The sequence below is a fragment of the Eleginops maclovinus genome, chromosome 5 (genome assembly GCF_036324505.1).
Source record: "Eleginops maclovinus isolate JMC-PN-2008 ecotype Puerto Natales chromosome 5, JC_Emac_rtc_rv5, whole genome shotgun sequence".
Classification (NCBI taxonomy): domain Eukaryota; kingdom Metazoa; phylum Chordata; class Actinopteri; order Perciformes; family Eleginopidae; genus Eleginops; species Eleginops maclovinus.
Window position 1 is genome coordinate 22,606,512 of NC_086353.1, and position 65,237 is coordinate 22,671,748.

At 40.4% G+C, this 65,237-nt stretch overlaps 3 protein-coding genes across 3 annotated transcripts; 1 reads left to right on the forward strand and 2 right to left on the reverse strand.

Moving 5' to 3' along the window:
* Nucleotides 1-413: 413 nt before the first annotated feature.
* Nucleotides 414-31,332, reverse strand: nomo (nodal modulator). Its single transcript, XM_063883322.1, is given in 48 exon segments — nt 414-4,640; nt 5,151-5,243; nt 5,750-5,869; nt 6,788-6,889; nt 7,015-7,125; nt 7,638-7,721; nt 7,908-8,049; nt 8,130-8,257; nt 8,350-8,463; nt 9,783-9,909; nt 9,990-10,149; nt 10,684-10,766; nt 11,098-11,319; nt 11,410-11,505; nt 11,590-11,653; nt 11,785-11,872; nt 11,953-12,089; nt 12,413-12,544; nt 15,077-15,218; nt 15,383-15,560; nt 15,668-15,818; nt 15,931-16,036; nt 16,149-16,238; nt 17,164-17,301; nt 17,397-17,549; nt 18,324-18,396; nt 18,515-18,621; nt 19,134-19,234; nt 19,928-19,973; nt 20,123-20,212; nt 20,780-20,938; nt 20,940-21,005; nt 22,205-22,381; nt 22,511-22,589; nt 22,687-22,842; nt 24,625-24,755; nt 24,844-25,027; nt 25,253-25,350; nt 25,954-26,068; nt 26,410-26,555; nt 26,721-26,903; nt 28,240-28,387; nt 28,461-28,606; nt 28,694-28,779; nt 28,857-29,012; nt 29,589-29,737; nt 29,838-30,102; nt 31,187-31,332. Coding segments are annotated over 48 exon segments (5,970 nt in total). The 5' UTR covers nt 31,203-31,332; the 3' UTR covers nt 414-4,508.
* A 1,081-nt stretch (nt 31,333-32,413) lies between these two features.
* Nucleotides 32,414-46,246, forward strand: tmc5 (transmembrane channel like 5). The gene is made up of 21 exons (XM_063884596.1): nt 32,414-32,658; nt 33,202-33,305; nt 33,829-34,034; nt 35,007-35,084; nt 36,875-36,991; nt 37,075-37,177; nt 37,985-38,066; nt 38,147-38,407; nt 39,769-39,911; nt 40,031-40,175; nt 40,312-40,464; nt 40,826-40,992; nt 41,640-41,715; nt 41,813-41,910; nt 42,001-42,096; nt 42,517-42,592; nt 43,140-43,273; nt 43,463-43,636; nt 44,985-45,063; nt 45,153-45,245; nt 45,337-46,246. Exons 2-21 carry the CDS (start codon nt 33,232-33,234, stop codon nt 45,838-45,840), a joined length of 2,859 nt encoding a protein of 952 aa, XP_063740666.1. The 5' UTR covers nt 32,414-32,658; nt 33,202-33,231; the 3' UTR covers nt 45,841-46,246.
* A 5,601-nt stretch (nt 46,247-51,847) lies between these two features.
* Nucleotides 51,848-59,958, reverse strand: LOC134865149 (germ cell-specific gene 1-like protein). The gene is made up of 5 exons (XM_063884597.1): nt 59,594-59,958; nt 57,693-57,740; nt 53,879-54,031; nt 53,450-53,561; nt 51,848-52,142 (listed from the first exon to the last, which is right to left on the reverse strand). The coding sequence occupies exons 1-5, from the start codon at nt 59,880-59,882 to the stop codon at nt 51,848-51,850; spliced, it is 897 nt and encodes a 298-aa protein (XP_063740667.1). The 5' UTR covers nt 59,883-59,958.
* Between the last annotated feature and the right edge of the window lie 5,279 nt (nt 59,959-65,237).

The following is a 65,237-nucleotide window of genomic DNA, read 5'->3' on the forward strand; positions in this document are numbered from 1 at the left end:
ACTGTATGAGGAATATGCCATGGTGGAAGGTTCCTTCAGCTCACCAGAAATGGAAGTTTGCCACAGTGAGGAACGATATTTGAAACTGTTTTCCAAAGCAGATGTACCACTTGTGAATCTCAGGAAGGTCAGCGCCTATATTTTCTCCATCCCATGCAGCAATGCACACACAGAACGTTTCTTTTCAATGATAACTGCATGGAGAAACGAGAGGAATCGCCTGGATGTGGACAGTGTCAAGGCTGAGCTGCAAGTGTGTGTCAATTTCACTTATCCCTGCACAGAGGTGTACAAGAAGTTCATTGAAAACAAAAAACTCTTGGATGCAGCCAGGAAAGAACAGAAGTATTGCAGATAGACAATCAACTACTTTGGTGAGTACACTAGTCTTATGATTTCACTGATGGGCTGCATGAAATATTTATATTTATTGGGTTGAAAACAATACAGATTTTTGAAGGTTGATAACAGTATTCTTGCTATGTTGTTATTTGTACCAGTCCCTGCAGGATATAAACAGGCCCAGGGGCAGTGGGGGCTTGGAAGCCATGATGTCAGAGGTGCTGTTGTCTCCTGAGCTGCTACAGAGGGTGAATGTGGAGTTTGCCTAAATACAGGTGGACTGCTGTACACACACACACATATACAGATGAAGACACTGAAGACAAGTCCCCAAAAGACTGAAGCACTTTAGAAATGCTATACTTTTTGAGCTGTTGAATGTTAATGTTTTTGTTTTTTTTACAATCTCCTTTGTTGTTTACATAAAAGGTTATTTATGCTTTTCAAAAAAGCATTTTTGTATTATTATGTATGTTACCTGTTACTTGTTTTTTCCATTTAAGTCCACACATGTTATGCTTTGTGGCACTCTGCACTTTAAAAGATTCATCTCAGTGGTCAGTTTTTGAACACCACAATGTATTGAATAAATACAAATACTGTGAACAAACCCTTTTTGACTTTTCATTCATATTTTTTCCTATTCAGCTACACAAACATCATCTTTAAACCACATAAAATTGTATTGTAAATGAGAGTATACCAGAGTCCTATGTACATCATAGTAATTTATTGATATGCCGCATAATGTCCTCCTTTTCGGTGTTATGGAAATGGTCACCCTAGAGGAAGGGCTGGGCAAACGTCGTGGCCTAAAGCAAGTTGATGCACTTTTATAAGCGGACTCCGTTCTCGGCAGTCCCCAGTTGTTCCACTGGAAATGGGAGGGCACACACCCGATTTGCAGAGGCTTGATGCGACCCCGGTTGGTTAACTTAGCCACGTCCGCTAACGCTAGCCTGCTAGCACTACCTGTAACGTTAGTGTAGTCTGATTCACTAAAGTACCGGCTACAAACAAACGTGCTACCTTGTTTTATTTTAAAGTTTGGCCCTTCATCCCGGCGAACCGCTTTAATCCACTTCTTCCTTAGACTCAATTCAGTCGGGAATCCATGAAAACTTAAGTAGGGTTGGCGTTGTTTGTTCGATTTACAAAGTGGAACAGAGCAGCGACATCTATAGCCTTCGTTTCAGCCATTGTTGCGGAAGTGCGCCGGAAGTGGACATGCACAAAGTTGACAAATCCCGCCCATGAAACCCGGAAGTGTGATAATCCCCTTTTACAGGAGCAAAATGAGGGCGGAAGTACGTAGGCTAGTATAGCCAGGCTAACCCCAACCCTCTATTAAGTGCTGTTCCAAACCAAGGAGGGTGGAGGGGGAGTGGGTTATCCAGCCCTCCAACAGCGAGTCTGCGTCGCACCTCCTGCTCTACCTGACCGGACTCAAAGCTTTGTGTGTCCGTCCGGAAACATGCTGTGTACAAAGTTCCTGCAAACATTTAGACTGGTAAACTGCGTAAAAAAAGATAAATATCGTCATACATGTTACCTCGTGTCGCGAAAACGGTGTGAATTTAATTATAAAGTTGTGCATATTTACAGACTTGTGCGAAAACCAAGCAGCACACATTATATATTTAAAATAAAAGAGGTTTGCAAATAAAAAAAACGCCATTAATGAATTTTGTAGTTTTATTTGAGTAATTTTATGTTTCGACCAAGAGATGCTGATTTGAAACCAGTGTTACGAAAAGTTACGATATTTCGTGTTTCGGCCGGAGAGAGAGAGGGGAGTTCGTCCTTAAGCTTGGCTGTATTCGCACCCTCCACCGGAAATAAGGGAGCCTTATTCAGTTGCGAGTGTGACTACAGACAGAGCTCACTCCATCACAGAGTGGGAGTGGGTAGGGTGTGGATTGGAATGTGGCCTACAGCTAGCCTAAAGAAGTGCAAGTGTTGAATAGTGGTGGCACTATGTTATGGAAACAAAACAAAGGAGTCCAATTGAGGCGTTTCGGGCAAGGGGGGAGGAGAAAAGCTCGTGAGGAAGGCTAGCTCTGTAGTTGGAGTTAAATTTGACAATCTGGAGAGGGTGGCTGAGGGGAGGACGAGGGGGAAACTGGACAATATCCTGGATAACCCCTCCATGCAGAGGTAGTGAAGATGAGGAGTACGTTCAGCCACAGACTCATCCCACCTCGGCACAGCACTAAGCGCCTGGGAAACTCCTTTGTGCCTGTAGTCATCAGGCTGCACCACAAGAGGGTAGCCATGTGACTCACTGACAATAACCCGGACTGCACATAAAACCTGCACTTCTGCACAATAACGTTTACCCGTATCAATCAATGTAAATATATTTAACAATCCGGACACAAAATGTATACATGTTCACTGAAATCCTTAATTTCTTTTGTTTTATTATCCTGTGTGAACCACACTGTCCTGTTTCTCACTCTTATTCTGTTGCTCCCCACGGCGATTAATAAACCATCTTATCTCATCTTAAAAGCTCCCTCTGGAGGGAACTTTGGGATCTACAGGGAAGGGAAAGCCCCAAGGAGCACAATAGGGCCCTTTAATACTGAAAGGATCTACAATTCCTAAAAACGTTTCTTTTCCTCATGCCTTAGGTACCCTGCCCCCTACAGGTACACCAATAAAACAGTCCATTTCACATCCGTCCATAACTTTATTCATAATCTCAACATTTTTTAAACAGACCAAATATGACAAATACACCCCGACTCCCTTTCCCACCCCAACTAATCAACCCCCCCTAGATGAAGACGAATTGGAATATCTTTTATTTTAGTTAATAGTCAGTGGTCTTTTCATCTTCCAAGGACACAACTGAGAGCTGAAGAATTAAATACAGGAGAATTATTGGGGACCATCATTTTCACAGTGCATTGCAAAGCTCAGCGATAAAACAAGGAGCTTAAGAGAGTGTGTCGTAGCTCTCTAAGGTATGTGGATGTCAGTCTTCTTAAATTTAAGGAAGCTCTTAAAAAAAAACGTGTACACTATCTGAAAAAAACAAACTTCTGAGAGGGATTCCCCAGCACACAAACTAAGTAATCATTCACATCTGATTAGACATATGTTAATAAATTAATCAACTATCTGTTATCCGCTAAAGCTCCCTACCAACCAACCCACCACAGCAAAAAAAAATCTCTATTCAAACCCAAATTTCCAGCAACTATCAACCATTGCTTTCCTGAGCTGAAATGGACAAAAAGTCAATCCTGCGTCACACTGAACAGCATATAAGAGGTGGAGTGCATCACAGTAACTTCTTTTTTAAATATACATAACATGACGGACAACGGTGTAAGGTTCGTCCACGTCTTTGGGCTTTCTTTTGATGATAGTTAGCAGTTACACAATCCCACGTTTGTGATGGCATTATTAAAAGTCAATTCAGCTCGATCGAGTTCATTGGCAAATCTACGGGGTCAAAAAAGGGTCAATAAGCACAATTTGAGCAAATTAAATGTGAAAAGAAATACAAAGCTTTAGATTTATGATCTAAATTCTAGATATTGATTTCATTTTCATCATCATTTCACAAGGTCTTAATCATATGGACCTCTTTTGTCCTTAAAGTAGACAGTTTAAATATCCTCTTAATACATTTTTTTTTGTCACCGCAGTGTGTAAATACCCCCGTGTATCGTCTGAATTGACCCAAATGCTGATAGGTGAGACACGTGACCATCCCGGGTGTCCTAAACTCTGTTAAGACTGATATCAAAAGCTTTCAAGTGCCTTCAAAACATAAGCAAAGGATTTCCGTTGACCTAGATAAATTACAAAGGTATAAAAATGGCTCATATTCTATCACAAATATTAACAATTTTTCTTTAGACAATGAGTGTCGTGGAAACAATGGAGTTAAAAAAAAAGAAACAAGAGGAAAACAACCTGTAAAACTTCAGTCCAGTGAACCTGATGGTGATAATGCGCATCGAGTGGTTAGAGTCGGTCGTCACACGGGGTCAAATCACATCTTTAGCGCACAGAATATTCCTCTTGCATCCTGAGTTTTTTATCTTGGATCTACTGTGAGCTAACCCTCCGTAAAGTCAGTAACCATGGCTGCAAGTGGAATATTGAGTGAGCGGAGATGTGGTCTGAGGAGAGCCGTTGTTGAGTCCTCATGTGCGCCTGGCCTTTTGTCTCTTGGCCTGACGCTTGGCCTCGTCCAGAGCAGCGTTGTCCGCGCTGACCTGCGACATGCTCCTCACTCCCTGGATACGGTTCACCAGCTGCAACAGGAGGGGGATCACCTGCAGCACGGGAGCGCAGAACATGGTCTTACTTGAAAAATTAAGATGCACAATATGTCATTTTTGTATCGCAGTCAGCCTCTTCTGGTTAGGAGGACTTCAGTGTTAATAATACGGTAAACATTTGTTTTAATAAAGCAGTGTCATGCTGTGTCAATTTCTGATAACTAATCATCAAGACTAGCGATGATTGAAATCTTTTATCGTGTTAAAACAAATCATTAAGAAAGACCAGGCACATACTGTCTAGATCAGTTAAAGTATGGGTTACACTTTTGATCAAATATCTATATATCAGTATTGCGACAATATTGTAGGGTTGACAGTTGTTGCTTTTATACATTAAACACAAAATAAATACAAATAAAAATCAGCTGTAAATTGGATGTAATAACTTGGTGGTTAAAGAAAAATAACTACGAACGAGGAAAAGACAACACTTTACGACAATGATATTATGCGTTATATGGCCCCGCCCTAATGCAGGAGGAGGTAAAGGGGGGTATGTACCTTCTCGTGGTTGTAAGCTGCCAACAGTAGCAGCAGGGTGAGGGGCAGAGCGATGTAGGAGCCCTGGGCTACATCCTGGTCAGGCACTTTACGCTGTGGGGACACACAAACACACAATCTGAGGACAGACAACTACAGGAGAAACTGCGACACCATATAAGGAGAACACTAATTCAATTAAGGGGAGTAAAACTTACATTTTCCTGGAATAAAGTTGGTTATTTAAACCTTGGATTTTCTGACAGTAAAGTATATTTTTACAAGGAACAATGGAGATTTTAAATATTTATATTACATTTGTTATCTTACATTTCAGAAAAAAAAATATACAGGAAGAAAGAATCTGATTTGTTCTCCCATAAAATATGGATTTTTTTCCTAATGTCCCACTCCAATCAACAGGAATATCCACATTTCTTACTCGTCTTTTATGATTATTGAGTCTTATCCCTCAAATGTTGAGTATTTTCGTTGAATATGACCCCCCCAGGACTATATCTCGCTATAACTCGCTACTTGTCAGATATCTGGTAGTAGAAAGCTGGATATTTTCACAGGAAACAGTGTCTTTTAAATATAAGTTAAAAATAGCTGCTTACAGTGGGGTTGAAGGTGAGCGTGATGTGCTTGTGGTAGCCGTTGGAGGTGAAGGTGACCTGAGGCAGAGTGAAGTCAAACTGGAAGCGGGACAGCGTGGAGTGCAGTATCAGCACATAGCTCTGTGGAGGAAGGACAGAGAAGACTTTGTAACTAAAAACAACAACAACAACAACAACAACAACAACCAGTACAGCAGCGGTATGAACTGGGTCTATTCATTTTAGTCAACTATACAAACATGTCAACATTAAGAAGACTAAGAAGATTCAGATTTAAGGTCTTGATTTTGATCATTGTTTTTCATAAAGTTATTCTTGAATCTGTTTTCCATTACCAACAAAAATAATTCAGCGACAGCCAACACTGTTGCGGTTGCATAACCATGGTTTGATACATTTGGGAGTCACAACCCGTGTGAGATGACTTGTTTGACCATCAGAATTTGATCATTCTGCTCCAATAAGGTTGAGAATAGTCTAGAAGAGGAGCAATATCCAATGTATCCCCATTACCATTAGCATAGGGCAACCTGGAAGCTATAGCCGAGTTGTTGGCAGAAGTCTGTTATTTGGATTTGGCAGACTGGACACTCGAATGGTGTTACAATTCTGCAAAATGATCACTGAATTTTAGACGACAAAGTGGAGTATTTTTTTACGCTCATTGAAATATTGTGATTCAAATAATAGAAAAAAACAATCATTTTAAAGCCCTCTAAACTCTAGGAAGGACACTTTGTTTTTAGCATTATGGTTGTAAGTATTTTTATTTTTTTATATTTCTTTAATTGCTTTTAATATTTTTGTACACATTTATTGTACTTTTTGTCTTTATGATGTATTTATGTGCCCTCCATGCTAAATGTTTGCACCCCACTGGGGACAAATTAAGTTATTAGTCCTTCAGTGTTCTGTCCTAAGCTTTATGATCTTAGAACTGTTAATTAAGCAATTTTGATATGATTAAATGTGTATTATGCTAACTTCAAACATTGATCCAGCCCTGTTTGACCCAAGAGCAGAAACACGAGCACATACCTCTCCATCCCTGTCCAGAGGAGGGAAGTTGAAGAAGAGGGACTGTCCCAGAGAGATGCTGTTGATGGGGTTGTCCATGTTGTCACTCTTGTAAAGCTTCACCTGGATAACGAAAAGGGATGGTATACAAAAACATCAACAATAGTAACTCTGCACAATCCTGAGTTGCAGATATTTTCAATAAAAATGACCATAATGCATTTGGAATATGAGCCAAGCAGTCCTACCGATAGCGTTGCGAGATGTTCAGGGGACGTGTGGACGTTTCCACTGAGGTCAAACTGATTGATTTGTCTGAAGGCGATGATGTTGACCCCTTCAATGTCGCTGCTGCCGACCTGAGGGGGAACACAGATCAGATAAAACCTTGGAAAAATTCAAAATGTTAATTGTGGATAAAACTTTGCAAATGGTTTGATAATAATAGAGATTTAAATGGAGCTAAGGCATTTCCTGCCTTGCCGGAGCGATTAGGGAGCCTGGACTTCTGACAAACTAAAATGATGAAGAGAGAGGTTTAAACTGGCAGCGGGATTACTGCTGCTTTTGTTCTGCCTGTAGAAAGGATCCATGTGATAAGGCTGCTCTATGTCATAATCACATGAATTCTGTGATTCTTAGATTTTAAAACATTTATTTTCTTACAAAAAATCTATATGCAGCTGTTCAGGAGCTCCAGAACATATCCAATGATTTGTATCATGACCGGAGTGTTCTTGCTGTGTTCCTTGTGATGGTAAATAAAAGTTGTTGCTGCAGCGGCAACATTTCTGAGCTGCTCAATCTGGCAGTATTAGAAACAGTTGTCCCATCAAACCTCAGGGAAGCCTTTAATACGTTAGTGTCTCACCTCTACTGCTCTGTGTTGAGGTAAGGCCCTCTCTATGTGGTCATTGCCTTCAGCTCGCAGCTGAATCAGATATTTGCAACCCGGCTGAAAGAAAGAAAACACAATTACAACACAGTAAAAAGGCTTGGAAGAAAAAGCATCTCAGACTTTTGATTCTTTTTACTGTGGACATTCACATACAGTCAGTTATGGCTGCTCGAATGGTGCACTCAATGTGTGTTTGACAGGATTAATTCACTTTTAGAGAACCTAAGTGTGTTCATTCCTCACCAGTAGACCCCTGAGTCTGAAGCGACCCTCCTCATCAGTGATGGTGTCCTCGCTGTAGATGCTACAGTCTCCCTGTCCCACTGCCTCCACGGCAACGTCCCTCTCTGCATCCCCGCTCAGAGACTGTACGGCTCCATAGCAGCTGAGGAAGAATAAACACACTAATCAGACTGTGGACATTTTAGGCCCGATGACAAACAGCATGGAGGCACATGTGCATACCTGTAAGCGGTCTTGATGCCCGTTATATCGATGCTGAGGTTCTGACCCTCCTCCACTGCGATCATCTGAGATGCCGGCTCAAAGCGGAACTCCTTCATCATGGGCTTGAAGTAGTACTGACCGGGACTCTAAGGAGAGGGAAGTAAAATAAACACATTAGATAGAGATCCCTGCAACTGGCCGACTGTGAGAGTGAATGAACACACTGCTGGATCCCTACCAGGTTATTGAAGGTGAGCAGGCCGGTATCCTGAGTCAACAGGTTGGAGCGAAACTGTCCCCCACTAAGAGACAAGAGGACACCTGATAGGGGAACACCGTCCTCTGATTTGATCTGCAGCACAGAGGGAAGGAGATGGAGACAAAAGGTTATAGATCTCACGTCGAATAACTAATTGATTCATACGAGTGTGTCCAAATGAATGATAGAAATTGGACATTTTTGGAATCCTAGAAGTGTTGTAGATGCGGTTGACCTAGGAGGCACATCAAAGTAGCACGGATGAAGTAATATATTGGTAAAAAGTCAATGTCAAATTTCTGAAACTGGTAGGAACACATTTTTTCATATCATAGTTAACACAGAATCTGGACTTATGGTTTTTCATCCACACGGTCAAATCCCCAAAGAAAAAAACACATTTAGAAAACACACAAGTTTGATCGCGCGTCCTGGAGTGGAAGTTCTCTCTTCTGGTCCCTCTCTATGTCGCTTAAAACTTGTTCCAAGCGTTAAGCCCATTTTTTTTTTGTATTCAGTAAAGTCCCTATCCAGGAGGCGCCGCCTATCTTTTCCTAATAACGTAATAAAATGTAAACAACACAGATCCATGGTGAAATCAACACAAGTAAACCTAGTTCATGTTAGCCGTTAGCATTCAGGATTATAGGTGCTAATGACTTGAATGTAAAAAAAAGTACACTTAAGCAGTAGTCAGTAAAATGTTTAGTGGGCTAAGGATAAATACAAAACAACTTGTTCAAATGTCATCCTGTAGAAGTGTTTTTGAGAAAAACTGATTCAAGCTTACAGTTATTTGAAGGAGATGTTTTCACAGCAACATAACAGATTGTGTTTTCTGTACATATTGACCGTTGTTCTTTTATTTATGCCTTTTCATGTGTATATATATTTAGGTATACAGCCCCGGAAAAAAATAAGAGACCACTTCAGCATTATGATTTTCTCTGGTTTTATTATTTATAGATATGTCTTTGAGTTAAATATTTATTTTTAGTTACTATTGTATTCTATAAACTACTGACAATTTTTCTCTGTGTTGGAATTCAACAAACACTGGAATGGCTGCGATAAAGGTTTAAGATTTGGAGTGGTCTCTTAATTTTTTCTGGAGCTGTATGTAATATTTTTATATTTATTTGTTTATAATTTAACTTTACTTTAACTATTTTTTATACCTCGGGATAGTGGGAAACAATATTTTGATCTCTCTGTCAGTACCCACAAACTGAAAGATTGACAATAAAGTTGACATTACGACCTGGCAAACCTCCTAATGAAAGTCAGAATTAAAACGTATCAGGAGTGGATGTCTGTATGTTGCCATATAGCCATAACTGTAAACTCTGTATGATATTGTGAGCTGTGAAAAAAGTGTCTGTGAGTACTGGGATGTCCTGTGTGCTCTATACCTTGAAAGTGACTCCAGCCAGAGCGAACGCCTTGAAGTCTCCCTGGGTTCCCTCCACAGGACTCAGGACGAAGCCTTCTTTGCTGGCGCTGATGTCATACTGCCGGTCGCTGTGGAGTGGACCCACACTGAGGGGCAGATCAAAACGCTGGTCAGGACTGCAGGTCTTAAGAATGGATAGTAATTATGCATCGTTTGTTTCTCGTACCTGTAAGCTCCCATCTCGTTGGTGCCCACAGTGATGAGCGGGGCAGCAGCTCCTCTCTCAGTGATGGAGATCTCCACACCCTGCAGCTCTGGAGACACCTTGCCCTCCAGGAAGAGACCAGCGCGCCCTGCGATGTCCACCAGGCGACCCGGACACGACTCTGTGGAGGGACAGGAATCACCGTTTAGATTTAAGTGTATCTCTATTTCACTGTGTGTGTGTTGGTACTACAGAATTGAGGATCTTCTCTTTCAACTAATGAGTTACTGATCTAAGCTTAAGTATTATACTGGTGAACTTTGGTAAAGAGCTAAAGACATACGAAGCAGCTGCAAAAAGGATTCTAATACACACTGTGTTAGATTTCTTTGTGAGTGATTAAGTGTGTGCGTTTTAAGGTGTGTGTGTGTGCGAGTGAGTTACAGTGTGTGTGTGTGTGTCTGTGTGTATTACAGTTTGTATATTTCACTGTGTTGGTGTGTGTGTGTGTGTGTGTGTGTGTGTGTGTGTGTGTGTGTGTATACGAGTGGCAGTGTTTCACAGTGTGTGTGAGTATGTATTTTATAGTGTGCATGTTATAGGATGTGTGTATGTTGTAGTGAGTGTGTGTTACAGCGTATGTATGCGTCTGTGCCTGTGATGCGACGTGTGTGTGTGTGTGTGTGTGTGTGTGTGTGTGTGTGTGTGTCCTTACCTCCAGTAATGGTGGCCTCTACCTCAGGAGGATAGAAGAGCAGTTCCTTGGATGAGGGTGTGACTGTGATCTTTTCTCCGGCCCTGTTCAGACAAACAGTAAATATAAATATAAATAAACTCACTGCACCGACACACTGCTTTAAGACTGAGCAAGACTCTTAGACCCGGTGGTTATTATCCATGGAAGTCCACCAACAGAGTTATCTGGGGGAAAAGTTTCTTAGGAATGAGTCCAAATTATTTTCCCACAACGAGCATTGCAAGATTAAACTTTCTTTCAGTCATCTAACCACAGCCAAAAATAACAACAGAAGTGGTAAATTGCTAACTCATATGTGGGTTTTAGGATACATTCCTGCACTAATCTTTGGAAACCAGGAACAGAGAGCTGACAAGATGCAGTGCGGCTCACCTGGCCCAGTATGAGAACTCGTAGTGGAAGGGGCCTGTGAGGTCATCGGCCTTCTCTTGGATAGGCGGGCTGTCGTCCCTGGCTCCTCCGTCCTCCTCGGCAGCGCGGCGCTCTCGTTCCTGACGCCGCAGCTGGATTTCCTGCAGCTGCTGCTCCAGCCGCTGCTCCTCCAGGCTGCGCAAGGGCCCCAGCACCAGCGCTGGCTCGCTCTCGATAGACGATCTGAAAGGATGGGGAATAAAAAACCATTTGAAGGAGGATGCGCAGCAGTAGCTAATGTAAGCAAGTAGGATAGCCACGCTGAGTCATTACTTGATGGTCACTGTGACGTCCAGGATCTTGTCGGTGGTGATGAGCCCGGTCATGTGATGGCGCACCGCGGTGAGGGTCAGGATGCTGGGGGCCGAGCTGTTGGAAACAGGTCAACAACAGTCAATATTGTGAATTACATATAGGGAGAACACTGCCACAAATAAGCGGGAATCCTCTTACGTATCGTAGGTGTAGAAGTCCTGCTCAAACTGGTGGCAGGAGCGAGGGGTGACTTTGTAAACACCTGGAGAAGCAATGTTTAGTTGATTAATTACTTCAGTTTTGTTTTCTAACGACGCACAAGGGATATTTCTCCTTTCTAGATATGCCAATTCCTGCTGTTAGGCAATGAGCGGTCAGGGGAAAGGACCTCACCAGGCTTGGAGAGGCAGAAGCGGTTGACTCCTTTAGAGAGGTTGTACACGCCGACGTTCTCGGGTTTGCTGCCATCTTGGAAGAACTCCTGTGCAGAAAAACATTCAGAATTAGAATAATTGAGGAGAAGTCCTCATCTGCTACACAGACCAGGTACCGTTTACTGACCAGAGTGATAGCATGGGAGAGGGAGCAGCGCAGGATGTAGCCAATCTGTCTGAACTCCACCCCCACCACGTCCGTGTCCAGCACCTCCACCTCCATGGACTTGTGTTTCCAGCACCACTCCTCATGAGTAATACTCACTGACAAGGGAAAACAACAAATAATCAACACACAAAAACATTTAGCCTTTTATACTTCCTGCTAGGATAACTGCTAACTGCTAACGAAAGTCCCTACCAGAGCTACTCATTTATTTGAATGACAACATAGTTTATAGTGGACCTTCACATTAAAATAAACAGAGGAATGATTTTACTTTCATGTTTGGCTTTATTTTTGCTAATGCTTGAATTAAGACTGCACAATAATATACTGCACAGAAAACTGACGGAGCAACATTGTTTTTGCTACAATATAATGAAATATCTAAAAATACTGCATCGTTTTAAAGTTGAGTGCTGACCTTTGTATTTCCCCGGTAAAACGTCCTCAAAGGAGAAGCTGAGGATGTCGTTGCTGCCGGACAGCGCCACCGTCCTCCTCTCTCCCTGCCGACTCACCGGCTGCAGAGTCACCGAGAGGTCATCACAGGATGCTACAGGTCAACCAGGGGGCCACAGGAGCAGGGAAATTATCAACAGGGTATATACAGAGATTCTTAAGTTGAATTTACTACCTTTTACTACCTTCAATTTTTTTTTTACTACCAGCACGACTTCAAGCTGCAACTGTAGCAGCGTAAAGTGTGAAGTAAAGTGACGCGTAAAGTAATGAAATATCTTTCCAAAACGAATTAATAACATATTTCATCACAATTTAACAGGGTAATTATAACTTCCACCACTGGACACAAAAACTGGCCAACACACACACACACACACACATAGAGAGAGAGAGCGAGAGACTCTGTAGGTGTATGTGAGTGTCTGTTTGTTTGAGCAAGCTAGTGAGCTACATTTAAGTAAGAAGGAACTCTACCATACGAGTTGGATTAATCAAGATGACACAACAGGCCTTGGTCCATAGTTTTTACTCAAAATGTCAAAAAGTAACAATTGCATAACAAAAACTAATTTCAAGTGGTTAAATTAGGGCCTTGAAAAAAAAGAATAAACTAGATAATAATAAAGTGCAACTTTCACTGTAATTACAATATCTTATTAACAAAGAAATAACTTTAACTTCAACTGGACGCAAAAACTGTCCGAGAGAGAGAGAGAGAGAACTTAAACAACAGTTAGCCAGCAGGGTCACAAGTGCCTCAACTGTGTGGCCTTTTCTTCAATCATTTTATCCACTTGGAGAAGTTCTGCTTTTTTTCCCCTGTGTCTTCTCCGAAAAGTGTTTGATTTTGTGATGAGCTCAGCCATCTTTGTTCCTGCCTTTCCCTCGGCCATCTCTGCATATTTGTCGGCGTCATTTTGGAGTGAATGGCACACACTGTGGAGTACCTGCCGCCGGTTCCGGAGGTCCTCCAGCTCTTTCTCTGCTGCTTTCCTCTTCAGCTCCTGTGTGGCATTCTCCTTTTTTTTCCGCTCACTATCAAGGTATAGCCTGTATTGTGACCTCGATGAAGCAGCAGAGGCCAGGAGCTCCTTGGTCAGAGGAACTTTCAGAACGCCGCCACAGACAATTACCTTATCGCAGATTAATCTGAGGGCTTCGAGAGATTCATCACGGAGGTTGCACGTTTCTACCTCCTTATTTACTGAGAAGCCTCTCTCCACTGTGGCTTGTGGCTGAACAGCTCTCCTATGCCTTCGTTCGAGTTGAACGAGTGGTGTTTCATTGCTACATCTAAACACCACAGTACCTCAGCCTGCAAGGTAGAGGTGGTAGTGCCTAGCGTCTGCTTCTGACCGTCTGTCGTGCACCTGTTGCTGGTGGTAGGACTACTGGCAGGGTATTGCAGGGGGAGAGCAAGCGAGGTTGAGGGAGCAGTGGAGGTTGAAGGAGCAGTTGAGGTTGAGGGCGTCGATGTAGCCGTTGTGCCAGTGTAAAACAGTGACAGCGGTAGCTGAGCGTTACGTCCACGCATCCTAGCTTGGTGGCTACTTGATAGCATGTGCGATTTCACCGCCTTCACCCCCATCCAGGTAATGCTTATCGTCTTCTTGCAGACGTTGCAATAAGTCTCTTGGCTGTTGCCAACTACTGGCCTAAGCCATTCTTTAAACAACAATTCCTCCAGCCAGAGGTCCGAAAATTTGCATTTGCCCATGTCTTAACTGGCGAACTCGCGAAGAGGTTTGACAGCAAGCTAGCCGGGTACCTAAAATGATTTTTTTATTTTTTTTTTAAATCAATATGTTTATATTGGATTATCTCCGTTAATATTGGTAGTAAATGAAGTAGCGTAATTGGAAGTTAGTCTTAACTAAGTTTGTTGTAGAACAGATAACAAGAATAAGAAACTCGAACAAGATCGGAATAATACTGTAGGTTATATAAGGAAAGACCCATTGCTTGAGGCATTTAGTGTCTTAGAGTCCCTCCAGATTTCTCAGTCATCAGCCACCGGACCAGGGCGGGCTGCAGTCACTACAGGATATCCTCTAACCACGGCCAGCATGTCTTCAATGTCCGTACGCTCTTCATCGGTTCGCCCGGTGGCCAAGTCGGGTCCTTCATGCGCCTCAATATATCCCTGTATCGTACCTAAAATGATTGAGGGAGTGCGCAAGGTACATGTGACATCATTGAATAGCCGCGAAAATTTTGTTGGACTTAGCAACAATAACTAAGGGGGGCGTGGCTTGGCGAACTTCAGCACCCCCTGCTCAAAATTACTTCCCGCGGCCCTGCTACTTGCAACATGAAAATAAATCCACGCAAGTTTAGTAATTTAAGGAGATAGGCCTGCACGTAAATTACACAAATAGAAAAAATCATACGCCCAGCTGGATTGGTGTTCGAAAATTTACTACCTCGTCAGATGACGTTTACTACTTTTCACTACTTTTTACCGGCCTTAATTCGGCCTAATTTCATTTACTACCTTTTACTACCTTTCACTACCCCGCGGCAACCCTGATCAACAAACAACCCCATAAATATGTAAGTGGGATGGGAGAAAGCTTTGTCTGTAATCTACATTAACAGACATTGTAAAATACCAAGCCCCTACCTAGACAGTAGACTTTCCCAGAGACAGAAGCCATGAACTGGGTGAAGAGAAGGTCTGTGAGGGGCCGGTCCACAAGGGAGACCTCGAGGGCCTGAGGCTGCAGAGCGAGCCCCGCCTTCACCTCCACCTCGGGGAGAGACACCTGCAAAGCCAACCGATAAAATAAACTTTTGTGCAAGACACGAGCACTGAAATTACATCGCTAGGAAACACCTCAAAAGACAAACGTTACAAATCTTAGAATCAAGCGTTTAAGGTTAGCTCCGTGTGGATTTGGGCAGGGACTAGTTGCTGCGAGAGTCTTACGTGGACACTGTAATCTCCGGGCTTGGCCTGAAAGCAGAAGGCCCCCTGAGGGTCAGAGTCCACGGTCTTGCCGGAGGCCTTGTCTTGGCCCTGCTGAGTCAGGGTGACCTTGTAGCGGCCCTGCTGCTTCATGCCCTCAGGCAGGCGGCTGACGGAGATCTGGCCACACACACTGAACCTGTGGGAGCAACATCAGAGTTCAGATCGTGCTAGGAAGAGCACTGAAGCAGATATTTCAAAACATGTGTAGTGTAGCATTTTTTGCAGCAGACAGGCCATGCATACCCTGCTGTGATGATGTCAGGAAGTTGGGGTGTGTTCGGGGCGATCTTCACTGTGACTGGCTCGAAGAACATGAGCTCCTTGGTGACACGGATGGTGTAGGTACCAGCCGTCATGTTCTCCAGGCGGTAAGAACCTTCCTCCTTGCTGACGACTGAGGGACAGCAGAGCAGAGGACAAAGTGAGAGCAAGGAATAGCACAAATGGAGCACTTGCACAATGTTTGATGTGGTTTTTTTATGCTTTCCGGGAGTTTCCTCGTCTACCTTTGATCTGGTTGTTGAGGGACACTGTGGCATCGGGGACGCCCTCCCCGCCGTCACTGTTGAGGACTCGGCCCATCACAGAGAAGCCCATGACGCGGAAGATTGGCTGCAACAGAAACAGTGAGGCATTGAAACATGTGGTATAACGCAGCAAATGTATTCCTACTCACAAGATAATGACGGTTAGATCTATGTGTACATATATTTGAACTCTTTACCTCCAGTTTCAAACTGTTGTGTTCCACTTTGAAATTCATCCTGGAAGGAGCGACATCGAACGTGATCCTTTCCCCTCGGTAGAAGGGCACCTGAAGGGATAGATTTGGAGAACTTAGAAGCAGGAATTTGGATAAACATCACAGATCGGCATAATAATTTCCTATGAAGTTTGCAGGTTATTTCCAATGTCATGAATTAAACCCCCAATAAGGATACTCTTTATGGTGCCCATTTATTTGCAATACTGATTTATCATATCATATGTATTAAAAATAATTATATTTTTATATGGTCGTTTTTGTCATTTGTCAGACAGTTTATGGATTATTTTTATTCACGATCAACTGTATATTTTTGAGTCTCTAATGCTGGTTTATTTATATTTCGAGATTATTATTTGCAATGCCTTGTTTTGTTTTATGCTGCAGCAACAAAAATAACTCCCAATTTGGGATCAATAAAGTACATCTTATCTTAGTTTCACAGCCCTGCAACCTGCTCAATGGGTGGAAGTGCATTGCAACATTTCTGACAGTTACTGCTCAATAAAGGTTTGTTGTAGTATTAAAAGCACAGTGAAGTTCTTATAGGGGACATGCGTACAACTGTTTTTCTTTTTTCAGTGCTTGTACATACATAGTCATTTTTTCTGTGTTTCCTAGTCAAAAAGCCCTTCAGGTTTGGCTTTTTTCCTATGTCTACATTCTTAATACCTGTAAAATGGCCAAAAGAATACCATTACAATTGTCACCATATAATTAAAATAATCTTAATGCTATCCAAGTCATTTTAAGGAGGACAACAGGACCTAGCATTTAAAAAAGAAAACACGCCTAGATCTAAATTTAGTGACTTGTATCCAACAATTCTAGTAATTTAAAGACACTTTTAATATAAAAACTGTATGAACATTTTTTTTACTGATGAAATGTTTTATATTAAAAACTTATATAAAGCTTTTCATGGATCCACAGAGACCGGGCAGCTGTCTTTAGCGTTTCACAGAAATCTCACCACGGTGTACTCGCCGCTGGCCAAAGACTGGAAGAGGAAGGTGCCGTCTTCCCTGGAGAGAGCGCTGCACAGGTAGAGCAGCGAGCTGTCCCCGGGATCTGCCCCCTCCACTGGGGATGTGTTACAGCCGCCGACGTCCTGAAATCACACAGATAAATATGAGGCAATATTACCTCATTATGCCGTTTTAATCGTCCCAACTGCTCACTGTTTAAAAATTTGAAAGGGTTTACCTCTTTGTTGACTGTGGCCGAGTACAGGAGGAAGGTGACCTCTTTCATGGGCTCTCCATCACTGCGGACCTCCCCCGAGACGTCGTAGCCTCCAACCACCAGGTGCTCGGTGGCGGGGGCGTTGGCATTGGAGACCACCACTGAGGTAGAGCTCTGTAGAAAGACGGCAAAAGAAGAAATCAGCATGGGAGTTACAGGAAGGGTCTGAATAATGGCGACTACTGCTGTGGGTCATTAGTTCTAAACCTGCTGCGCTGACAGGGGCTATAATGAAGTATTACATACAGAACTAAAAAGAGCTGATGTTCACTGGGAAGGACCCTACTTTGGTACCTAATGGTGTTTTAGCAAAGTATTTTTCAGTCCATTTCAGTGTACGTTATACCTGATGTTCATGGAGCAGCTACAATGCTAGCATAGCCATGATCTTTCTGAACTTTAGTCAGACAACAAGCACTTCACAAAGATTTCATTCACTTCCTCAACTCTGCTTGTTATTGTACAGATCTGAATGCATAAATGTAACACTTTTTTACAAATAGGCATTATGATTTTATTTGGAATCCTGTTGATATGTTTATTCTTTTGTGGAAAAGACTAGAGGAGTTTGTGCTTGATTTATTTTGCCGACTTTTGTCTTTTCATATAGCCAACATCTGTCAAACCGACCAAAGTTGTGCAATAAAAATAATTAAATAAACATATTTGAGTTCAAAAAGCTACTTTAACTTCTAAATTATATAAAACATACAATATTAGAGGTTTATGGGAAAGTTAGCTACCCAATCAGTCCACAAATCTACCGCATTGACCAAGATTTGGACTTTCTGTGTCCAGTCAATGAAAAAGGAAGAACAAAATGCCATAGGGGCATCACATATGACCTTCTGTGTTCTAGTTAAAGGGCCATAAAGTGAATGTACCAACCTGCTCCAGAGTCCAAGAGGGATGGGAAGCAGTAATGTCATAATTTCCAGGGAGTACTTTTAAGAAGGTGTACCTTGGTAAGGAAGAGAAAAAAAGGAAAACCATTGAAATAGCAAACAATGTAAGAGGGGTTCATTTAGTGCTCAAATACGTGTATAAAACTCTTAAAATAAAAAGGTGAGAGTACTTACTTTCCTCCGGGCTGTGTGATGACGCTCTGGAGTTTCTCCTCTGTTCCCACTCGGGTGAGTTTCACTTCTACTCCAGCAGGACCCAGGGGATGGCCTTTACTGAGAACCTGAAGAGAGAGATAATTATGACCTGAACTCATTCCTTCACCTGATAATTATCCCGAAAAAAATCTAAATGAGTAATTGATGGTGCTTCCTTTGTGCATATTTAAGAAATGGAAGAGGGGATGAGCAACTGATCTAATTTCAATTAAGACGTTTAGCGATTATGAATACAAGATAGTCAACATGAAGCGATCAGTGTGACCCTGCTTTGAGTATTTCTTGTAGCATTTTTTTTGTAAAATGTTTCTTTTTTCAACACAGGTTTTGTGTAAAAAAAATGATAATAAAAAATCAAGTTCTTCCTGCTGATCAATATAATCGTGATTAGGATTGTTGCCATAGCTGAGCAGCTGTGCAGACGTAAAAAGTTTGATGAATGTGTGAGCTCAGTCTGAGAACTTAACCTTATTTTTTTTAAATATCAGTCCATATTGTAATGTTTAACCTCCCTTTATATGCAGGTAAGCTTAAGATTATTCTGTAAAGCAGACATGAAATCCTTCATAATTCTCACCGTTCCTGAGACTGAGAAGCCAGTGAAAACAAAGTTGATGTCTTCTTCTTTCGTACAGATGTCACTCACTCCATCCACATGGAGGTCAACACTGGTAGGCTCTGATGAGAATTAAAACCCAGGAAGGAAAATGAATAATGGACAAAAAGAAATGGAAGAGATAACATTAATAATACAAACAATATAGATCACTGTAACCGATTCTCATTTCTCAAATTTCACTTCCTTGATCCTCCGGTAGTGACGCGGAAATTGATTTCAGCGCACCATGTTGAAGGACATCTAATTTCTCTAAATGCACATCGAGGATCGAGGAGGCTCTCTGGAGGAGCTATAACCGAGGACACATACTCTATATCCTCCGGGGATGTATTTCTAGCAACAGCGATATTAAAAGAGGCATGACGCACGGCTGGACTTATCTGAATAGAATAGTAATACTATCTTTGATAGTACCTGTAGGCTGTTATTGTCTCATTGTATCACATTGTGAATGAATTAAAAGCAAATATATAACTTGTCATGAATAGAGTTATGCCCATAAGACAGAGTGCTGCTGTGCCTCCTGTCATCATTAATGGACGTCGCTTCAAAATGACCGCTCGGAGGAGAGGATTTCTTATATCTTTAAATGCCTGTTGTTTCCACTCCTCTCTCCACGGTTCGCCTCATCGACTCAGACTCAGCGACTAAAACGCGAGGCGAGGAGAAATGATAAAGGGCTTGTGTCTTTCAATTCTTGGAAAACAGCTGACATGAATAATATTTGGCAAGTAGTGAGGAATGCAGCTTACCGAAGCTCCATCCAAGAGGAGGCTCGATCTTTAAAACAAAGTCCCCCTTTACGAAAGAAACAAGTCAGAATCAGAATACATTTATTTGAATAAATTTACATTGTTAAATTTAAATATTCACTTTACAAGTGTAAAGGTTACAATCAACGTTAGTTAATAAAAGATATAAATACTCAAAAGGAATGAATAATATACCTTGTCATAGAGAGGGATCATAAAGTAGCCATTGATTGGAGCACAGTCCGTTTGATATTTCAGGGATCCTTGTTTGGTGTACAATTTAATCTGTGAAATAATACATCATTAAATATTGTCTTATATTTACAACAAGTAATGCCTTAAATACAACTTTGAATGGCAAATTGGTTAATTCATTTGTATCAGCTGTCATTGACAAACAGACGAGACAAACTGGGATTAAGTTAATTTCACTAATAAGGCAAATGGCTAATCCAATGGACCCTGTTAATGAGCAGGGATTAGGAATAGTGGTTAGCCCTTCCGCGTGCACAGAGAAACAGGTTTTTTATTAAGTTTATCACTGTGAATTGTAACGTAAAAATACTGTAATACGACTAGTATATCAATGCTAACATAGCTTTTCAACCGCGACTGTGTTGAGCAAACATACGAATTAGCAGACCAACTGCCAAAATAATTTTGTTCCCTTTAATTTATTTTAGCACAGAGAAACATCTTTTACAAAAAGTAGATTGGTGTCGAGTTAATTTCATTCATACTGTCAGCCAAACAAATCTCTGGTTCAGCCTAACCTTTAGCCTACTACGATAAACCAGCTAACAGTTAGCTAGCCGCTAGGTAGCTAGCTATCCGGGAGCCTTGCACTCTCACCTCGATCAGGGAGTAATTGATCTCCACGTCAGATTTCACAAATCCCCCGCATGCCACCACTATGTCATCAGAAGAAACTGTCAAAAACTGGGAATAGGTGATACAAAATAACACCCAAATGGCTCCCACGTCTGCCCGGATCGTAATTCTCAACATTTTCGGATAACTGATCTCTCGATGAACCGAGCAACAGCACGCTGCCTCCGGTTCCGTACCAGCTGAGCTGCTGTCAGTGGAGGAGCGTAGCGTCCCCAGCAGCGGCCTCTGCCGGGCCGGAGTTGGTATAACAACAGGCCAAAGAGACACGCAAAGGTAACAAAATAGGTGAACAATAAGATTATTTTACAGATTTTAAAAATTTATTTTCCCGTCACCACAGTGACATAAACATGCCTCCCAATAAAGAAAAAATAGTACTTCCCAATATCTGACATAAACATTATTTTGAGTAATATAAAGAAAAAGAAAGATGTACTTTTATTAATCCCCGTGGGGAAATTCACATTCTGCATTCGATCCATCCTAGTGTATATATTACTGACACCCATCCTTCAACATATATGTTATAAAAACTGATACACAGTCTTGAGTGACCTTTTTTGTTTTAATCTTCCAGTTGATTTTGTATATGTACTAGATGAAGATTCCCACAAAACAAATAACAGCGAGACAAGTTAAACATACGTTTGTTTTAGAAAAGTGTTTATCACAGCAACTGGGTGAAATTAACTTTAATTTGTATTCTTTAGTCTTTAGTTTAGTTAGATTTAGTCTAACTATCCACGGCGCTGATATATATATATATATATATATATATATGCCCCTTTGATACCTCCCTGTATATCTTTCCGCTTGCTTGTTTTGTTACTATATAAATCATTTTAAAAGAAAAATGTGACAGTAATGGTAAAATGAACATGGTTACAGTTTGAAATGTAGTAGTTTTTTGCATTAATATACAATCATTATTGATGATAAACGGTAGATGTAAAAACAAACAAGGACAGACGATGCCCACACTGTTTTGTAAACACACAAATTATAAAAAGTAAGAAAACTGTAGCGTTAATATAAAGTGCATACATTTCGGAAAGGTCGTTACAAACTCCAGTGGTTATAATAATGCAAGTCCTTCTCAGAAGGAAGAAATGACAGTACATACAACAGATTAAAAACACCACAAAAAATCAGACCATCGATGATCATATTGTTTTAAAAATACTTAACGTCTTTTTAAGGGTTTTATATCAATCAGATGGTCAACGAAAGAACACAAAAAAACACACCACATTTATGTGAGCAGGTCCATTGAAGCTCCAAAGTAGTGTTTTCATAATAGGAAAAAGAAGATATAAATTCAGTTTTTAACTCCAGTCCGTCCAGTCTGGTTCTTTTTCGTCTATATTCGCAGGTAGTGCCTCACACATGCGTGGAGGAGTCAGGAGGTGAGTGTGCCAGGAATACACTCTCATCAAAGTTGTTGGAGAAGCTGGTGTGATAGCTGGGGCTGCGGGGCTGGGATTTGGACACTGAGGATTCGCTAGCTGACATCTTCTGGGCCTGGCACAGCTTTTGGATCAGGAAACGTTTGTCACGGCCCTCCTGGGATACAAAAGGACACGGATAGTAGGTCCAATTATGTTTATTGCCCAAATGACAATCAAAGGACAGGAAACAATAAACCAGAATGATGGAATAGAATACAAAAAAGTCATTTTGCAGTAAACCTACCATTGCTAGCTGCTCCCTCAGTTGGTTAATAACTCTCTTGTGAGCTCCAGCTAGTGCAATCACATAAAACATGGCCAAACTGTTAAGGGGGAGAAAAAGGAAGTTGATTAAACTTCAACCATAAATAGGAAATAACACTTGTTACAACTGTTCCAAATACTAATGGAAACACGTACCATGTGACAACAAAGAAGGAGACAGCGAAGGCCTCCGATGAGAGAGCGTAGAGCAGGGTTCTGATTCCATGGGGGAGCTCGGATACTGTGTTGGGCAGCACCTGCCAGGAGGTGCTGTAGTTAACGAATGGTCCACAGGCCTGGGAAGAGTTTATTCTGTGCAACAAAGGGAGGGTTTTACAGTTAAATGCACAAGTTTACAAAAGACAGGTATAGACACGATATAACGAAACAGACTGAAAGTGTGCTCTCGAAAGTAATAAAAAAATATATGATATTAATCAGTTATGTTTCAGAATCTCTATCAGACATTTTAAGATCAAACCTGCAACCCTTTAAAATAAATCAGTTACTTTCAGTATTTCCTTCTTCAAAAAACAGTGGGCGATATAATCAGAAGCAAAGCAATTTAAAGGAAAAATAAATGACTTGTGTTAACTGCATGCCAAATTAATTAGAGCAAACAAGGAACGATTGCCTCCTAAATTGCCATGTGATAGGCTGCTGATATGCAATGTAGCACCTAGGAATCAAATATCAAAAATATTTCAGGATATTTCTGATCGGATACCTGCATTCTTTTTTTTTTGCTTTCACAAAAAATGTACATTGTAAGACTTTTAATAAATAGTCATTAGCAACATGAGGTAAAAGCAAATACTAGAACAGCTAGAACAGTCCGTAAAGTTCAGAAAACGACCTCACTTTACTGTAATGCAGCCATTATGACCCGGAAAAGTCACATATCTAATATTAAAGCATTCAAATGTCAGTCCTGCGTATTGCCCACTCCCAGTGATGTAAAGTAACTAAGTACATTTACTCAAGTACAATTTTGAGATACCTTACTTGAGTATTTACAGCCTTAGCTACTTCTACTCCACTACATTTCAGAGTTAAATAGTATACTTTTACTCCACTACATGTATTTAATACCTTTAGTTACTTTACAGATCTGGATTAATGATGGTAAATATAATCAACCCTTAAATCAGACTTTAGTTCACCTGGAGTAAATTCAGCAGCTACCCTGCAGTATACAGAGCCATTCAAACTAGCTGCACCTTTACCAGCTCTGAGAACACTTTAATGATCAATAATTATAAAACATATCAGAGATATTATTCTGAAATGGACCAATCAAACAATGACTACTGTTGGTACTTTAGGTATATGTTGATGCCAATACTTGTGTAGGCCTTGAGTAACATTTTGAATGCAGGACTTTTACTTGTTAAAGAGTATTCCAACACTCTGTACTTCTACTTTTACTTAATTACAAGATCTGAGTACTTCTTCCACCTGTGCCCACTCCCCCAAAAATGCACCAGGGTCTACAATTCTAACCTTCATTGTTCTCGCCAAGAACAATTAGAGCTTAACAGCATCACCAATTGGTTTTAACCAAATATTTTTGGGTGTAGCTCAGTAAATCACACTAAAACACAGATCTGTTGAGCGTCAGCCTGTTGATCACTACCAAGGTTTTCTGTAACTGCTACCAACAACATTATCTTCACTTCCCCCGTCTCTCCTCCTGATAGCTCCGTGTGGCAGCGGGGTGTGGTTAGGGCGCCGGCTGCTGGAGTGGTATGAGTGGCTCAGTCGGAGGCCAGACAGCTGATCGGGATCAGGTAATCAGGCACTGATTAAAGTCATGGTCATAACCTGGTTCTGAGTTCTGTTGCAGGAGACTGGGTCCTGAGGGAGAACTGTTTCCACCTCCCACGCCAGACGAGAGCGACTAGCCAGCAAGAACGTTGTTAACGGGCTGTTCGGAAATAAATATATTTTGTCTCAAAGTACCAGTGGTCCTTCCATCATTGGGAACCCAGGTCTGAGCCCGAACGCTCACAGTCCGCAGTCGATGAAACACGAGAGCAGAGGATATTAATGATTGATACGTTGAAACATGGTCAATAGCAATGCACTACTCACTGTGCCACGCTAAAAGAGACAGGCAGACAGGCCAGAGCCAGGCCGATGAGCAGCACCACCAGGAAGAAGAAGTTGGAGCTGGAGGCTCGGAACGGACGCGTGGCAGGACGGCAGTTGTTCATCAATGAGACCTTCAAACAGGAATCAGAAATGTGATAAAACAATGGAACCTTCTAGAACCTATACATCTGATCCATGTAATACAGTTAGAAATATCACCTTTTTAATGTAGAAGATGAAGAAGTATTTAATAGTGCAGATGGCAGGGAGCAGCGGGCTGTAGAACGTGCCGATCCAGCAGATGGTCTGACCGTAGACGATCTCCAGCACATTCTGAGGGATGGCAAACTCCTGCTCGCCAAACCACTTCGCTAGGCCGCAGTCACAGTACTTCACTATCAGCCTGAGTCATACAGGGCAGCACACGGGAAATGGGTTAAAGATTACTAAAAAAGGAAGGACGTAAAAGTGTTAGCAGAGGAAAATCAAGATCTTTGAAGGCCTCAGTATAAAACACACACAACACTTACGCTGGGCTTAAAGACAGAATACTTTAAAGTTAATATACTACACTTTAACAATCTATTGAGAGGATAAGGAGGTTTTGTCTTTATTGATGAGGACCTACTTTCTGGGAAACTCCACAAAGATGGTGACTGCGAAAATAATAATAAAGTCAAAGATGGTGAGTTTGTACATCTCCTGGCCAACACGGGTCTCCCAGCACTGCGGACAGATACAGAGAGCCACAAATCAAAAAGATTGGAGGGAAGCATTAGAGGAAATATCCCAGTATCAGTTCCCACCGTATGTTACAGGGAAATGTATGCTAAAAAATGGAAATGGAGGATCCTAATAGAATGACATTTTTATCATCACACATTATCACTGCACACACTTACATTTAGATTTGAGCCATCCTGGTATCAGAAAGGGTGGGACGCTACTACTTATTGAGCGCATGAGGAGCAGTATAGCAGGGAGTCTTGCTCAAGGGCAGCTCTACAGGTACCAGTCCATCCTCTGAACTCAGTACTTATATTATTTGGGGATTTGAATCAGCAAACCTCAAGTTCTCAAGCAAAGTCTCAAGGGACAAAACTACTGCTGTCAAATAAAGTCATCACTTACCAATCAAGAGCTTTTATAACTAATGTACATTAATATAAATGATTTAAAAACTCAAATGTAATCTGAAGAGCTTTGGAACTCCTTTGGTTGTTTCATAAAAAACATGGATCCACAGGTTTGCATGTCGACATAGAGATAAAAAAGACTGATGTGTTGTTTTTCCGAATCGTTGTCCTGGGACGAAGGGAAACGACTTACAGAGTAAAGCACGTGGTTATAGCCACACAGGCATGGCTCCTTTTCACATTTAGTGATCTGAGACCAGAGAGAGAAGAGCAGAACCCCGATACTGGTCAACCGCATGAAGACACACCTGCAGAGAAAGGAAAATGAAAGAATGACAGTTGAGCAATAGAAACATGTCCACACAGCTAGGAATCCTTCTCACATGCATTGCAACGAGTCAGTTGGAAAAGGAGACGTCATACACCCTCAAGAAGTGAACAAACTCTTCTCCAAATCACCAAATTGTTTCATTTTTTCCCCAAATATCACACGTTTCTGTCATTGTCAACTGTAAGCATTGAATCCCCCTCTTTGCCACATCTTTTAAAGGCAAATATGCAATTTTTCACATTGTGTTTCTCTGCACTTTTCAGGTAAACACCCCCACCAAGAGACAAATTAGAAAGTGGATGACTAAGCTCGCAGTACCTCATGAGAGTGAAGCGGATCTCGAAGGCAGGCGAGTAGTCCTCATAATTGATTATAGCCGAGAAGAGGAGGGGGGTGATGAAGTTAGCCAAGGTGATGACAATTGAGGGCAGATACTCATAGATGAGATCCACGATGAAATTTTCCTGCAACCAAGGCAAAAAAATGATGTCAGTTTTAAGATTTCATTTCAATTTAATCAACTTTTCTCCCAAATTACAAAGAAGGAGCTTTTACTAAATGCTTTAGACAACAAAGTCTGGCAAGTAGCGACATGCAGACATTTTGAATCTGTGGTAGGATTCCATTACCTTAATCTGATCCATCTGGACTTTCTGGGAGAAGATGGTGGCTATATAAATGCTGTAGAAGCAGCCAGCCAGCACACTGATGACAAAAAGGTTGAGAATGAAGCGGACAAGGTAAATCCGGCACCTCTCTTTGCGGGTTCGATCTGCTATTTTCTGTTTGATCCTCTCCTCCTCAAGATCTGTCTGGGGATAGAAAAATAAAGGCACATTTTACGACAAGACCTGCAAACATTCAGTGGATAGATCAAATAACATTTGCAAAAAATAATCAATCTGACTGAAAAGACTACGTTATGAACTTAAAATGTCTGCAGCAGCATCCATCGAAAGCTGAAGATCCGTCAAAGCGCTCTGCAGATATTCAGCAGTAAGTGATATGAGCAAACATCTTTTCTTGGTAAATGTCCCTCTAGTATGCAACACTGGCATTGTCACATGTTTATTAATTAGTGAGAAACTTTCAGCACCGTGTCATCCCTACAACTAAATATTTTCATCAGCCTATATGAATGAGAAGAGTTTTGTGACGCTAAAACATCCTGAAGAGAGAGAGAAGCCTCAGTTATACTTTGTCTGTGTTGCATGTAGCTTCACACTTTGCCCACACTATGCTATAACGCTATTTAGCTTTACACTCTTGCCATCAACTACTAATCCTCTAACCCCTAGTTTAGCACTATTTACTTGTGTTGTTATTTTTTCTTTAATTAAGATGAAGAAGAAAGAACCCTTAATCGTCCTACAGAGGGGAAATTTACATTCTGCATTTTAGGAAGAGTGGGCTGCCATATGTAAGGCGCCCTGGGAACAGTGTAGGGAATGGTGGCTAGCTCAGGGACACCTCGGTAGCACTTGGTCTTTGGGGGTCTTGAACCGGTAACTTTCCTCCCTCACTTGCTTGCAAAGCTCTCTAGCACCAGGAAAAGCGCTTTAAAAAAAACATGTATTATTATTACATTTGACTCTAAGCATGTAAAAAGGATCATCAATGCCCTCATGTTATCTCTCAGCTCATGCTTAAAGGAGTTCTATTATGCCTCTGGGGTTTTCCCTTTCCTGTGGTGTGTTTTTTGTGTGTGATAATAGTGTCATCTTAAGGCTAAAATCATAGCGTTCCCTCCAGGGGGAGTTTTTCCCCCTGCCTGAAACGCCTCCATTGCACTCTTTTGTTTACTTCAGTAACATAGTGACAGCACTATGGCTATGACTATTGGCTAGCGCTCCAACACATTGTATGTGATAGGCTAAGGGACCCGTTATCTCTAAGCGGTTTTCCAATCACAACAGAGGCGGTCAGCTGACCAATCAGAGCAGACTGGGCTCTGGTTTCAGACAGAGGGTGAAAAGAGGTGCTGCAGCACAGGCAGTATGAGAAACATAAAGAGCTTTCTGAACATTAAAGCATGGAAACATGTCACAGTCGAAGCACTATACTAACATGGATCTGAAAATGAGCAGAATAGATCACCTTTAATTCTGCCCTATAAAACAACAAGTTCAATTAAAATGATGAGCTTACCCTGAGCTCGTAGAGCAGACTGCTTCTCTTCAGCTTCACGGCGTTCTCGTTGATGATGCAGAAGTCCCAGCCGGCAAAAATCTTGTTGCAAAAACTCTGGAAGCGATCCTCATCCTGAACCAGGTTACGTTTGAATCCAGAGGCCGACCTTGAAGAAAGGTTATCCAAAGTGAAAATCGTTTCCAGAGACTCAAATGAATGTTTTTCTTAATTTTCAGTACCTTTTAACGATCCAGATGAGACTGAAGAACAGGTAGGCTATGGTGACCAACAGGTAGGCCAGCGGCAGATTGTAAGTGCCATTAGAAAAGTGTATTTTGTCCGCTTTGTAGTAGCCGTAGAAAAGATAAGTCTGTTCCAGAAAGCCCTGTTGATGAAGCACAAAAGGAACGTGAGAAGACAGAACATACGTTTCCTTCAGGGGAACTTATACATGTGATGTGTAATGACTTACTCCTCCAGACAGCAGATCTGTAATGTGCTCATGAAAGATGACCAGCCCTCGCCGGGCGCTGCTTGGGTAGTTACTGCACTTACTTTCTGTAGTAAGAAAACAAAAAAGGTATAAGACTTATGCATGCTTTTGCTTATTCTAAAAGTTGAATGTGTCCTCTCACCTGAATTCAGGTCGTAGGTGATATTCCCCGATACACTAGGAGCTATGATGATGGGCAACATGACGAAGCTGAACATGAGCACAAAGATGATCAAGTTGAGCATGACCAGGAAGCGCAGGAAGGAGAAGTAAGACAGGATGCCTGTGCCGAACATCCCTAGGAGAAGAGAAGAGAAGAGGAGAGAAATCTATTTAATAACATAATATTGGTACCCTTTCTGTGAGTGGAAATCGATAAATGTCTGAGGACATTTCATCTCAGAGCTGCAGCTATTAAATGAAAAGGATGTTTTTACAGTTTTCAATGTTCTTTTGTTCCTTAAACACAATATTTCCCTACGTATTTGGAAGGGTGCTTCAGCCGTGTCGGTTTGAAATCATCCTGTTCTGTTAGAATACATCTCTAACAGTCTGTCGTTGAGTTTGACACACATGCCAATCAGGGTTAATTTAAATCAGATTCACCAGAATTCTATTATGATAGTCACCCTAAGCTTTCTTAAGCTCTAATTGGTCAGAAAGAAGCTGATTTTATCCTTTTTATTATAATATGGCTTATAATTTAATGTAGAAAGGGACCAATGAAAGTGACGCCTTTCTGGAAGATTCAGATCTTCTGACGGAGAGGATCTGAATCTGTATCTTCTTGGTTGCACTTATTGTAAATCGCTTTGGATAAAAGTGTCAGCTTGAGGAAATGTAAGGTAATGTGATCTCATGTTTCATGTCTCACCCTCTATAAGGTGGATGTCCCCCCTCCAGAGCTTCAGGGAGCTCAGCCACTGGTGGGCATCCTCCCTCAGCCTCCTCAGATGGCGGCGGGTGCTGTGCTGCAACTGTTTGAAGCTGCTGAGCTCTCGATCATCCTCCAAGCGCTGTGTGCTAAAAGTGAAACACATTGTTGCTATATAATACCCTTTAAACATAACCAGTAAAATTAGAATGCCATTTTCAAAACAGTGTGTAGTAATATCTCTCCCACTTGTCAATGCGTTTCTCGGCCATGGTCTTGGGGAGTTCCCTGATGGGTCTCTCCTCCGTCTGACTTTTCTGTTTCTCCTCACGCCTGCTGACGGTGCCCCTGCCTGATTTCCCACTGCCGGAGGAGCCGAGGCGTCCTCTGGAGCTGCTCCTTCGCTTGGTGCCAGCCGTGGAGGACTTCCTGCGGTAGAGCAGAGACTGGTAGCTGGGGAGCTGGTCCAACAGCGGGTTACGGTTGACTCTTCCACTACGATCAGTGTAGAACACTTGCAAAGGTGGACATAATATGATTGCAGCATTAATACTTTTAATAACACAGTGCTCAAGGCTACAGTTTAATACAATCACAAGTTATGGTTATGATATAAGGCTGACAGATTATGAAAATAAATAATCTTTCATCACTGGATTGAATTAAAATCACTAAATGAAGTGACTGACGCAGATTGTTCCAAGAGAAAGAAATAAACAAGAAAAAATAAAACAAAGCTGCAAAACATATTTGTGGGCATTTCAAATCCTTTGATAAAGTAGCAGTGTTACTAATATAGGTTCAAATCAGGATAGTCCTAATGGTCACTCATGTTTGAAATAATTACCTATCCATGTCAATAGCAATGGGTAGTCCCATGCCTTTAAATGACACTTGAACCTTCCATAAGTATGGTTCTCAATTATTATGAATACAATTATGTTATAAAGATATGTTGCTGAAGAGATTTTTGGGGATTATTTTATCCTCTTACAATTTTAGATTGTATCCGTATTAACTTGAGTGGGATTGAATTTACCTGGGTTATGTGTCAGTGTAATCACTGCACTACTATAAAATCACAGAAGAGGATATTACAACTTTGTAAGAAAATAAGAAATGTTAGAAATGACAGGATGTTTCCAAATGCACTTGTTTGATTCAGTACTAGATAGTCAGTACTTGCTTATGCATGTTTATAAGTGAAAACATCAATATTGAGAAAAGGTGTTGCCTGTAGCATTTCCTCCAGCAACTAACACTGGGGTGAGGTATTTTTCTCCCTTGTTGTGTTTATCCAGCTTCAATGGCTAACCAAGAAGCAGACTCAGCAAGTAATAAATGCAAACAACGTAGTTTTGGAAAAGAGAATCAGACGAAACTAAACCACACTTGAAAAGTTCGTAACTTCTTCCAAAAGCCCTTTAACAATTAATTAGCTAGCCTGTCATAGTTGTTAGCCTGTTGTTAGCAATTCTTTGATCTAAGTTTGAGGCTAGCGTTGATAGCTTTGTAGCTAATGCTTCGGTATGTTTTATTAAACCCATTTCTCTTATCAGTAGGTTAGCTGCGGACACAAGCATTAACTTCCAGTTTACCTGAGTCGACCTCCATTGTTTCCTTCTCCGAATAACAATAGCTATTTGTCGGATAATATTAGCTAACAATTAACCGAGCAGACTTTGTCAACTGGGAGTTGACTCTCCGCTGTCAGGTTTCCCAGAGACCACTTCCTGAGTGTGGATACAGGAGCAGCTCTGAGCTCACTCACTGGAACCAGTGCAGCAAAAATAATTCGGATACTTTACTTAAAGTAAAAGTAGAACTATTATGTTCTTATATACTCCATTACAAGTAAAAGTCCTGAGTTTCCAATGTTACTTACGTAGAAGTATAGAATTATAGTATTATGAGCTAAATGTCCTCAAGTATTCAAATTAAAAATATTCATTATGGAGAAGGCTCTTTTGACATGGAATATTATTACTAATTAATATATTAAACTGTTTTTTATCATTTACAAAAACAAATTAGAGTTTTTTGTTGTAATTTTTCAATGTGTGTTCTACTCTGTAAATGAGTGTGTATATTTACTTTATATGAGATATACACACAATCATTTACGTTTATGTAATTATATATTGTACAAACATATCATGTTACTCATGTAAAAAGTGTAGTAAAAGTACTGTGGAAGTTATTTTGTATATGTTCCCTCATCATGTGTCTATAAAGGTAATTTATTATGTGACTTCAACATGTAAGGGATCAGTGTATCCTGTTTATTATATGACTATGTAATGATTTACCCCAAATCCTGTTTGTGTCTGTGTATGAGTAGAGCTACTTCTGTGCTTCTTTAGACATTACTCTCTGCTCATTTGGTGTGAAGGTACTGTATAATCTTCTCTTAAACTATTGCCAGACTCCGTTCCCCACTAAGTTTAAACAATGTCAGAGGTATTTGGGATAATGCAAGAAAACAAATCAATAACATATAGAACATTTTATAGCAGAAATGTTACAAAATTATACTTAGTTAAACTGCTTAAGGAGACATAAAGTATATTATTTAATGTTCCAAAAGGAGAAGGAATTTCCCTTTTAGTTGGTGAGTGGACTAATAAAATCCATTTTGCAGGAGCACTTCCTTCTAAATGACTTTTTAGTTGTTGGCAGGTTTATTTTCTGTCTCTATTTATTTTTCTTCACTATCTTTATAAAACCACAGGGGAAACTGCAGCAGATACAACATGGACTCTTGGACACACACTGCATTTCCTAGTAAGGATGGCAATTAAATTTCAACCTTGGGGGATTCATTATTTTTGTCACATCACAAAGTGTCCACATGGGAATTACTTAACCCACTCAGAAGCAGTGGACTTTTACCTTTACGAGCTCAGCAATCACTTCCTGGTATCCAGACAGTCCTTGGTTTTAAACCACTCACGGTGGTGCTCAAGCTGATTCACATTCACTCCTCACGCTTGGTCTGCACGGACTGCAGAAAGGACTACAATTTTTTTATTTCTGCAACTTTTTTCAAACATCAACACACATTTACCAGGTGAGCAGGGTGTGAGAAACAGAAGTTTATCAAGGTGTTTTATTATCTGGACATCAGAGTGAAATCTATGATAAACTACTTCAACTCATACAGTATTTGTAGTCCCGCTAGATGAGCGTTTTCCATGGTTGATGTATCACACTGCAGTTTTCCGTTCAATGTTATTCAGATTTTGCTATTCTGCCATCCTTCAGTGACTCTATAACCATATACTTCATGTGGTGGAAACCAAACCCATTCTTTGAATTAATGATGAATCAATGAGGATGGGACCAAGGGATTACATTACACATTCTTCCCCCACTGACAATGTAGCTGTGCACAGAATCCTACTTGTTTACTCTGAAGCTGGCATAGGAAGCTTCAATACGACACTCGATGAAGGACTATACTCTTGTCTTTCTCATGTTAGCTTCACGCACTATCATATTCATCTTAAGATCAAGTTTTTAAAGTGCAGTAGGGACAGGACTGAACAAACATCAACATATCAATAGAGCGACTGCTTCAGGGTGATCTGAAGTATCGCTGTTGTCCCCACAGAAGAGCGAAAGGATAAATTTGAAGGATCTCATGACAAGTTACAGCAACGGAGGATTCTTCAACCCTGCCTACCATGACAGCGAGACTCTGGAAGTTGATAGAAGGTTGGTTGCAATATGACAACATAAAGTGTGTTGGCCTACAAATGTGCATCAGTGAACTATTTATTCTGAAAAATGTGTTTTACATACCAGCTAGTGTATTTCAGTTGGTGCTGTTTGTACTCAAACGGCATGTCATGTACTATAAAAGAATGAACAGGATGTCTTCAAGGATCAAGCAGCATATGGTTTCTATCCAGGTGTTTTATTTAACTAAAACTTTTAGATTTCTAACACTCTTCTGTTAAACATTACGGCAAACTTGAAGAGATAAATACATTAGTGCGTCGGTCAGAAACCTGATCCTGCACTTCCTTGTAGGATATCATATCTCCACACCTCCATAAAAAACATCGGCTCATTAAGCATATCTATGACACTTAATCACCGATTATCATCATCACTTGAAATTCCAGTTCCTTCTTGAACTGACAACCTCAGTACTCTTAAGTGGAATAAACACAAACATTGCAACATCAACGGTTTATCTTTAACGTCAAACATTTTTGTTCCGTGTGGTATCTAGGTCTTCCAGAAAAACCCACCAACACACTAACCCCTACGCCAGGAGTGAGGGTGCAGATGGACATTACTCCACTGGTCAGATCAGCAGTGATGATGCTTTAAGGAGGATGCCATGGGGGCAGGAGGAGAGCTGGAGGGGGAGGGAAAGCATCCCCATGGGCCTCATCTCAACACGCCCTAGGAGTCCTTCATGGCAGCATGACATCAGTGAGTGACCAAGCTACATCTATCGGACTATGGAAAAATATTAAACATTTGAGAATTCTGCATTTGACCCATCCTAGTGTTAGGAGCAGTGGGCTGCCATATGTACGGCACCCGGGGAGCAGTGTAGGGAACGGTGCCTTGCTCAGGGACACCACGGTAGCACTTGGTCTTTCGGGAACTTGAACTGGTGACCTTCCAGTTCCCAGGCCAAGCCCCTAACCACTTTGCCACCACCGTCCATGCAGTTGCATGTGTGCGGCTCTTTAGATGTTGATAGCATGGTCCAATGGCGCAAATTCTTTTTGCAATGGACAGACTTATCCAAAAGAGAGTCTCACAACATCTGTAGCGCTAGGAGATAGAAAGAAAATGTTGTTCAATGTTTAGCCTATTGCTAACCGTAGCAAAGACTCACAGCTGCGGCTAGCACTCAGCATTTTGTGGCTGCATTTCACATCTAGCTCACAACACATCACGGCTACTATTAGCAGAAGGCTTAATTATTAGCAGCATTTCCAGTCCAACTCTGAAACGCTTCGCTGACATTGTAGCTAAAGCCTGAAAACACAGAATGTCATTTGAAAAGGCTCTGCAGCCCCACACATTTTCAGCAGAACAGAAAGGTAGTTCTTATTGAATTGCTGTTTTATAACCCCATTATGATGAAAATCAGTTTACTGTACAGTAAATATCTGCACTCGACAATGGTAGGAATGGATGCAGAATACTGCAATATCATTAGAATTACAATACACTGAAAGCTTTCTATGGAATTTTTTGCCTCATGACTTAAAGAAAAGTCTGCCTATCCCATCATGAAGTGTGTGTCTATATATGTTGATGTTCATACATTTGTTTGTTGTTGATGGCAACTAAGAAATGTCCTTTGTCATTATGTTTCTATGTGCCTCTTTGTGTTGCTCAGCGACACTTTTGTTGAAACTTCATCTGTACCTGCTCTCTATAATACAGATCATAGTACCTTCCAAATCCCCCCTGAACCTCAGTATGATCGATCACCTTCTGTCCGCCTTCCTTCCACAACATCAGGTAATGGTTAAACTAAATTAACTCCGTAGATAAAAGTTTCTTTTCACCATTTTTTTGCACTCTGTTGCCACACTATTGCTAAACACACACAGTAAAAATGGTAAAGCGCTTTACAAGATAATCCTTTTTGATAAATGTCACATTCATGTTGACCTGTTAACTTTTATTATCAATCAAGTTAGCTAAGTGCTGGATAATTATTAATGACAGCTTTGCCCAACAGAACAGTGACAAGGAAGTTGGCAAAGAAAATGAAACCGAGGGAAAAGGGTAGTGGGGTAAAGGTTGTCTTAATCTGAAGGACACAATATTAAGGTTTTGGAAATGTCTGTCTAAAAGAAATACAGTAAGTGGACATTTGGGTATGTGTGACTGCACTATGTCAATCATGCTATACTGTACCTAAATCTGTAACTTTGGAACTACTCTTCAGCTTAAGGAAGTTTATTTCTGCCGAAGTGATAAAAAACAAATGTGTGACTCATTCTAACAAGAAACCTTCTCTCGATTTAATGTCATAGTGTCTTGAAATCATGTTGAACTTATTTTGCGATACGATAACATTTTAAGGACTTTTTTTATCACAGTGAAGAGCTTTATTTCATTTTACTGGCACAATGGGATCTAATAGATGCCAATATCTGTCAGTCAGTTGTCTATTATAGTCCGAACTGAAATATCATAACACCAATTAAAAACATTGCCTTGAAATAAGGTTATAACAATCCGATATGGATCAGAATGTGATAACTTCACTTTCTATGTACCAGCACCATCAGATCAGTACTGTAAATTGTAGAATACTACACCATAGAAGGTTGGTGAACCTTTTCCTGCTAAACATAATCATGTTAGCTTTGGAACTGAGAGTATGTTAGCAACGTTTAGCTCAACGCATTGATGTGTAAGTGTGACTCACAGAGCTGCTAGCATGGCTGTAGACTCTTAGTTTGTAGAAGACTTAACGCTACATTTTTATCTGTGAATAACCACCGTCTTTTGGAATACACAGTTGGCACAGTAGTTGGTCTGCAGTGCCAACATTATGACAGGTTTAATCAGGAGTAAAGATAAAGTCAGTAGTATCATAGCACCCAGAAAAGCTCACACTGCTATCAGCTGTACTTTGGCGATTCCAAACAAAGTAAATCTCTGTCAAGCTGGGAGAGTAAATGTGTGCATGTTTGAGCAGCTGCAGGTTTTAAAAATGGCTGTCATACTGACTGTTTTTCCCATCTGCCCCGGAGTTTGCCTGTATATATGAAGTTTATTGGAAAACCTTCTGGCAATCACTGCTGAACAAAAAAACACAATTGCTATCATTCACTAATAAGTATTCTCTTGAGTTCGTATGCCATTTATGACATGTTCCTTAACCAAAAAAATGTGTTTATGCCTGTGTTCTAATTATGATCGATCCCATCACCTTTTTACACTGAAGCATTTGGCAGGGGCTTCTTTAGGAATGTCAATGCCGAAGAAGCTTCATATTTAGTAGCATCAATAGGCTTATAATGATCAATTATTCAATTCAACGTAATTATTGCAATTTAAAGAGTAATGTTTATTTATTTTAAAAGTTCATAATGATTTGTCGAATAATGAAAATAATTCTCAAAAAAATATAATAAATGCTAAAAAATATGGTCATTTTAACCCAAACTTTTTGAAGAAGAAAATGCTAAAATTATTTTGCATACAGATGTAGGCAAAATATACAAAGAAATCACAAAAAGGAATTTTCCTTTAGAATGATTGGTTGATGATGCAGATTATGTTTGTTCTTCCAGGTAACATGACGATGAGATGGAGGGGAATATCGATGAGAAGGATGAGCCTGTTTCCTAACGGTGATCCTAACCAGGTAGCCTTAACAGAAGACGCCATAAGGGACGAGATGGAGAATGGTAAGAGCTGTTGAGTGTGAAGACTGTGACATCTAATCTACATTCAACTGTAGCTAACTTCTATGTCATCCTGTGTGTGACAGAGGAACAGAACCTGGTAAAAGAGCTTGTTGCCCTATCAACACGAGACAGAATTCGGGCGATTCGGGATCTTTCAATGAGCTTTGATGAGAAGAAACAAATAAGGTGGGTTTTCTTCATTGAGAAGATGTTAATTAGCTTCCTTGTTAGCGTCATTCTAGGCACAAAGCACAACCTTTACACCCTGCTGGGAGCCATAAGGAAAGCAAAGCCAAGGTACTGTGTTGCAATATTGATCACTGGAGGAAAAGTGACACAAATACATACTGCTCTCTTGGGTACATTACACAATAAACTATTCAAATGACAGAAAGTCCAAAGGTTTTTTCGGCACACTACCTTATGTCATTCTGGCATACCTTCTTACTCATCAGGAAATATAGATTGTTAAGGCACTAATGTGGTTATCCTAACAAAATTATTGTTTTATGTCTTATATGACTATGTTGCATTGTTGGAGAAGCTCGGGACTTAACATTTTCATTGCAATTTCTACACTGTAAATTATGTGCATATGACATTAAAACCTTTGAATCTTGAATATGTAATACATGATAATACGCTTATCAATAATCAAGAACATTTATGATAAAGTATGAAAATTCATTTCTTTCTCAGATTATGGATTGATTATGTTGAAAACAACACAAATAACGTAAGAATATCCTTTAAAAAAGTATAAAATGTTCATGCTACAGAAGAGTCCTATGATAGATCGATCAGATTATTACACATAAAACAACACACTAAACTTATGGACTTTAAATGTTGTTATCTAACTGATGATTAACCTGCATCGCTAAGGTACCAAGCCCTAAATAATGCTTCCTTTTTGTTATTTTGATAAAGGTTTTAATAAAATGTAATACAGATGATTCCTATTTCTAACTATATTCTACATTTCTTCCACAGGAGCCAAGTGCTGGCATTCAAGTCCGCCAAGAAATCTCGCCAGTTCACATGCTTTGCAGACTGCTCTGAGAACATGTCACTGGTAAGTAAACAACATGCTGCAACGCCTTACTCAAACAACTTAACGATCTGATTCATGAACTATGTGTGTATGCTGCACAGTCTTTCCGCAGGTTCGGATATGGCATAAGGTCGGCCAGGCAGACCCTGGAGTTGTGGCAGGGCATCATGAAAGAGATCGGTGGCACGTTTGGTACTAGCGTTCTATCCTACTTCGTGTTCCTCAAGTGGCTTCTCATGTTCAACATTTTCTCCTTCCTGGTGAACTTTGGCTTTATTACCATCCCGCAGCTTGTTAACGACCCCTGGCCCGACATACCTCCGAATGTGAACTTCAGAGGATTGGAGATACTGACTGGAGCTGTAAGTGGAGGCAACATATACTTTTAAAGACACAACTACCAAAATGGTTAGATAGAATCGGAGGAAACCCTGTTTATTAGTCACACACAGTGAAATTTGTCCTCTGCATTTAACCCATCATAGTACTAGGAGCAGTGGGCAGCTATTGTGCAGCGCCCGGGGAGCAATGGGGAGGGGGGATTGGAGGTGTCCGGTGCCTTGCTCAAGGGCACCACAGCAGGGCCTAGGAGGTGAACTGGGACCTCTCCAAGTAGCAGTCCACTTTCCATATTTTTCCAAGTCTGTTCAGGGACTTGAACCGGCAACCCTACGATTTCCAGCCCCTACTGACTGAGCCACTGCTGGACTAAAATAGTCCCTAAAATGTTTCAGTCATTTTTTTAGTAATCCAAATGCTCCGATAAAAAAATGGTATGTTCACATGAAATTACATAGTGTAACTTTACTTAGTTGTTTCTAATTATGACCCCACAATAATACTATATAACCCCACCGCTTAATCAAACCTATATTAATCCTATAGCGTCATTTAGCTCATTGTTTCAGGTTTCGGCAACTTTGTTGTTCTGGTTCACACTGCAGATCCAGCAGCAACTTATTATTATTTAAAAAAAAATGTTATTACTCGTTTTCTAAAATGTACGTATATATTTGCAAACAAGGAAGTATCTTATTAATTATGTGCTACTTTGCATGAATTGCGATGCCTGAAAGATGAGAGGGAGGTTCAAAAGTATGCAAAATAAGTGTTTCATTATGTTGACATATTAGAGTCAAAGGTTGTTACAGAGGATACTTTGGATATCTCTTTGTCTTACTCCATCAATCAGAAAATAGTATCAATGGTTATTAAAAAAAGTAAAAGTGGCATGTTTTTAGGAATAAATTGTTACCGGTTTTGAATAAAACAAACCACCTTAAAATCCTTCGTTATATTAATAAGAGTGAGAATGTAAATGTTGGTGTAAGTAAGTGATACTAAGGGACGATTTCTGGCTCAAAGTATTGAACGATATATATATTGTAAAATGGCACTATTAGACACTACAGGTTTATAGGGTATGAAAAATAACTAATTCAGGTTCCAATGAACTTCCCTAGTTGATTACTTATTTAGAAAATTATTTTCATGTAACATATTTTGTGAAATGTTATATGTACATATAAAAATAATCATTATCTAATGCTACATGTTGGTAAATTGAGAAGAAATTCACACACACACACATAAAAACTAAGTAGGTAAAATACACAACTTAAAGTGAGCATTGTAGAAAAACACGTGTATTTGCTGGCCTTTATGTTGCTCAATAAATAGTTTTTTTCCCCAATGAATTATAAATGTGTTTTGGTTTCTCCAGGGTTACTTCAACAACACCATCATGTACTACGGGGGCTACAGCAATCAAACCCTGGGGGGTCTGGTGGAGTACAACATGCAGTTGGCTTATTTCTTCACCATTGCAGTCTACATGGTTATGTGTGGAATTGCACTTATCTTCAGGTCAGTCCAAGTGTCTGAATAATGATATAATATAGAGAACATTTTACATTTCATTAAATTCCAATGACATGAACTTTCTACTCATATCAAAACATATGTTACCTTTTTTCCTCACACAGCATGGCCAGCTCATTCAAAACAAACTATGTGCTAGCAGACCCTACTTCAAGCAGTGCATGGCAGCTTCTGTGCAGCTGGGACTTTAACATTACCAATGAGAAGGCAGTGAGACAGCGCAAAAACAATCTACGAGTGCAACTCAAGGTGAATATTACTCTGTTAAAATACGTCAAAAAGGAGCAGCTCTCAATGCTATGTTGATTAACTCATTTACATTAAAACACAACATGCGCCTTTCTCATTTTTCATTGTCATGTTCCTTATTTTGCCCTATCATCAGGAGTCCATGTCAGAGAAGGCCCAAAGGGAGCGTCTAACCCTCTCTGAAAGTCTGAAGCACTTTGGGATTTATCTGGGTTCCTGGTTGCTCTCCAGTGGTTTGGCTATCGGCTCTGGAGCTAGCATCTATTATCTCTGCCAATTCGAACAGCAGGTACACAAAACTAAACTGAAACTAAGTTTTATTGTTAAATTTGAATAATAGTTCGGTGTTTGGTTTAGACTACATAAAGGTTTCTTTGTCTGTACACTTCTTATTGTTCCATTAAACCAGTATTAACAGAAACATACTGATCCTTTTGTCTGCATGTTCTGACAAACTGTGTATCATCATACTTTATGGCATGGTAATAAAGCATTTGGTCTTCATCAGTACCAGCATGCGTCAGAAGATTGCAACTTACTGACAGTAATGTGTCGAGTCATTTACAGGCAGCGCAGGGTTTGATTCATTTCTTTGCACAGTGTTGTACGACTAGCACTATCTTGAGCTGACCTCCATCTGTTATCTTTAGCGGGCAACAGATGCTGCCAACTGGTCTCTGCTGCAGGAGGCAGAGACTCTACTGGTCCCCATCGTGGTGTCTCTGATTAACCTGGTCGTCCCGCTCTTCTACTCCCTCTTCAACAAGTTTGAGCAGTACTCCAACCACCGCAACCAGATCTACGCACTGGTAGTCAGGTTAGACAGCAGAGACAAAGGCATTTAAAGTGCATAAGATCGAGAAGTTAAGCAGTAGTAGAAAATGTTTGCTTTCTTGCCCAGAATTAGATGTGAAGAATGATACCACTCTTGACATATTTGTCCATTCAATGCAAAGATGGAGCCAGCAGCTAATTAGCTTAGCTTAGCATAAAGAACTTAAAAGGGGAATAACAACAAGCTTGGGTTTTATTCTAAAGATAACAAAATCACTGAGCAGCTTCTATAAAGCTTTCTTATTAACACATACTGTATCTTTTTTACAAAAACCAAAGTGTTAAAACAACACGTTAAGTTGCTACAGTTAGCAACATCCAAGGCTATTTCCTCATCAACCCACAAAACCATAATCATTTGAATACTTTTATTATATGTATTGTTAAGGTTCAGCTATCTAGATATGAAGCTCTAACTTTTAGAGAGAGCCAGACAGAATGTTTCCCCCTTTTTTGAGTCCTTATTCTAAGTTTACTGGCCCCTGACCCCAGCTTCCAATTACCATATGCATGGGACAGTTGTATCAATCTTTTCATCTAATTCTCGGCAAGATAGTACATTAGCATAACTCCCAAAATGTTTAAGCATCAATCTTGAAAAAATATGTTTTTCTCTTTTCCCCCTTACAGAAATGTATTACTCAAGATGTCCATTCTGGCTGTCTTGTGTTATAACTGGATGAATGTGGTGGCTATAAAGTTTGCGGTATGTTTGACATGGTTTAACCCAAAAATGTGTTATATCAGTAGCCATTGCTAAAGACATAGCAATGTCATTCATGAACCTAATGTTTTCTCTACAGTGTTGGGAGTCCATGGTAGGACAGTCTTTGTACCGACTGGTCATTATTGATTTCCTTTTTCTAATGTTTGGATCCTTCTTTGGAGAGTTTCTTAGCAAGTGAGTTCCTTTTGGTTTGTTTGTATTCTTCACAATCAAATAAATGGGTTTGGTTAACCTCACGTCAATCATGTAATTTCTCCTCAACAGTGTGATTGGGACAAGATTATTTCCACGTCTGGGGGTTCCAGAGTTTGACGTAGCCAGAAATGTCATTGAACTGATCTATGCACAGACTCTGGCCTGGTAAGAACCATATATTCAATACTCCAGATCATAGTTTTCCCTTTAAAGTCAAGTCTTCAAGTCACACTGTGTACTACCCCAATTGTTATAGCCACTTTATTAACAGAATTATACTATATAAAATATAAAATGTTCGTGAATGCATTTAACATTTGTATTTATCTGCTAAAAGAAAAATAATAGTAGCCCATGCTAGAGTCAAAAGTTCCAAATGAATTCAAAAGGCATTGGTGTGGAAATCCAAGTCAAGGTGAAAGTCTTGATGTTTGTCGAGTCAATGTTGAAGTCTAATTCGTGACTCAAAAAGTCAAAATTTCTGCTTACGACAGGCTCTAACAACTAAATTACTTAAAAACCAAGATTTGCATTTTCTCTCATTTACTATGAATAGTTAGCTAACGATGCTATCTTTCTCCATAGGATTGGTATCTACTTTTCTCCTCTGCTGCCTGCCATCCAGATCCTCAAATTTTTCATTTTGTTTTACTTAAAGAAGGTATGTGACACTTCATTAATAGCCTTTGTGATTTTTAAATTAACTGTCATGATGACAAACAGCCACAGGGAGTTACAATGCCACCGCTGCCTTAGCTGCTCTTTATAAAGTTTAGCGCTCACGTTATGCTATTTGTGCAGCTGGTTCAATAAATGATTAAAATCCTTTCATCACACTGACAGCGTGCTTTACTTTGTGTTTTGGAAAGGACTTAGGGTTTGGGATATGAGGTAAACAATTTGGTTGCACTGCTCCAGGCAAGATCAACAATGCCAGAGTAATTTAATTCAGAACGATTGGTAATTTGACTCAGGTTGGATCTGGTCTTCTTGAATGTTTCATGAACATGCTGAATGACCTTTGAAGCAATGCTATTCAAAGCTCTGATGAGGTTCTCTATTACTGAGTGAAACAGATATGATGTGTAGGCTGGTTTTGTAAACTTTAAAAACATCATTAGGGTAGTGCAATAATAATGAGTGAAAAGGTGTTTTTGTGTGTCATGTCTTTGTTCATGTATCTGAGGGTTTTGTTACCACTTCTCCAGGTCAGCCTGACCCAGAACTGCCAGCCTCCGCGACGGTCAGGCAGAGCCGCTCAGATGCAAACCATCTTCATCGCCCTCCTATTCTTTCCTTTCTTCGTGGGAGCCCTCTCTATAGTTGCGTACACCGCCTGGAGGTACAAGGACTATTTTTACTATTATAAAATATGATATCACATCCACAGCCTGGAGTCAAAGAACATCATTGTACAACAACGAAATTATAACAAAACAACAACATAGTCCTAACACGTGGTATTTTTGAAAGGTACACAAACCCCCCTGAAAGTATTGATTTGTTTTGTCTACCTTGTCATGCTCTGTAGTCTGACCCCCTCAGAGCAGTGTGGTCCTTTCCGGGGACTTAACAGCACCTTCAGTGTGATCGGAGTTTGGATGGAGGATCTGGAGGAGATCAGTCATTCTCAATGGGTGGTTTGGATCTACCAAAATGTCATAAGGAGTGAAATCTTCTACTTTCTTATCTCCCTCATCATCTTGTAAGTGGATTGTGCAGGTGCCATGTTGCGTATGTGGTGTGTGTAACAGGAATTGTGGTAAATATGTCCTTAAAAGGTGTTCTATTCTGCTCATTTTGAGGTTAATATCTGTATTGTGCCTCTACTGTGACATGTCTCCATGCTTTAATGTTCAAAATGGTCTTTATTTTTCTCGTACTGCCTGTTATGCAGCACCTCTTTTCACTCTCTTTCTGAAACCAGATCCCAGTCTGCTCTGATTGGTTAGCTGGCCGGCTCTGTTGTTATTGATCAACCACTTAAAGATGCCCCGCCCCTTAGCCTATCACGTACATTGTGTTGGCGCGCTAGCCAACAGAAGCACAGTGTTACACAGTGATGACGTTATGTTACTGTAGTAAAACAGTAGTAAAAAAGTCCATTTACATGCACAAAAACCTATTTAACAGTCTCCACAGAACAGGGAAACCCCCAAAAAGCATAATAGGGCCTCCTTAAAAACAATTGTGAATAATTTTACATCTAGGTCCTTTTAGTAGCTGAATTGTGGCTGTTTAGTAGTTATAATTATTACCATGCTCACTCAAATTTGGCTGTAACGTTATATGTATCAATAGGACGTAAACCAAATCCATGTGCTTAATGTTTTGTTTTGGTTAGGAAAAAAAAGTCAATCTTCAAATTATTTCAAAAATCGTAGTAAGTAACTTATGGACATGACCTGCAAACATTGGGTGGGAAACTATGACCCAAGTGCAATTTAAGGAGGATGGATTAATGTTGTTTTTTTTAAAGCGAGTTTTATTATAATAACAAGCTGTTACAAAAATACAAGACTAAGGACCCAGGCAAAGTACAAGAACAAAGGAAAAGTAAAAAAAACAAAAAACTATTAAAAAAAAACAGAAACACATTCGTAGACAAGGGAGGGTAGACAAGGGATATCCAGAACATGGCACAGGGAACTGATTCACAGGAAAGACGACGACGAACCGACAAGGAACACAAGGGACGACAAGACTAAATACACAGGGACTAATCACAAGACAAGACACAGCTTGGGAGGGGAGGAGAAAAACATGGACAACAGGTGATCACAATGAGACAATCACACTCAGGAGGGCAAACTAATGAAGTGACACCAGACAAGACACAAGGAGGAATATACATTTCAAAATAAAACTCAGCAAAACAATATAATCATGACAGAGGGTTGTTTCTGATAACCAGGGTAACAATGTTGCTAAATTTAGCATCTGCATCATACCAGTCACAGTTCTGCGGCTTATTTATTTGACTATTTAAACATGGACTCTTCCAGACTGGAACAGTGTTTGCATAATGTCATGTCATATTATCATGTTTTCAGAGTTATGATGTACATCTTCTGGCAAGTCACTCAGGGCCGCAAGCTCCTCATTCGAGTACTGAGACAACAGATTGTTAATGTGAGTGTTTACTTTTTTGTATTTTTCCTTCATTTATTGCTTGGCTGTACTATATTCATCCCTTAACTCTTTTCTCTGTATCACATCAGGAAGGGAAAGACAAGTCCTTCTTGTTAGAGAGACTCCAAAATCTCCAGAAATCTCATCCTGATAAAAGATCCATACCGAAGAATCAAAAAAAGGTGTGTTGTAAGGATTATTTGATGCCAAATTCTCACCTTTCAGCATGGGATTTGCTATTCATTTCTCTGCATATTTTTACACGTCGTTCAGCACTCCAAACGGAGGCCAGATGACCATTCCTCAGGCGGTCAGTCTACTTCAAACGCCATGGTTCAGGCGTTACTCGCTCGCCAGCAGCTTGAGGAGGAGAGACTCAGCACTGGCGGAGTTCCCGTTCCCTCTGACATTTCCACCTCCAATGCTCTTATTCAGGCCATGAAGGCCCGGCAGAGGGCCGAGGATCAAGAAAGGGAGGAACAATACATCCCAGCTTATTACGAAAGCCCCATAAACACATCCAGCTCTGTCACACAGGCGATGCAAGCCAGACAAAGAGCGGTAGTGGAAGGAACTGATGATGCAAGGGACCTGAATTCTTCTGTATCTAGTGTTATGATGCAAGTCATGCAAGCCAGGCAGAGGGCAGAGGAAGAGGACATGCCTCAGTGGGTCCCGGCACCCCCAAAAAACCAAACACCCGCAGGCTCCAGCGCACTCATTCAGGCCATGTTGGCCCGGCAGCAAGCCCAGAATGAGTATGATGACGGCTACTGAAGAATGGGCCTTTATTTTACCATGGATAAGTGGGACAGAATTGAAGAGATGACTGAAAACTCACGTTTGATTTGTGTTGTCACCCATAGATGAATAGCCTTGGTTGTATGTCTATGAATAGCGTGATTTCTCTATGCACATTTTAACAGCACAACTATAGGTACAGTAGCAGGGCTAGAACAGAGTACAGGCCTACCTCTCAAAGCATTTTTTTTGTACAAATATATCTTAATAGTGTGTTTTTAAGACAGTATATACACTTTGTAATATAAATAAGCACTATAACATGTATAGGCTTGATCTTGTGCCATTTTGTGATGAGAGTTATGTATCATACACGCAAGTTGTCAATATTGTATTATATGGATTGAGACCAGATACAAATTAAAGGAGGTCAAAAATAAAAGTGTCATATGTGTGAGCAAAAGCAAACAATTTATGCCAAAATAAGCCAGTAAGCATGCAAAAATAGTCACAACCATATACAGTAAAATGTAATGTAGTTTTTTATATAAAACAACACTGCCCTCTGTAGGAATTCTGCATAAATTGCCACAGGTCATTATGAATATTATGCGTAATCTGGAGACTCTAAATTGTCTGTACCTGCTGCCGGCTTAAAAAGATAATAACATTTTGATTAATTTTGCTTCAAGCAATATTCGTAATAAGTAAACATTGCAGTATAATCAATTCCTGCATATACAAAATTACTATTCATGTCAACTGCATAGACTGCTGCAAAGACATGATCACAACAAAATCCCAGACAGACATACCGTGGAACAACTTGTGTTTTTCTTAGCAGAAGCAATACGATGATTTTTAAGTTAATTAAGTCAATGTAATAATTGTAATATATATAATATAATATTAATATTACATATTATGTGGGATTGTCCACCAGTAGCACAGTTCTGGTATGACGATGCTTCGACACTGTCAGATCTAGTGGTTGTGTCGGTACCAGCGACTGTCCCTGTTCTGATTCTGAATGATTTTTCAGGACTTCATACTTCTAGACTAAATAAGCGCATCATCCTAGCTGGGCTCACGGACGCCAAAATGATGATTGTTACGCGATGGAAACCCTCACAGATACTTAACAGTAGACAGTGGATTCTTACCTTTTTAGATGTGGTATATTTGGAATTGTCAGCTGCCCGTATTCATGGAGCTCTGAAAAAACTCTGTCCATTTGGCAGACAGCAGCTGAACCTTTGAAAGGCTTATACCTTATAACCTTAACTATCATCACCCGTTGTGACATTCATTTTATGAATCCTTCTTTCCCCTGAAGTTTGATGAGAGAGTGTGTGTGTGTGTGTGTGTGTGTGTGTGTGTGTGTGTGTGTGTGTGTGTGTGTGTATGTGTATGTCTGTGTGTCTGTGTGTCTATATAATTTCCATTGTGTTTTGGATGCATCCCTTTGCATGGGGTTTCTTTTTCTTTTTCATTTTAATTTTACCCTTTTCTTTCCTTACTACATGTTTACTGTGCTGTGTTAGTTTTGTTTTGGTTAGATTGGTTTGGGTGGGTTGGGTGGGGGGTCATTATTTTTCACGAAGTTGTGCTATTTTATTGAAATTTGGATGCATATTTTTGTGACAAATGGCCAACCTTACACTTTTCATTCCCACTCAATACTGTATTGTATTTTTGTATTGATGTGCAATTGCTTAATAAAAATGTGGTCACAAAAAAATAATAATAATATTAATATCAATATCGGGAGTCAAGTCATTTGTTTATTTAGTATGTGGCCATGCAATAAGTGGGATAATGTGCAACGAGGCGGTCATTATTGAAAAAAGAACACCCTGTACATTATCCTTCACTGCAGCAATATGTTGTTAACTGGCAAAAGTCCCTGTAAAAGATCCTCAGGTGTTTTTTAATGTTTTCTTCTGGTACAACTCCAGAGAAAACCTTTTATTTGGACCAACGTATAACCACAGTAGAGACAACAGAATTGAGAGTGCAAATTAAAAGTGTCATGAATTATATTGAACATTTTCAACAACAACCAACCAACATGACGTCATTTCTTAGCATTTCTTTTTCTTAAAGCTTCTTCGTTTGTGTTCTTCAGCCTTCAATTCTGGAGCTGGAGCATCTTAAGAGCTTTCTGTACCACCTCTGCTTCTGTCTTACCATCTCGTCAAAAGTTTTTGGGCTTTTGTTCGGAAGAGAGGTTTTATCGTTCTGCCAGAGGAGATGATTAATATGCATCTCCTGTTCAGCGTTCTTCCGAGCAACCACACTAATCTTGTCGTGGTGTTCCAGTTGAGCCAGACAAAAGGCTTTGGATTTCTTCACTTCCTCCAGGAGAGTTGTTCTCTCCTGCTGAAAGCGGAGGCCCTCAGTGTGGTGGAAACTTCTGAAGCAATGGAGACGAAACTCAGAGAGACGCTGGAGCGCAGGAACTTGATGGCAAAACACTGTTGGATTTATTCAGAGTTACGGCCGGAGAATTGACAAGACATTTACTGTAGACACGAGTTGCCACAGCCGTTGCCAAACCAATCCTGAAGATCTTGACAATAGGAAGAGGTTTTAACTAGTTCCAAATGGATAATCAACATTCTTCAAACATCAGACTAAACAAGCTCAGACAATACGTTTAACTTAAACTGTCATCTAGGTCACAAATAAGGTGTTTCCCGGAGCATAGTGGGCCAGATAAACTGGTGCTAGCTGTCCCTAAACAATAAAGCCAATCTTAGGTCAGCGTGAGCTTGTACCCACTGTGGGAACAACAAGGCTTCGGAAGCCCAGGCTGCCCCTCCTTAATGAAGATAACAGCACCTTCAAGGCCGTAGAGCCAGGTCGAAGGAGGACCGAGAGAAGAGATGCAAATGAGCTAAAAATGTACAAGCTTACACAAAATATTCCCTAACACTCAGTCTTCTGGAGATCTCTACCCTTCTCTTCAGTGTGGTGACAATCTTTCGGGTGTATGCTCTCTGGGTCTACAGCTTTGCTCTGCGGGATGGAGCTCAGCAGAGAACTGGAGGAGACTAAACGTGAGCTGGCTCATCAGAAAAGCCTCGCAGAAAGGTTCCTACACCAAGAACAGGAAACCCTCAGGCAACTGAAGGAGGCTCAACAGCAGCTGGCCTGTCAAACGACCCTGAAGGGAGGGTTCATCACCAAAGAGAAGGATATACGGGATGAATTTGAGAGCCTGAAGAGGACCTGTGACCCTGAGAGCAAGAACACCTTAGAGATTGCAACTGAGGTTCACAACAACATCAAAAGGATCATGAAGAAGGAGCTCCACCATGAATTCAAGCAGGTCAGATTAGCTTACATCACCGACGAGGAAGATCTCTCTGGAAGGATCCGGTTCGAGAGAAAGAAAAACGCAGCTCTTCAGCAAGAAGTGGAACAGCTGAGAGGTCCACGTCCCTCCAGCCTGAGCTTTGGATCTGAACTGAGACAGCCTTCAAGAGCAGCAGGAGTCAGAGGACATGGAGCTGCTGTCAGCAGCCTCTCTGATTCCCAGTCCCAGAAGAAGTGTTGCTTTGAAATTGGGGTTTTTATTTTCTTGTGTTTTGTACTGGTTTTACATCATGTATTCTTTTAGTTTTCAGTCCGTGCTTTATGTATGTTTTTTATTTATGCTTCTTTTTATTAATGTATTGATGAACAGCACTTTGGTCAACTCTGTTGTTTTTAAATGTGCTGTATAATTAAATTTGGATTGGATTGAAGAAAACTTGAAATTAAAAAAAATATAATATGTATATATATATATATATATATAAAATAAAATTGTATTTTTGGCCAGTAAATCATCATTTATTTTACCATTAACATGTTTGTTGAAATATAAAAACGTACTAACTACATCTACTCTAATTCTGACTAAAAGTACGCCCATATCAATGACTAAACCTGTATATTGCGTGGAGGGGGCTTTATTATCCAGCATATTTGGCTAAAAAGCTCTATAAAAGAGACATTTCCACAGCATTAACTAATTATTTTCCTCCAGTCAAAACAGAAATATCAAATAAAAAAGACATACTGCTATAGAAATGTGTGATACAGTAGGGATGTGCCCATTAAAATGTAAGTGCTACAAAGGACTGTATTAAAAATCTCCTCTGTAGTTTGTGAGAAAATATAGTTATTCATTGTAAACATCGAATAGAAAACAAATACACACAACTGTTCAAGTCATTCTGTGTACAAAAATACTGCACACTTATTTTTTACAACATATTTACAATTTGTATATGTAGGCACATCCTTTGCAGTAAGTCTCTTCTGCTTTAATTCAAAATGAAATAGAACTGGTTAAAGGTGCACTGTGTGACGTATGAGCAGAATTTATTTGAAAACATACAAAAACAAAGAAACAGAACGACGAAAGGCGTGACATCTATGCATTGTGTTGCCAAGAAATCTACCTGAAGTAGCATGCTAACTGACTAGCCCAGGCCTGTCTATACATGTTCTTCAAGAGGCTATAGTGACTGCCCTTATTTCGAAGAGGAGCAGACCAGGAAGTAAAGCTGACCTGAGTGCTTGTCAATCATGTTAAAAACCAAACGTACCAAGAACATTTCCAATTGTGTTGATATGTGGCTGTTTTGTTGCCACTATGGTCTTGCTTAACCTGAGCTACGCTAGCTATAACGTAATATATAGGCAGAAACAACATGTGTGATGATTATAGGTGACATTTTGACGTTAGAGTTACATCAGTTTGGTCGTATTTTCTGTAAACTTAGTTGGTGAATGGCTAGTTAGTTATTCTCATATACTGTATAAAGGATGGAAGCACTTTCAGTGATATGAAGAGAAACTCCCTGTGGAAAGAACTTTGGGATTTTAGCCTTTGCAGACCATTTACATGCACAAAAACTATACCACACAACAGGAAAGGGAAAACCAATAAAATACTTCTTTTTTTTTTAATGCTGTAAAACTTTAAAAATCCCTTATTATGAAAAGGGAAAGGACCTACTGAGAACAAAACAGTTTGGTGCAAGGCTGTAGTATGTTTATTTTTGCTGTAAATTTGTGCATTTTGATATTGGGGCAGGGGATCGACTTGTTGTTGGAGCCAGCCTCCAGTGGCCATCAGAGTAACTGCAGTTTTTTGGCACTTCTGTGTTGGCTTTACTTTTCAGTAACGTAGGTTGCTGTTTAGTAAGTAGGTAGTAGTACAAGGAAGGAGGGAGGGGAATAATGCTGCCCCATATTTGTTTAGAGCCAGTGGCCGACCATAACACACTGCACCTTTAACCAGTGACCAACCGTATCCATGTGTTTGCTTTGATTTGTTGATTGACTGAAACATGTTGAATAAGGCTATTAAAATCTGAGAAGCCCTCACTCTATACAAGTATACTTCACATTTTCATTTTACAGGAAAGAGGAAACACCATCTTTAATGTGATTAGCTCATGTCCGTTTTAGCTGGTTAGAAACTCCCCTTAGCCCTTTTCCACCAAACAGTTCCGTGCCAGGGCTAGTATTGTTTCGGAGTTGGTTTGACACTCCAAAGAACCTTTTTGCGTTTCCACTGATTCGCCCCTCGTCATGAGATCCTCGCTTACTTTGCTGCTTTTCCAAGCAACACCAGCAGAAAATAATAAAAACAACAATGGCGGATGTCTGTGGTGAGCTCATTTTGTTCTTATACTGAGTTCACTAGCAAGCACGAGTTTTCCAACAGCGGACTGCTGTTGCCCCAGACTCCGACGTAAAGCTTCCGATGTTTATCGCTTTATTCTGTTGGTAATGTCCAGGGAAATAGTTGGTACCCTAGTTGAACCAATTTTTCGCAGCCGAGAGCCAGCGGTGGTAGAAAAAAAAAACTGGTTCTCACCAATTGGTTCTACCAATGTCAACAACACACCTACAATTAAGGCAGTGTTAGAAATAATCAAGTGGATCCAATGACACAGCCTGAACGCCTCCAAAGTGTTGGACAACAATTCTTCCATCCATCAAGTTGTCACACCGCCACCACTGATCTTTCCTGTCCCGCTCAGCACTGCTCCTCCCCCAAAGATCCCGCACCGTCACTCAGGTCCAGAGAGTCAGCAGGTATGGGAGTTTTCCTGCTACTTTTTAGCGACTGGTTGGGATAAACCTCCACGGATTTTGAGATAGAGTGCACGGAGCGTTCGCGGTAATATCCAAAAGCTTCCCGCGCATTCTCTTCGCGGATGCTTTGCTCAAAGGTCTTGCGCTTGTGCCTGAACTCGATGACTGTCTTCGTGTAGGAGTTGAGGGTGGTGACTGATGCGCCCATGCAGCAGGTAAAGGACGCCCAGGCCATGCTGAGAACAAGAATAAATACATTTGTGTTGACCCTACTGTTGGATATGATTAACAAAAAGGGGAACACCCATGTAGAGACACAATTCAAAATTACATTTGGACAGTTTTTACCCTCAATATTGTTTGTTTACAGAGATTAGTGTTAAGCACGTTGAAGTCTTTTTCATTCGCTTCAAGCATGCTGGGCCACATGAGAGATCAGACAATCAAATCATTGCCTCATGTTCTTGCACGCATTGGTTAATGCCAACAAAAGGTCAAGAATTGTTTAGCCCCTGAAAATGATTTTTCTGCATACTGTGCATATTGTGAAATATCATCTCCTTATGAAATTCCAATCAGGCTAGCACTGGGGCTTTGGACATCAAAGCCTAATCCTACCATAACATGAGAGCTTTGGGATTTCTTTCATTAGAAACAGTGATGCTAAGGAGAGGTGACATCAGAGCTATAACAAACTATTTGGGGCTGCTACATGCAGAAAGGAATCCCTCATCTGGAGTGGAGTGCACCAGGTGGGCATAAAAAAAGTAGGTCTTAACTCTAATGTCGGGCTTAGCTACGTCCGACGTAGTGATTCAAAATTTACACTGAGAGCATCAAGCCTAACTCGTCACGGTCGTAGCTGCGCCTATTCTTAAGATGCGCGTCCACGTCAATACATGCAAAACAGCAGAACAGTCTACATAATGTAATACTCGAAATTCTCAATTCAAAGCAAGCTGTAAACTTTCAAGACATAAAATCTGAGTGTAATCAGCACCTGCGAGGTTTGGGAGAGCGCTGCATTTCTGTGTGATCCATGCTGTAGTTAAGGGGAGAGCTCCTCCATTAGTTCAAAAAGGGCTGTCTGCCAAAACGAAACCTCTCTATCAGATCACTGTCCGAATAGATGTCCAGTGGGTTTGTTCGATCACGGACGACTCTTTGTCGTCTTAATGCCCTTTCCTTGTAAAACCGGTAAACAAGACGCACTGCCATCATAACTTTCCTTCTTGCTTGTTTTCCGTTACTATGGATACTAGTCTGTCTATCCGTTTTACGCCTGCTACTAACTAGGCGTAAACGGTACACCCAGGCGCAACGCATACAGGGCTTAAGTCTAAGTGGTGCACTAGTCATGGCTTTAGTTTGGTCTTCACCTTCGGTTCTATGTCGGATGTAGAGTTAGGCCCAGTCTTATGCCCAGCTGGGGCACTCCACTCCTGACCTCTTAACGGATGAGTGGAATCAACTTTATTTATAAAACAGCGCTTTATGTGATATTGAGGATGAAGATGGTGTAAGTTTGACTGCGGAGTCATACCAGAAGGACCAGCCATAGTCCCAGTTGTAGGGTCTCCAGTCGGGTGGGCCAAGGCTGACAGTGACCTGGAACACCTGTGTGTACATCACATGAGCCACCATGCCCAGAAGACCTGAAACAATACAGACAATATGTGGTTAGCTAGAAATACAAATACAAGTATACAAAATAATTCTTCAGATATAGGACGGTTGGTTTCAACAAGCTGAGTAAAACGTTCTCATGTACACAGAAATACGCAAATATGTAAACAAGATAATGTAAAGTCAATTGATAGCCTTAAATCCTTTCATTCCTGCCCTACTTGCTACCCAATGCTTATCTTTTATCAAGGAAAAGAGAATCTCAAACACTTAACCGTAGTTCCAACAGGCAATACAAAAAAGTACTGAAGCCTCTTTGGTTAATAAGAAATAAAAATGCCACTACCTGAGAGCACAGTGAAGACGGCAGCGAAGGCGTTGAGCTTGAGTCCATCGATGACGTTGCTGGAGTGGACCAGGTCTAAACACATGAGGCTGAAGCCAACCACCAGCAGGACAATGTACAGCATCTCAGAAACCAGCGACAGCCACAGCATGCCTGCGAGAGGAAGACACACACACTGGATTACGATAACATCAAATATTGATATCATTATGTTATATATTGTTTGGTTTATTTACAGTGAGTAACAATTAGTCCAAAGTCTTTCATGTGATGGAACCACACTTCATCTAGTGGAAATGGAAGAACTCTTTATCTGAATGTATGTCTTTCTTTTGATTTTCTCAAGAATCAATCGAGGGGTGGACATGCAAATAGTATCAGGGCCTTACAGAGTTTAAAGGGGTAAGGCCAAAGTGTGGGTCGTGGGGTGCAGTGACAGGGAGGCCAGTAGTCCTACCACACCCAAACCTTGTTCAATGGAGGCTGAGCTGGTTGTGGGCAACCCTCAGACCAGAGGCGGCTGGCCCATAGGGGGCACTGGGGCTCTGCCCCACCAGCTGTTGAGGGGAAAAAATATTTTTTGCATATTTTTTTTTAAATCAATGTCAGTTTTACTTAATAGTGTGTGTGCCTACATGCAATTTAAATCATTTAAACAACATTTCCACCAACTAACACTCATTAAACAGTGAATTTCCACTGACAGACAGTGTATCATTCTCTCATGGGGCGATCGGCAAAGTGCCCCTGACCGGCAGCTAAACAGCCAATCCGGGTATGGTTGCTAGGGGGAAATTATGAATAATTGGCCTATCAACGTCGCCAAATTTAACGCCGGTGGGGCGCTGGAAATTTAGCCCCAACTGCTACATAAAATGCGTGAAGGTTTAGGATTGCTGTAGCTACATAAGGAGCCAGCGATAGTTTTTTTTCGTAGTGCGACTCCCAGATTCTGTCCTACGCTACGTGGGGAAAAAATACGCACGACGACGAAGAGAGATGATGGCGATGGCGGTGACAACTGGAGTTCAAGAGCAGCTTCCACCAAATTCGGTGAAATCGTTAATAATATACCCTTTTGCGAGACGGACGACGGAGGAAAAACTTCTCGTTAAGGAGCTGGGACCCGACAAGCCTGAAATCAGCATTTCCCAGCAAATCAAGCTGAAAGATAAATCTTACAAACGGAGTTTTTGTCGGAGCTGGTTCAACCGTAAGACGTGGCTGGCAGGTTGTGGAGCAGCCAATGCACTTTTCTGTTTCCCCTGTATCCTCTTCAGAAGTGACAAATGTGATTCGACTTGGACAAAGACTGGACTAACTGACTTAAAACACCTGAACGGATCAAGAAGCACGATCGATCCAAAGTTCACATGGAAAACTGCGTAAAGCTAGCTGTGTTCGGAAAGATTAGCATAGCAACAGGAACAGACAGAGAGGAACAGACACACAGAGGAACAGAGAGGAACAGACACAGAGAGGAACAGACACACACAGGAACAGACACACAGAGAGGAACAGGCACAGAGAGTGTCTTTTATGTTTATTTTACATTCAATGGGCAATATGTAATAATATTATAGTATGTAATTGTAATATAGTTGTGGAGAATGCTTTGTTGTTTCTCTCAGGCTGTGACATGCAATGACAACTGTATGGCACTGATGCTGTTTTCTCCAAGTAAATGCATTTTTCCTTGAGAGAGGGTATTAAAATAATCTGTTTATGTAAAATTTTTTGAAAATAACTTGGTTCTAAATTCTTTGTATATGTTACATTTTAATAGGAAAGTTCTGTTTCATTCTCTCTTCTCAACCCACACTCACTCATTCACTCACTCACTGTTGATTTGTATAGATTCAGCTGAAATCATACCCTTGTTGTTAATTTATCCCTTGATTGTATTGTATAGTATTTGATAGCATAAAGTCTAATATAGCTGTAAATTGTTACTTTTTCTGTGAAGCTGGAAACTGTGAAATTAAATTATTATTGTGGAACTGTAGTCATTTTCCGACTGTTCATTTGAATGCTTATGCTAGATTAGGCAGGGAAATCTGTTGGCACACTAGCCCCACCAAGATTTTTTTTCACCAGCTGCCACTGCCTCAGACCCTCAGGAGGGGGTTTGCTCACCCTCCTCAGCAGTACCTTTAAATGTATTTAAGTTGAGCGGCGGTGTCTGATGCTTTGGAGGGCAACGTCCTGACCATAAGGAGGGTGTTTGCTCTGCTTGATCGAGTTTTGTCCTGCTTTTTCTTTTTAGATTATTTTTTCTGTCTTCATTCCATTCTTCTTTATTTCTATTATTTTTACCTGTATACGAATAATTTTAAAGAATTTAGTCACTCCACCTCATTCTTCAGTTTGATTGAGTTATTTTTTCCCTAAATGCTATCCTGTGGTGAACAGTTAGACAATGTTTATGTGTGGGGCTTTTATTTTGAAAAGTAAGAAAAGTAGGAGTTGATTTGACCTCTGTCAAGCTTGAAAGCAGTACTACAGTACTTCAACTTGGCTCATTACGCACACCGCATTGGTTGATGCCTTCATTCACAATGCAAATGCTTGAAAAAAACACCAAACAACAACCTTGTCCCGGAAAAAGTTACTCTTTCACCTCTAAATATCTGGTTCAAACTGCATGGGACAGAATGTTGGGTTCAGCTAGCTCTACATTCATGAACAGATCAGGAAGAGACAAGAGATAGTGAAGATCTTTACTAAACATTTGGAGACATGTAAACTTAACATTTTCTTGGCGGCTGTGTCGTTCTGGTCAACCCTAATCCATTGAACTGTGAATTATTATTTTAGAATCAGTCATGAAAGAGATATTGATATGTTTTGATTACTGGATGATTTTTGACTAAGTAAACACCTCTGCGGTTTACACATTTAAACTTGAAATGATGTCAGAGCTCTGCAGTCCACTCTAAATCTTCATCAGTCAATGAATCAACCTAAGTGTGATTGCTTCTCCATAGCAGTCTGCCTCTTGTCTCTCTTCTGATTCAATCACTTCAAATACGACCAGGAAGTGACATTTTCTCAGATGACAAAGAAAATCCTCATCATAATGAAAATCAATTGTTATTAATGTTTGATGAAACACCTTTACAAATTGATCATAGTAATTAACAAATAAACATGTTACTTCCAGTGTTCTAGAGTTCCAGTTTGTCTTCAGGGAGTGTACTGTCGTCAACTATATTTATCTTTAAAGCTATTTCTCACAAACATATAAAAGCCCTTAAAGGATTTCATCGGTATGAAAATGTAAAGGTATCATTTTGAAATGTGTATTACACTATACGTTGGACATTAATAATAAAGTACTGATTCAAATTTGAATTACATCACCATTCATGTAACCTAATTTTCCATACAAGCAATAGCCTATTTAAGTAAAAAAATATCTAAATACTTTATAACTGTTTAAAAATGCAATTGGAATTTGACTTTTAATTTTCAAAACCTGAACGTTAAAAGTGTTTACTTAAATAACTTACACATTTAGAAAATTAGGCTATAGTGCAGATGCATTTTGAATTTGACATGATCATTATAATAAAGTCTGTTGTGGGCTTCCATACGACATGAGACATATTTTTGGGATGAAATTGATATGTTTCTAGCCAATTTTCTTCTTTGCCCATAGCCATGTCTGTGAATGGTCAGTGAGGATGCTTTGAGAATACCATAAACCTTTCAAGCTGCGTTTCAACATCTTGACAACACTAAACTCTATCGTGGAATTGTTGGAGAACTTCTGATCTTGGTTGGACTTCATGATGATGAGCAGTGGACTCACCTTTCTCTGATGCAGGGGCCAAGTCGATGAAGCTTCTGCACATCTCACCTGAAGCAGAACAAATATATAGTGTCATGACTTCACACAGCACGATAGCAGAGATCACCATGTGGCAGTTTAGAAATGACTGATCAACCTGTTTCTGGAAGTTCAAAGAGGACGTGTTTGGGATTAAACCAAATAAATGCTCTTAGTACTGAACTGATACAGGCCTCAGTCCGAGTCCTAATCTGTGTGCCCAATTTCTGTCCAGGTGTTTCTCTGGATCAGCTTAGACAAAGCATGAAACGCCTGATGAAAGCACAGCTACAGCAAAGTCAGAGTTCATGAGTTCAATAAATGAACAGAATGTTGAATAAGAGGCATATGTCAGAAATGCAGCTGTTTTCAGGCACTGGATTCAATGTCACCAGCTGGTGTTTTGGCAACATTTACTCAACATCTGGATCCATCCTGTCGAATTATAGGCCTATTTTGCATTCAATTACAATGACAAAATAGCATTGACTACTATTCGGATTGTAATAAAATGAGACAATGTAGTTAAATTCATGCATTTTAAAAATGAAACACTGTGAGATATAATGAAAGACTTTGTCAAATGAACAAATAGGAAAAAATGACCCATTTCTGCAGATGGGAAGTTTTCGTTCTGACATGTTTCGAGCAGGGTCACAGGATTTGTTGTAAGTGGAAAACCTTAATCAGGTAGAAAGATGGTGGCAACAGCTGTTTTAAGGGAAAACTCATCAAGGCTGCTGTTACATAATCCTTATTAATTCAAGCTGGCGGCCCCCCCCCCCTTCCCCTTCATCGTACAGCCACTTGATGAGATAGACACGTGCTAGGAATTCTGCTCAATGGGTGCTTTATTTTCTAGTGTTGTATATCATCAGAATATGAATTGTTGTCACATTATCACTGCTGAGAGGTGTTTTTATTGAGTTGAAGATGAAATGCTTGGAGATATTTTACGCAAATTGCAGTGAACAGGAAGTAATCTGTCCTCATCTCATCTTTGATGAACTTTCGCCCTTCTTGTTACCTTCGGTGACCCGTCCTTGAGCACTTCCTTAAATGACTTCACAACACCGTCACCATATTCCTTTTACACTAGAAATAAGGCTTGTGAACACATCATTCGCTATTTTTTCTTCCCTTTGGATTAAGCTGCTACGCAATCACATGCCTCCACGATCAAGTGTTCCACCTAAATCCCAGATCTGAGTATCTGAAGTGTGATAATCATCCCTTTATCCTTTAAAAAAAGAAACTTCATCCTGAAACTCCTCTGGGCCTCTCTGAGCTTTCAGAGCTTGGTATTTCATACCAAATAAACAGATTAGCAGTCTATACCAGATACATGCAATTAGAGTATGATATAAATAGAAGAGAGTTAAAATCACAAATTACAAAAAGGTGAACATTTGCTTATTTTGGTGTGTGTATGGAAATGCAAAGTAGGTTTAGAAAATAATCTGATGATGACAAAGATAATCTACTTTGTAAAAATGTTTTTTTTTAAACATAGGGAAAAGGAGCCAGTGAAATGTGAGGGTGGGGTGCATAGTTGAAATATGTAGTTTTAGATTAATCTAACCTTTAGAAGGATATTAAAGGATTTCAAACAAAAAGGACAATGGTTTATCCATTAATTCTCCACTTCCTCATAAAAATGAGCCTTTTCCAGACCCGTGAAGTACACACAATTATCCCTGCATTATCAGACCTTTAAACGCCTCAGCACTTTACATTATAGCACTTATGGACCTACGTCTAAACACACACACATACACACACACACACACACACACACACACACACACACACACACACACACACACACACACACACACACACACACACACACACACACACACACACACACCTTCTGCTCTTACTTTCATCGTGGATGTTCTCCTCGCATGAGTACCAGATGCCGGTATGGAACTGTCTGAAGAGGAAGCGGTCGTCCCCGGTCTCCCAGCTATACACCACCTTGTTCGGGTCCGTCTCGTTCACTCCGTAGTCTATGCACTGGTGAGTGCGCAGTTTGCTGCACTTTGGTTTGGGGACCCTCTGGGTCCCCACGCACCAGTACGTCGTTATAAACGCAGTTATGGAGAAGAAAAGGGCGAAGAAGTTCAAGCTGACCGACAGGAGGCCCCTGCACCTGCGAGTCGTCTTCATTGTCCGTGAGAGGGGTGAGACGGCGCGCGGAGGACCGAAAAGTTCATGGGTGCTAGGTGGAGTAGGTCCACGAGCCACGGCTAATTGTTTCCAAACAAACCTGGTGAAGAAGTGCAGGTCCCATTTGGCACTTAGTGAGCAAACACCTCCATGGATGCTGAGGAGAGCGAAGGCATGCACACACTGAATCAGCTGTGTCAAAGTGTCACACTCAATGACTTGTTTTCCTTTGAGAGGCCCGCGTGCGCCCAGCCCATAGGAATCCACGTTGTTAAAGGATTTGACGCTGCATTGCATCAAGTGGGATTTTCTAATGATGTAGATGCACTTTCTCTCCCCTCTCTGTCTCTCTGTCAATATGACCCTCCCTTCTGGCTCACTGTCTACTCTCACAACTTCGGCTATCATCCGACTGGTATAAACCTATGCACGACAAAAGATACCCACTGTTTTGACCACAGCATAAAATCAACATGTGTGGCTCAGGTTGTGACCTGCAACATACCCAGAGAGAGTTTACCATTGTTTTATACCAACATTTAGCCTGGAGGACTGGCCAAATAGAAAATGCCCCAAATACTGCTGAACAAGCTGCTTCTTTAAATGTGGGTAGTTACCTTTCATGATGTTTCGCGTAAAGGTGATCAAGGGATGACAGGGACATTAGCTGCTCTAATTACACAGGATTCAACCACTTCAAATACCAAATGCTTTTATTACACATGCTCATAGGAGAAAAAAACTAACCCATTTCATTTGATGAACTGCTTTGGTAAGAGTTGAAAACGTTCCAGGAAAAGACCCACTGATGGGTAAGTGATCACTTCCCTCTTCCCAAAGCTTGGAAACGTGTCCTGGAATCACCCAGTGGTTCCTGCCAACGGCTGTAAAGTCTTATTGAATATCAGCAGCATACTGAGAGTCAGAATACTTGGCCACGCAGTCTTGAGGGTGCTGATAATTTGTGGCAATAACAAGAAGTTAATCCCCGGTCTCAAGTCAACACATTTTAAAGTCCTTTGCTGCAGCAATGTTCACACATCCATGGAATCCTAGGAGATAATTCATTATGTACACACTACTTGAGGATAGATTTAATATGAATGTCTAGATTTTTTGTCTCAATCTGAAGAATCGAGGTTACATCTGACTTCTTGAAATCTTGAAATAGTTTATATGCTGAGGAACAAAAAAGATAATTCAATATAGACTAAAATATCAATTTCTGCTATTTGTAGACCTCTGTTGGTTCATGCTATTGCGAAATCCTGATTTAGGCACTATGTTTTCGGATTTAGATTTAAGCTTAGCATAATTTTGCTGTACTCTTAGCTTAGTATCATTTAGCTGTTCTCTATTTTGCTAGATATGACAATTGTATGCAATCCACTTAAAAGTCCAGGATATGTGGTTGAGTATTTATTGGCAGAGTATAATATTCATTAGTGTAAAATCAGCTGAGATTATTTGTGTTTAGAATGAGCCCTTCATACTGTCTTTATAGAGGAAGCAAGTCCTCTTCACACAGTCCACCATGTTGGGCTGTTTCTGCAGTAGCTCAGGAGGGACTAAACTCAGGCTCTAAAGACCATTACCTGAAGGTCATTGTAGGTTCAACCAGGTACTAGCAATAGCTGAAGAAAGCGTGAGTGATAATACGCTTCAATGTGCAACCTCACTGGCACTAAAACCATCTCCCTGGTACTTTAAGTTTGTGTGGTGGTTTGTTAGCATCCCTTCCTGAAAAGTGACCAGAGAACCTGATTTTGCAGGTGCAAAGGGATTCTAACACAATCTGCCACCAACAAATGAAAACTTGTCAGTGGAAAGTGTCCATGTGGCCACAAAAGGTCTTTGAGCAGGCAGTCATAAATGAGCACACACAATATTAAGGCGGAGGTTGTGGCGGTAGTGGAGATTAACCCTGGATAAAAGCTGATATCCGTACACACAAACACATGCTTACATACGCAAATGATCTCATGATCCCCTGGCAGAGATCATTATTGCACGCAGGGCTTTTGTTGCTACAGCTTTACCTGGTCTGGTATGAGCAGTTTATGGCGGCTCATATTAGATTAAGCTAGCACACTTTATTAATATTGTTGCAGACCTGACATTACTGAAGGAGTTAGCTTGGTGGCAGAAGTTGTGAGCACACAATAGCTGCAGAGGAGTAAAGTAACTAAGTACATTTACTCAAGTAATGTACTTTTTGTGGCACTTGTACTTTACTTCAGTATGTATGCTAGTTTGTACTTCTACTCCACTACAATTCAGAGGTAAATGGTGTACTTCTACTCCAGTACATGTATTCAATCCCTTTAGTTACTTCACAGATCTGGATTAATGATGGTAAATATAATCAGCCCTTAAATCAGACTTTAGTTCACCTGGAGTAAATTCAGCAGCTACCCTGCAGTATACAAAGCCATTCAAACTAGCTGCACCTTTACCAGCTCTGAGAACACTTTAATGATCAATCATTATAAAACATATCAGAGATATTATTCTGAAATGGACCAATCAAACAATGACTACTTTTACTGTCACACTTTAAGTACATTTTGATGCTAATACTTTTATACTTTTACTCAAGCAACATTTTGAATGCAGGACTTTTACTGTGGCAGAGTATCTGGTACTTCTACTTTTACTCAAGTACTTTAAGTACAATATCTGAGTACTTCTCCCACCTCTGAATAGCTGTCACATTGTGACTCATGTTCAGAAAAGGATACATGCTGTATACTGTCATGTTTGATTAAGGCCTTGTCATACTTTTTGCGGTTTTCCCTTACCTGTAGTGTGCATGTTTTGTGCATTTAAATGGTCTGCAAAGGCTTAAATTAAAGTTCCCTACAGGGAGTTTCTCCCCCACACAATCCACCCCTGCCTGAAACACCTGCATTAGACTCCTTAGTTTACTTCCATAACATAATGACATCACTATGTAACACATGCACTTCTGTTGGTTAGCACTCCAAAGCATTTTACGTGAAAGGCTAAGGGGCGGGACATCTCTAAACAGTTGACCGGACACAACAGAGCCGGCGAGCTAAGAAGTCAGAGCAGACTGGGCTCTGGTTTCAGACAGAGGGTGAAAGAGCTGCTGCAGCACAGGCAGTATGAGAAAAATAAAGAGCTTTCTGAACATTAAAGCATGGAGACATAACCGACAGTTTAAAGGGTGTTTGAGCAGTGTTCTTCCTTTGTTCTATCACGTGGTTCCACATGTTTCTCACTCTGGTACTACAGTCCCCTATGATGCTGCATTTAAGCCATCCCTGGAAATGAAAGCGTCTTTTCTGAGCTTTCAAAGTCTATCTTGCTCTTACCCCACGCTTACTTGCCCATGTAACTTCCTGCTATTTCCACACAATTTCATTCAAAAGTCATCATATTTTACAATGTCCTAGTAAAATCTTTTATACTGTGTTTTGTTTGGAAGGCTATATTATTTACTGCTTTGAAAGTTAGGAAATCTTGTACCGTATGAATATTAAAAACAATTCTATTTTAGGGTTTTATTTCCTACTTGGGTGAAGATTAACTCATATGCATGTGGCTGTGAGCTTTCTCGGGATTAAAACAATTCACATATACTCAGAAACACACTATTAATATAAACGTCCAGAATTAAATTAAACTCCTATAATCCAAATCTCGGATAGAATAGAACTATATTGTGCATAATGCATCTTATGACTACAATATTGTGTCAATCATAGTTATATAAAAAAAGCTATGGCATATTCCATTTAAAAATCTTACATAAGTTATCAGGGACAGGAGCCGGAATAGATTTCTGTGGCTGCTGGACTAGAACTCATCCGTTAGGATTTGATAGGAGATAATAAGACAACACATTTCCTTCCAGCTTTTCCTAAGCCTGGGAATCACATGGATGTGAGCATCATGAATGATCACTGAAGACAAAATCAAACAGTGTGCCGAGACACGTTTTGTCGTTCCTCTGGACGTCACTGAACATGCACAGCTGCAGCCTTTGCATGATGGCATTATTATGTTCCACTTTACAAGATCATTTGATATCCATGTACAGTATGGCATCAGATCTCACGCAGCTGCACCAATCTAAAAACAAACAAACATGTACCTAAAAGGAGCTTTTTGAAATGTGCAGCAATATCCATGTCAGGACAGATTAAAAGCAATTGCTTCTTTTTTTTCCACTTCCACTTGAATACCTTGGGAGCATATGTGGCTTTAGAGTGCGACATAGTGCGGCCTAAGCCCCTGATAGGCACAAACTTCATTTGTGTTTCAGCGGCAACTTCCGCTTAAAGCTGCTAAGAGCGGAGTTTGCCGCTAAACAGATAGCCCCCAGGGATTAGTGTTCATAATCTGCCGTTCACTGATCCTCGAAATCATACTGTCTGGGTGCTCCGAGATCAGCTTACAGTGACAGTAGCTGCTGCGTGAGTGGTTTTATGATTTGGTTCGCGTGCCTCACAAGCTTTATAATATACGGTAGGGACAAATGAGAAAAAGACAATTGTTGGAGAGTCCAATCTGAAAAAGTGTCTCCTAATGGTGCAGCAACGGGCCATGTGACGCTCTCTTAACAGATGAATGAATTGAGCATCTCTAACCTTCGTGACCTGGATGTGAAAAATCCAGAGCAGTAGTTTCCAGGGGTGGAAGTAGTACTCTTGTACTTAAATTAAAGTATTAATACCACAGTGTAGGAATACTCTGTGACAAGTCGGTGCTGCATTGCAAATTTACTCCAATAAAAGTAGAGAAGTATTAGCATCTAAATACACTAAAATAGAAGTACTCATATTGCAGTTCGGCCCATTTTCTTGTAATATAGATGATATGTTTTGATTATTAGTAGTGATGCAATACTGGCTTTATCGCAGCTGGTAAAGGTGGTGTTAGAGCCATTGTTTGTGTTGATTATAAATTAAATATGTTCTAATCAATTTAGGTCTGAAAATATTCTTTCAATTTATGAACTTGTGTTAAATATAATATTCTAAGAATAATTTGGATTTATTATGATCAGCTGTTTTATAAGGAAGGGCTGGGACTGAGCCTCGGAAACAGGGAATTGGTAGTCTTTGACCTCATGTTCCATAGTTTTGGTTTATTTGTTTGTCTAATTTTGCAACAAAAAAAACAACATAAATCCGTCAAAGGAAGGCCAAGAAATCCACGCCGGCAGAGCTTTATTTGGATGTGTGAGTAAAGAAGCGGAGCCCTGTTAATGTGGCACAGTTTCAACACATCCTACGAGGCTGTGCCAGACCGAGCCAAAGACTGTACCGATTCCCCGTTTCCGAGGCTCAGTCCCACCCCTTCCTTATAGAACAGCTGATCCCAATA

Excerpts from the sequence above, each read along its gene's own strand:
- tmc5 (XM_063884596.1), top strand. The coding sequence starts at position 33,232 with ATGACAAGTTACAGCAACGGAGGATTCTTCAACCCTGCCTACCATGAC. Across the intron at positions 40,176-40,311 it reads ATCTACGAGTGCAACTCAAG|GAGTCCATGTCAGAGAAGGC; the intron begins GTGAATATTACT and ends CCCTATCATCAG. Across the intron at positions 43,274-43,462 it reads GTTGCGTACACCGCCTGGAG|TCTGACCCCCTCAGAGCAGT; the intron begins GTACAAGGACTA and ends CATGCTCTGTAG.
- LOC134865149 (XM_063884597.1), bottom strand. The coding sequence starts at position 59,882 with ATGAAGACGACTCGCAGGTGCAGGGGCCTCCTGTCGGTCAGCTTGAAC. Across the intron at positions 54,032-57,692 it reads GGCCCCTGCATCAGAGAAAG|GCATGCTGTGGCTGTCGCTG; the intron begins GTGAGTCCACTG and ends TTCCTCTCGCAG. Across the intron at positions 52,143-53,449 it reads GACTATGGCTGGTCCTTCTG|CATGGCCTGGGCGTCCTTTA; the intron begins GTATGACTCCGC and ends TCTTGTTCTCAG.